At 43.0% G+C, this 60,948-nt stretch overlaps 2 protein-coding genes across 9 annotated transcripts; both read left to right on the top strand.

The window, feature by feature from the left end:
• The first annotated feature begins 24,128 nt into the window (after window positions 1–24,128).
• TMED7 (transmembrane p24 trafficking protein 7) lies at window positions 24,129–39,620 on the top strand. Of its 2 annotated transcripts, XM_061624460.1 has the most exons (5): window positions 24,129–24,222; window positions 25,942–26,000; window positions 27,110–27,332; window positions 34,893–35,138; window positions 37,580–39,620. In XM_061624460.1, the coding sequence occupies exons 3-5, from the start codon at window positions 27,150–27,152 to the stop codon at window positions 37,814–37,816; spliced, it is 666 nt and encodes a 221-aa protein (XP_061480444.1). In that variant the 5' UTR covers window positions 24,129–24,222; window positions 25,942–26,000; window positions 27,110–27,149; the 3' UTR covers window positions 37,817–39,620. The 2 variants fall into 2 exon arrangements, with proteins under 2 accessions (XP_061480444.1, XP_061480434.1); XM_061624450.1 differs by lacking the exons at window positions 24,129–24,222; window positions 25,942–26,000 and adding an exon at window positions 26,883–26,988.
• A 7,114-nt stretch (window positions 39,621–46,734) lies between these two features.
• On the top strand, window positions 46,735–60,161 carry TICAM2 (TIR domain containing adaptor molecule 2). 7 transcript variants are annotated; one of them, XM_061624405.1, is made up of 5 exons: window positions 46,736–47,093; window positions 48,744–48,867; window positions 49,960–50,410; window positions 56,719–56,783; window positions 57,450–60,161. In XM_061624405.1, the coding sequence occupies exon 5, from the start codon at window positions 57,502–57,504 to the stop codon at window positions 58,174–58,176; it is 675 nt and encodes a 224-aa protein (XP_061480389.1). In that variant the 5' UTR covers window positions 46,736–47,093; window positions 48,744–48,867; window positions 49,960–50,410; window positions 56,719–56,783; window positions 57,450–57,501; the 3' UTR covers window positions 58,177–60,161. The 7 variants fall into 7 exon arrangements, with proteins under 7 accessions (XP_061480421.1, XP_061480389.1, XP_061480397.1 ...); XM_061624413.1 differs by lacking the exon at window positions 49,960–50,410 and having other exon boundaries at window positions 48,747–48,867; XM_061624385.1 differs by lacking the exon at window positions 49,960–50,410.
• The last annotated feature ends 787 nt before the right edge of the window (window positions 60,162–60,948 follow it).

The following is a 60,948-nucleotide window of genomic DNA, read 5'->3' as shown; positions in this document are numbered from 1 at the left end:
ATACACTCTTTTGCCAATGTCAGGTTCACAATATCTCAAAGACCTATTTGCAAATTAAGCACGCCCTGTTTGTCTGCTATGCAAGAACAAATTATGGCCAGTTTTCAATTTGGGTTTCTTAAATAAGACACCCTCTATAAAACATATTTTTCTACCTTTTATTATATAGTTCTTTAAATTTGAATTAGCACTTCTGCCATCCAGAGATGAGGGAAAACTCAACATGTATCCTTAGTCTACAACTCAACGCAAAGCTAGGTACACTTGCAATACAACACTGTAAGCCCCATTCAGTTCAATGAAGCATACTCCCAGCATGTTATGCATCTATTCATAAATCTATTGATACAAAGTTTTCAACGTATTTAACTCTGAGTTGGATTGTGGCCCTCATTTGTTTCTGCTTTGGGGAAATACAGTAAATGTTCACAAAGGTCTTTTTGTTGATTAAATTTATATGAATAAATCTGCATATTACCAAATCTTAACGGTGCCTTTCCCATGAATCTGAAGGAGGTTTGATATAGTTTACAGTATAACAAACATTTCCACTCACTGTTAGAGGGAAAGGCCATCTTTAATATATGCTACTGTATTTCTTGTAACGGTAAAGACACCAGCACTTCAAAAAGCAAAGTAGTGAACCCTTCAATTACATGCTGTCAACTAAAATTCCCTGTGTGTAAAGTTTTAATTTACCAAAACAATCTGATGAAAGCATGCAGTCTTCAGATTTCCCCCTGTCCCCAGATCATGGATTTTCATAGTGATGCCCTTGGCTCCTTCAAGAGGAAGGGCAGGATATAAATTGAATAAATATTCTTCTCACTTCCATCCTGAACTCATGAATAGTCCTGATGCTGTTTTTGCCTCTCCTGGTTAGCTTGTATTGAATCAAAATTGTACTGTACCAACTCTGTGCTGTACCCTCTATGCTATACAAGAGAGCTTACCGCAGTCTCTAATATAAAAAACAATAGCTACTCTTCACTGGCTGCAGCAATTATTCCTTTCTCAGTTAAAAATAATCTGGAGTTTAAAGGTAAAGGTGTCCCCGCACTTATAGTGCGAGTCGTTTCTGACTCTTAGGGTGACGTCTTGCGACGTTTACTAGGCAGACTGTATATATGGGGTGGGGTTGCCTGCCAGTTCCTTCCCTGGCCTTTTCTTTACCCCCCAGCGTATGCCGGGTACTCATTTTACCGACCACGGATGGATGGAAGGCTGAGTGGACCTTGACCCCTTTTACCGGAGATTCAACTTCCTCCTTCTGTTGGAATCGAACTCCGGCTGTGAGCAGAGCTTTGGCTGTATTACCGCCGCTTACCACTCTGTGCCACAGAGTTTACAGCTCCCATAAATCACCACCAAATTATCAGTAAAAGTAAAATGTTTAGGGACGTATGTATTTAGGCTCTATCAGGGCCGGCCCAAGACATTTTTTTGCCTGAAGCAATATTACCAAAATTAGAATCAAATCCTAACACAGACCAGCAGCTATAATAACTCATGATACCGCTACTCTTGAGATCCAGTTTCATTTAAGACATGAAAGCATAGACAAAAAAAGGTCTTGTAACTTATGCCTAAAAATATCCAATGTGAGGGCCATCCAGATGTCATCCAGGGGGTTCATAAATAGGGTGCTTGCACTGAGAACACCCTACTGTCTATTCCAAATGACAAGATTAGAATGCAGAAGATGGAAGGTAATGCAGAAGGCGCTCCTTATAGTACTTGGGTCCCAAGCTGTTAAAGGCTTTATATGCTAATACCAAAACCTTGAATCAGACCCAGTAGCTCAGCAACAGCCATTCTAGTGTTTTAAGAACTGGGGTGATATGATCCCTTCTCACTACCCCCCATAGCATCCCAACTGCAGCATTCTGCAGCCTAAATCAGCTGTCTGAGGTGGCTACCTCACTCTGCCTAATGATAGCTAGCCCCTGCCCCATTTGTCTTTCTTTCCTTTTTTAAAGGATACATTAATGATGAGCTCTGAAAAGAATAAAGGCCAAGTACTGATCCTTGATTATTTCCCCCCTTTTATAACAATTGATGGATTAAAAATCAAATTGAAATCTGATAAATTTGGATTGGGTTGAGTGAGTCTTACAGCAGTAAAAAGAAAGAACAAGCAGAATTGTGTTTCAGCAGCAGTTAGGTAGCCAGCTGATATTTGGTACGATGTGCCTCTTAGTGTTTTGGAACTGAGAGATGCCTCAGATATTAAAAAAATGTGGCTTCAATTTCTCAAGGTTGTTTAGGGTCAGTGTTACATTGCTGCAAGGTTCATCAGCTAAATGGAAAGGGGACATTGTGCAGAAGCTACAGTGTAAATAAATGCTGGCATGAATCGTGCTTCTGTGTATGCTTTTATTGTGTGTGCCTTTGAAAGTATTCAGAGCAGAAACAAAACATCTTTTGAAAGAAAGAGAAAAACAAAGCTGAACACTGAAGATGTTCAAGCTCAAAAGACTGAAAGTTCAGGAAATAAGGTAGAACCTCACCATTCATGTTTGGTCAGTTATCTACAGAGGTTTCTCAGACAAGAGCTATGGTAGTAGAACACCAGACAACATTGGTTCAGGTGGCTTATTACCAGAGGCTTGTCACCTATCGCTTGACTTACTATTTGCACCTGTAACTGAAATCCTGTATTAATAACATCAAGTGATAGGTGAAATAAAATATTATTGTTAATTGACTCATTCACTGACATATTGAAAACTAGCACAATCTTGAGCATGATTGCAACTCTTTATGAGGGAATATTAGTAAAACCAGTTTGGATTATTAAGAACCAGACCCATCTATTTCAAACAAAGATTTTTGATAATTCACAGTTTACAGTAAAAACCTAAAGCTTTATGTGCTAAATTAGGGATAAAATTAGGGTTCAAGGACTTTCAAAATATATGTTGTAAGTGTTGGGATGCAACTCACCTTGCTGGGGGTTTGTATGGGAAAGGATAGAGAGATTACCTCCCAGACTTCCTTGACCATCTTGCTAACCTTCCTTCAGGTGGTAGACTGATATTCTTAGGGTTGCTGACCTCATCTCCTCCCCCTCCCCCTCCTTTTTTCTTCCTCCCACACATAGTTCTTTGCATCTCCAAATCTAGTTACGTAGAAGCAGGATTTTTCCTATCCAATATGTACTTCTTACAATAAATGTAAGATTTCTTGCTTTCCTAAACCTAGAGTTTCAGTGTGATTATAGCTGGACTACGACCTGGGAGACCAGGGTTTGAATTCCCACACAGCCATGAAGCTTACTGGGTGACCTTGGGCTAGTCACTGCCTCTTAGCCTCAGAGGGAGGCAATGGTAAATCCCCTCGGAATGCTACTTACCATGAAAACCCTATTCATAGGGTCACCATAAGTCAGGATCGACTTGAAGGCAGTCCACTTCCTTCCTTCCTTCATATCCAGGGTAAAGTGTGCTCCTTCACTATGGATTCTGTTACAGTTCTGCTTCTGCTAAATATTCTACTCCAAATGCTAACAATATATAAGATGCCACCATCTAGTATATCTAGAAACTAGAATGTCTTCCTAAGCCTCCTCTTACACACACACTCCGCTTCCATATTTTGTGGTAGTTCAAACTTCTTTGTTGCACATCAACCAAGCATGAGTGGGTGAGTGGAAAGGCCACAGGCACAAATGTTTAATAATCACAATGTACATTTGCCCTTATTTAAGAAAACTGGAGTTTACAGGCAGAAAAGTTCAACAACAAAAAAGGTAAAAAAGGTAACCATGCAAGCTCTCACGCTAGCTGGCCTATGATGTTCATCTAGCCAGGAGATCCTCACACACTTGGCTGTAGAAAATAGTCCTTTGTTTCTTCATCTGAAGAGGCAGAAGGAGATCATCCCAGGGTTTCTGAATGCTCTAGGCTTCAAAAGGAAGTCCTTTTAGACACGCACAAGGGTTTTCTTTGAATCTCCTGGATCTGCTTTTTTCCATAGACAAAAGCACACTGAGAGGGACAGACAAACCCACTTTTTGATGTGAGCCAATCACTGTTGGCCACAGTAGTAGTAGGGGCATTCATGTACCAGTCAGTTAGCAATAGTCATTCAACAGGAAGGTGAATTAATACTGTTTATTATTGGCTATATTGGAAGGTGAATGAAACACATTTCTTTACTAGTGTTGTATGGACCTCTACAACATAGTCTGCCTGGATGCCAATAATTGTTTTCTTATTCACAAGCCACTCATACATACATTAACATTACTTATCCAACAGGAACAGCTGCAGGACTAGGGGACTAAAGAAGACCTGCCCTGGGAGTGAGTATCTGAGCATCTGGGTGCTTGCTGCTTGCTCCTTTGGGTTGCTGTCCATCAAGACAGCTGGAATCCCTGGTAAGTGCTCCAAGGACTGGGACCCCCTGCCTGACCCTTGTTCCAGAGAGAGGCTGCAGTTAATCACACAGCCTCTTGAATCAGCTGCTGGCTGGGTCAGGAGGCATAAAAGTACAGCTGCCGTTGGGTGGTGGGTTTGCTGTTGGCAGAGTTGCCACTGAAAGGGCAACACAAAGGGGGTTGCCCCTTGGGGAGTCCTGAGGGCAAGGGCGCTAACCCCTTCTACTACCTTTTGTAGATTTTTGTTTTATTTTCTGTTAAACCAATCTAGAGGAGATTGGTGGTGGGGAGGGCATGTGGTGCATGTGTAGTTCCTGCACAGGGTGAGATCCTGTGCAGTGAACTGAATGAGAGGAGAAAGTCGCCAGATGCCTTCAGAGTGAGAGTCTGTAACTGGCAGAAGGCTGGCCCTCCCTGGCTGTGGGACAGGAGGAGGAGGAGTAGATGTGCCCTGTGTGGAAAATTTTGAATGATGGTTCCCAATTCTCGCAGAGGCCTAGTGGGATAATTGGCTCAGGTAGGTTTTGTTGGTGGGCTCTTGTTGGGTCCATATCAAAAGTTTTGGAGGAGTCTTAGTATGGCGGAACATGGGTGATGCCACCCCAATTTCAGTGATCATGGGTAGAGGGAAATATAGCCATGGGGAGGTGGTGAATTACCATAGAAGAGGAGGGCAAGGCTATCTGTGCCTTGTTCCTTGCTGCAACTCCTCTCATGGATGGGTTCCTCGTTACTCATCTGCTGTGCCCACTAGCCTGTGTGTGTTGTTGTTTAACGCCAGATCAGTACACAATAAGACCACACTCATCCATGATTTGATTGTGGATGAAGGTGCCAATTTGGTGTGCATTACCGAGACCTGGGTGGGTGAGCTGGGAGGAGTTGATCTGACCCAGCTTTGCCCACCTGGATACTCAGTGCAACACCAGCACAGGCTGCAGAGACGGAGGGGAAGAATTGCTGTGCTCTACAGAAGTTCCATTTCTGTCACCACGAAACCACTCTGTCTTGGAGCTGGCTGTGAGGGCCTGCACCTGGTGTCGGGCCGAGGAGACAGTAAACTAGGACTGCTGCTGGTGTACTGTCCACCCTGATGCCCGGCAGCTTCTCTGACCGAGCTGGCAGAGGTCATCACGGCTGTGAAGTTGAAGGGACCCAGAACAATAGTGCTGGGTGATTTCAATGTCCATGCTGAGGCTGCCTCTAGTGTTCTGGCTCGGGACTTCATGGCCTCCATGACAACTATGGGGCTGTCTCAAGTTGTCACTGGCCTGACACATAGGGCAGGGCACACCCTTGGTTTTTGTTCCAGATGGAGAAATGGGTGGTCTGGAGATGCGGGGGGTGGATGTCACCCCTTTGTCATGGTCAGACCACTTCCTGGTGAAATTTAGACTTATGGCTCTGATCCTTCCCTGCAGGGGTGGTGGACAGATTAAGATGCCCTGGCCCTGGAGACTAATGGAATCCACAGAATTCCTGAATGCCCTGGGGGAGTTCTCAGCAGATAGAGCAGGTGACCCTATTGAAGCCCTTGTCATGCTGTGGAACAGCAAGGCACATCAGGCTCTTGACACTGTTGCCCCAGGCACCCTCTCCAGCATTGTAGAGCCAGGTTTGCACCTTGGTGCACCAGTGAACTAAGAGCAATGAAACAGGCTGGACAACAGCTAGAGTGCAAGTGGCAAAAGACGTGCTGTGAGGCTGATTGGGCACAAGTAAAACATCATAACCGTGCCTACTGTGTGGTGGTGAGGGCGGCAAAGAAGGCTCACTTCTCTGCCTCCATCACATCCAGTAGCTGTCCGGTGGAGCTTTTCCATATTGTCAGGGGTCTGTTGACATCAACTCCAGGAAATGCAGTTTTAGACCCTTCGGAGGCCCACTGTGAATTGTTTGCAAGGCACTTAGAGGGTAAAGTTGCTCGCCTCAATAGTAGTCTTGATGCCCCATCCACATCTACTATAGTCCCCAATGGGTTGTCCAGTGCAACATCTGCTGCAACTTCTTGGGAATGGTTTCAGTTGATACGGCATGATGATATAGACAAAGTGGTTGTGTTAATGCAGCCAGCAACATATCCTCTCGACCCTTGCCCTTCTTGGCTTATTAAAGCTTGCCAAGGGGGTTTGACCAAGTGGATCCAGAGTGTGGTCAATGCATCATTGTGGGAGGGAGTGGTTTCATCTGCCTTGAAAGAGGCGGTGATCCGACTGCTCCTGAAAAAGCCCACTCTGGACCCATTGGTTTGTTACAACTACCGACCAGTCACAAATACCACCTCCTTAGGGAAGGTGATTGAGAGGGTTGCGGAGCAGCAATTGCAAGTACTCTTGGATTAAACAGATTATCTTGACCCATTCCAGTTTGGGTTCAGGCCTGGTTATGGGACTGAATCAGCCTTGGTTGCCCTGATGGATGATCTTTATCAGGAGAAGGACAGCGGGAGTGCGACCCTGTTATTCTTACTTGATCTCTCAGCGGCTTTTGATACCATTGACCCTGGTATCCTTCTGGGCCGACTTGGTGAGATGGGTATGGGAGGTAGTTCCGATCCTATCTCCAGGGTCGTTCTCAGAGAATAGCATTGGGTGACTGTCTTTCAGCCCCCTGGCAGTTGTGCTGTGGTATGCCGCAGGGTACCATCTTGTCCCCCATGCTGTTTAACATCTATATGAAGCCCTGCTGGGAGGAAAGGCAAAATATAAATCAAATAATAAATAAATACATAAATAAACAGGATTTAAAATGGGCACAGTTATCTACTTTTGAGTGACAGGCTAATTCACAAAGGAAATGGCACACTCAAATATATGTCCAAGCAAACAAGGTTTTAGGCCTCAAATATAGAGATGGTCAAGTTAGTTTACAGAAATTTAAAATCCAGGTAATTCCCTTAAAAACATTCCCCTTCTAAAGGACCATTGACCTAAGGCACTTATCGGAATGCCTTGAAAAATTACAATAGACAGCACCACATTCACACCAAGCTTGTAAAAAAGGTGGGAGGCTATTCAAGATACCCAATTGCTTTAAACATTAATCCAAATCAAGAAATTCAACAAAAGGCAATGAATGAATGAATAAATAAAATTAACTATAACATCTTCTCGAGAATGAAGTCCTTTACTAACAATCAAGCAATCTTTACAGTAAGGAACAAAGAGTTCCCAGACCATATTTATGTATGCCCATGCAAGCTGTTTGTTCATTCCAACGTCAGGGAACATCAAAAGCAGAGTATCATCCTACTCTGTCTATTTCCAGCACGGAATGCACGAGAGTCTCAATTCTGGATCACTAAGTTCCTCTTGAAGTATCTGTAGAAAAACTTCCTTGGGTGACTCAAAACCATAAACATACATGGTTTTCACAGATCAAAAGGAAAGCGACACACTCACATCCTTCAAAGTTGATTGCCAGCAACTACTGTTGCTTCTTCCGCACATGCCCTTGTTGTCCAGTTGGCTCACACGCTGCTAGTTCCATATCCCTACTTGAAAGCAACCAGAGATGAAACAATCTATTTCTCTGGAATTATTCCCCGATCTTTACACTGAAAATCATTGAAAATTAAACATACTTTCTATAGAATTAATTATATGTTCTGTTGAAAGCCTTTTGATTTGAAACTGTGGAAACTTGCTGGATTTTGTCTGAAATATTTAAATAAATTATACTTTAGAATTTATAGCATTAACATTGGCTTCCCCACCTCTCTTATATGACAACCAAGGCATAGATTTAGTTACATGAAATTGTTGTTTTTAATTAACGATATAGTAAATAATGCAAGAGATTAACAACCTAAATATGCTTTTATGTTATTCCATAATTGAAGAGATACTGGCATTATGAAGCCATACATTTGTGCCTAAATTTAAATATCACAATCCACATATGGGAATGGGTTATTTCACTTTGATCAGGTATATCAGGTGTGGGGAACCTTTCGCCCTACAGATGCTGCTGAATACAACTCCATCACACCTTGCCATTGGCCATGGTTCTTTTTCTTTACTTTTTTGTTTTTCTTTATTGCTGTAGGGCTTTCTGAGTCAGTTATCCAGCCCAAATGAGTGTTAATTGCAAGCAAGCCTTTATTAGTTCCTACTTCAAAAAGCCAAGGCAAATTGGGGAGAGTGAGAATTCTGTAATTGCAGAAGATGCCATTGATGACAGCATTCCATTTACATCATCAAGCAGTTTGGTAGTAGCAGGAGATAAACGTGTACACACAGTTCAGTAATTCAAGCAATATCTCTGACAATGAGGAATGGCAGTCAAATCTTGACAGCGTTAGAGAAGTAGCAAGCAGTATTCAAGCCTGGCCAGATTGTTCTATAATCTTAGAAGGTTGTATAATCCAGAGCTTGGAACTAGCTATTTTTAATGAGTTACTTGTAATTAGTTACAATTTTAAATAACGAGTGGGTAATTCCATTACATTTGGCAAGTAACGGAACGACTAGTAATTTCCCTACTTTTCAGCTGCAACTTTAACGTTTCCACGTTAGGTTGGACGTTACTTGGGGGCGGGAACAAGGGGAAGTCAGCTCCTGGCTGTGATTGGTTAACACAAGACATGTGCCTCACACTGATTGGACCTCTGTGCAGACTCTCTCTTCCCTCGTGATCTGTGTTAGGAGGCACGAGGGAAGAGGTGAATAGGCAGGGCCTGCTAGCGTCTGAGAGGAAAAAATGGACGCCAGAGGAAAAAGCCAGGGCAAGGACAACGGAGAAGGCAGCAGCAGAATGGCAAAGAGCTGTGGAGGTGAGTGACAATGATTTGTGTGTGTGTGTGTGTGCCCCCCTGCGGCCCCTTCTGCCCCCTGTGGCATTTTTGCCCCCCACGGCCCCCCATGGCCCCTTCTGCCCCTCCCACTGCCTCTCCTTGCCTTGCTGCCACCCCCCGATCAATCACAAGGCACTTCTGAAACTTCGACCTACTTCTCTTCCTTCCCCCCCTTTTTGAACTCTCCCCCTTGTTTCTATGCATACCTGTGTGCTGTATTTATCCAGACAGAGCACTCCTGCCTTTTAAAATGCCGGCTAGCTTTTTATTGTATATTTATTTGAACTCCATCTTTCTTTTTATTTGTATTTTTGTCCTGTTTAATCACAAGACTGAATTGTATGTGGGCCAAAAACTGTCTCAGTAATAATAATAATAATAATAATAATAATAAAAATAAAAAATCATTAGGCGTATAATAAATGGCTTAAGGCTGATTTTTTTGTTCTTGGCAGAGATGAGGTGAGAAGTAGGGTCCTTGCAGCTCCTCCTCTCAGTCCCCCAGCTCTCAAACTCATGTTCTGTGAGAAAGAGAGAGATTCCCAGTCCCAGAGAGAGATAGACTGTTGACAATCTCTGCTAATATCTATACAAATGTACATAACATGCATCACCTGAACTCACATGATCTAGAGTTACCTTAGATCTTGCAAGATTTGCAAATGAGAAGCAATAGGGTTTTATATTAGTTCTGATTGTCTATTGGGCTAACATAGGTTATATGTTTTTTTCATTTTCTATGGCAAAAACTCCAACTTCAGTGGAATTTATGTGATGTGTTCTAATCATTTGAATTTGGCTAATGAATGCTTTATTCTTTCATCAGAACTTTAGCAGTAGTACTAAAATATTAATAAAAAAGAAAAGGGAAAGAAAAAATACTTTACATACATAATTCAGCTGTATTGCTAATTATAGATATAGATATAAAAGATAAACGGCATTTTGTCAAAAATATTTTTGTCTACATTTTATACCTCTGTCATGGCCCCGTCAGAGGACTCCTCAGATGAGGATGACTCGGGAGTAACAGCAGCAGACCCAGGAGCAGCAGGAGACATGGAGGAGCCTGAGAATCCAGCTCCTTCTGCCCCTCAGCTGCAGAGCACCCCAGGGACAGCAGAGGCCCTGCAGCCAGACACAGACAGTGAACAGGATACTCCCCCCTCACCTGCAGAACGTAGACAGCAGAAGGTCAGGCAGAAGAGAGGCAGGCCTGTCTCCTTAAGGCCCAAACGCTGAGGGCTCACACCTGCTGTCCATCCTGCTCTTTATAAGGCACACCTTGGCTGCAGCTTGTTGCTGACTGCAACGTCAGGTGTGGCTTTGTGTAGACCTAGTTTCCCTGCAGCATCTCTTTGACGGACCTCCTTGGCAATTGATCCCAGACCTCCACTGACCTCGCTTCTGGACTTCTGACTCAGCAAGTACGCTTCGGATAGGCCTGGCAGATTTACAACCCGACTGCTGGCTAAGGACTTTCCTTCCCTGCCAAAGACCCCGGAATTTCCAGCCCCCCCTGACACTGCTGATGCAGTGTAGAGCTGACAACCTCATCCTTGGTTTTCCAAGCTTGGCATGGAATGCTTCTCATACAGAATTAATTTGAAATGCTGCATAGTTATTATCATAATCATCATATTCAAAATAAAAAATATATGTACCGCCTTCAAGTTGATTCCAACTTATGGTGACCCTATGAATAGGGTTTTCATGAGGCTGAGAGGCAGTGACTGGCCCAAGGTCACCCAGTGAGCTTCATGGCTATGTGGGGATTTGAACCCTAGTCTCATTTTGTTCTCACAACAACCCTGTGAGATAGTAGGTTAGACTGGCCCAGACAGGGTTATTCAGTGAGCAGAAATGATGCAAATAGGATCTCTTTTAACTGTGCTATCGACCTGCTTACTTCCACTCTGACTGGGGCATCTTGCAGCATGGGGAAGAGATGGGGGCACATCATAGCTGAAGTTCACCCATATAGGAGCATTATCTCTTGTTTATTACACAGACGCCTGTTGCAGGTTTTGCTGCTGAGAGCAGCAGTCAGTTAGTGCGGCCACTTGAGTCACAGCTTGTTGATCCTGAGGAGGCAAAACTAGAAAGTGAGGTTCAGAAAGGAGGCCCTGTGCATGAGGAGGAGGAGGGCATGAAGCAGTGCCAGTTGCCCACAGCCACATCTGCAGAACAGCAAGTAGCATGATTTGGCTTTGAGAAAGCTTGTACATTTGTGAGCCAGAGTGGGGAAAATGTTGTTGTACGATGCAATTACTGCCTTCCAAGGATCAAAAATCTGAGATCAGCTGTTTCCCCCTCATCCAATGTGAAGAAACATTTTGAGGTAAGCCTTTGTCATGCTGGTCCTCAAAGAGTGTCCATTGTCTATTTATGTTTAAATTGTGAAGTTCCTCTTCCATTTTTTCTTGGATTCATGCTTTGTTCTTCTTCCTCAGAGGGCACACCCTGAGAAGCTGAGAGCAATTGAAGAAGCAATAAAGGCAAGGAGACGTGGCCTTCCTGAACCAATGCATGACACCCCTCCTCCCAAAATGCTGAAGCAGCAGCAGACAACCCTTGAGAGGTGGAGATCTGGCAGGGAGCCTGTCACCCAGAGCAATCTCGACAGGAGAATCATTGATTTCATTGTAGAGGAGACATTACCACTTCAGACTGTGGACAAACCATCATTCATTAATCTGGTTCGCATTGGACTCCCCAAAGATCTCACCATCATATGTGCCAAGACTCTGAGAGACAGAATTGAGAAGAGAGCATGCCACATGAGAGAAACTGGATCAACCCAACTACCCTGAAACGTGAGGTCGGGGCCTTGGCTTGTAAGCGTCTGAAGGGGCGCCATACATACGATGTCCTTTCAAAAGCACTGCATGATGTACATGTGCAGTACAGGATCCACAACAAAGTTATGTGCACTACTACAGACAATGGCTCCAACTTTGTGAAAGTATTCAGTTTTCATGGCCAAAGAACCAGTGGAAGCTGCAGGCACCAGTGACGATGATGGTGATAACCAGGAGGAGGAGGCGGCTGAGGTGGAGTTTGTGCCTATCTGTGAGATCCTGGACACAGGACCTGAGGCAGAGGAAGAAGCTGCAGACTCAGGAGAGGATTTTGTTTTACCACCACACCAGAGATGTGCTAGCCACACCCTCAACCTTGTGGCAACACAAGACATAGAGGCCATGCTTTCTGACTCCTCCAAAAGTAGTCTTCTTGGTCCTTTCAAGAAACAGTTTCATTCCTTGATGGGAAAGTGCAGCAAGTTGTGGCCCAAGCAGAACCAGTCAGCCCAGATTGCTGAGTATATCCATGCGCAATGTGGTGTGTATCTGAAGGTACCGAATAAGACCAGGTGGAATTCCACCTTTGATGCGTTGAAGCAACTACATGAGCTCCTGTCAACTGTGCCACTAAAAATGCATGCCATAATGGACCACTGCTCCTTGTCCAGGATCACAGCTGCTGAGATTGAAGTGGTACAGGAATACACAGAGATTATGGAGCCACTAGCCCAGTCCCTAGATATCCTGCAACGGGAGAACGGCATGTTCATGGGGTATTTGCTACCAACGCTCTGCAATCTGGACCGCAAGTTAGAAGGACTGGAAAACAAACCTGAGAGGTACACATACTGTTTTCAGCTGCTGAGAGGTGTGCGCGAAGCCCTAAGAAAGCGGTTTGCAGCTATCTGGGAGGACAAGAGGCTTCTTCTGGCAGCCTGCCTACACCCTCGCTTCAAACTAGATTGGCTGGAATCGTGTCAGGTCACCACCCATACCAACAAGTAAGAACATTACTCTTTGGAGGGATACATAAGCCGGCTGGCTGAGGTGGCCTGGGAGACCCAGGCCCTGCAGGAGAAAGAAAGCATCGCCCCAAGGGAAGGAGAGGCTGCTGCTGCTGTGCTGCTGCTGCTGCGGGACCACCACCTCCACCACCCTTCCCAGAGGGACTTCTGCCTGGCAGGACCAGGCCCCAGGTACCCAGCCAGCCAGGACTGATTCTTACCACCTGTCCCTCTTTGGAGGGATACATAAGCCGGCTGGCTGAGGTGGCCTGGGAGACCCAGGCCCTGCAGGAGAAAGAAAGCATCGCCCCAAGGGAAGGAGAGGCTGCTGCTTTTGCTGCTGTGCTGCTCCTTTCTTTTTCTTTTTCTTTACTTTTTGTTGGTGTGTTGATGCAATTTGAGATGAATGGGTGCCTGATTATATGAATGTATGTTTGTTTATATGCTGTATATATGGCTGTATATATAGCTGTTTTTATACGTTTAATTGTTGTATATTTTAGTTGTATTATGTGCTTCAGAGAGAGTTTTATCCATCAGGCGGGGAGACTTGAGGGGGCCCCAATTGCCGTAGTGACGGGCAAAGGAAGGTATGGCGCTGTGAGAAGGACGTGCCAGGTAAGGGGAACGCGGTCCAGACATGTTGTGGCTGTGCCTTGTTCCGGTCCTTCCCACACCCGCAAGGTCGTTGGTAGTCCTATCAGCCAACTCTCAGATCTCCAGTTGCTGTTATTAAATGCCAGATCGGTATATAATAAAACCTCCCTCGTCCACGATTTGATTGTGGATGAGGCAGCCGATCTGGCATGTATAACCGAGACCTGGGTGGGTGAGCAGGGAGGAGTTGGTCTCTCTCAGCTCTGCCCACCGGGGTACCTGGTCCAGCATCATGGTAGATCTGAGGGTCGGGGAGGTGGGGTTGCTGTCGTCTATAAGAGTTCCATCTCACTCACCAAGCACCATGTTCATTCAGTTACTGGCCTGGAGTGTTTGCACCTTGTGTTGGGCCAGAGGGACAGGCTGGGAATCCTTTTGGTGTACCGCCCACCTTGCTGCCCAATGGCTTCCCTAACTGAGCTGGCGGAAGTGGTCTCGGATATATTGTTGAGGTCCCCCAGACTAATAGTACTGGGGGATTTCAACATTCATGCCGAGACCACTTTGTCTGGCGCGGCTCAGGACTTCATGGCTTCCATGACAGCCATGGGGCTGTCTCAATATGTTAGTGGTCCAACACATGTATCGGGGCACACTCTAGACCTTGTTTTTGCTACTGAGCATGGGGAAAGTGATCTGGATGTGGGGAGTTTTACAACACTCCCTTTGTCATGGACAGACCACTGCTTGCTGAAGTTTAGACTTTCAGTAACCTCTTCCCTCTGCAAGGGTGGGGGACTTATTAAAATGGTCCGCCCCCGGAGACTAATGGATCCTGAAGGTTTTCAAAGGGCTCTGGGGGATTTTCCGGCTGATAGGACTGGCGCTCCTGCTGAAGCCCTGGTCGCTCTGTGGAATACGGAGATGACCCGGGCTGTAAACACGATCGCTCCTGCACGCCCTCTCCTGTGTAGAGCTCATACAGCTCCATGGTATACTCCGGAGCTGAGAGCGATGAAGCAAGATAGGAGGAGGCTTGAGCGGAAATGGAGACGAACTCCCGACGGATACAATTATGCGCTGGTTAGTGCTTCGATTAAGCTCTATGTAGGAGCAGTGAAGGCAGCTAAAAAACATCATTTTGCTGCCACTATTAAATCATCTCTTTGCCGCCCAGCGGAGCTCTTTCGAGTTGTCCGGGGGCTTCTCCATTCAAACCCTCCGGACACGGTGGAATCATCGGAGGCCCGCTGTAATCAGTTTGCCGATCACTTCCAGAATAAGATCTCATGTATCCGCCGGGACCTAGACTCTCAAGTTATAGCAGTAGATCCTAGTGAGGTGTCCGGAGCACAGTCTTGTCCTGTTTTGTTGGATGAGCTTCAGTTGGTTCAACTCGAGGACGTGGACAAGGTGCTTGGACAGGTACGTGCAACCACTTCGGTACTGGATCCTTGCCCCTCCTGGCTGATAAAAACTAGCAGGAATGGAACAGGTAGCTGGGCCAAGGAAGTGATAAATGCCTCTTTACGAGAGGGAGTGGTCCCGGGCTGTCTGAAAGAGGCAGTGGTGAGACCACTCCTGAAAAAGCCTTCCTTGGACCCAGACAATTTTAACAGCTACAGGCCAGTGGCGAATGTTCCATTCCTGGGCAAGGTCTTGGAACGGGTGGTTGCTGGCCAGCTCCAGGCGCTATTGGATGAAACTGATTATCTAGATCCATTTCAATCGGGTTTTAGGCCCGGTTTTGGCACTGAGACAGCCTTGGTCGCCCTGTACGATGACCTATGTCGGGAAAGAGACAGAGGGAGTGTAACTCTGTTGATTCTCCTTGATCTCTCAGCGGCTTTTGATACCATCGACCATGGTATCCTTCTGGAGAGGCTCGCGGAGTTGGGAGTTGGAGGTACTGCTTGGCAGTGGTTCCGCTCCTACTTGGCGGGTCGTCTCCAGAAGGTAGTGCTTGGGGAACATTGCTCGACACCGCGGGCTCTCCAATATGGGGTCCCGCAGGGGTCAGTTTTGTCCCCCCTGCTTTTTAATATCTACATGAAGCTGTTGGGAGAGGTCATCAGGAGTTTTGGAGTGCGTTGTCATCAGTATGCTGATGACACGCAGCTCTACTTCTCCTTTTCATCTTCTTCAGGTGAGGCTGTCGATTTGCTGAACCGTTGCCTGGCCTCGACAATGGACTGGATGAGAGTTAACAAACTGAAGCTCAATCCAGACAAGACTGAGATGCTGTTGGTGGACGGGTTCTCTGATCGGATGGTGGATATATACCCTGTCCTGGACGGGGTTACACTCCCCCTAAAGGACCGGGTTCGTAGTCTGGGAGTCTTTTTAGACTCTTCCCTCTCACTTGAGGCTCAAGTAGCCTCGGTGGTTAGGAATGCGTTTTACCAACTTCGGTTGGTAGCCCAGCTACGTCCCTATTTGAGTAAAGAGGACCTTACATCAGTGGTACATGCTCTGGTAACCTCACGTTTGGATTACTGTAATGCGCTTTACGTAGGGCTACCTTTGAAGACAGTTCGGAAGCTACAACTAGTGCAAAATGCGGCGGCCAGATTGCTGACAAGGACCAAGCGGTCCGAGCATATAACACCTGTTCTGGCCAGCTTGCACTGGTTGCCAATATGTTTCCGGGCTAGATTCAAAGTGTTGGTATTAACCTATAAAGCCTTATACGGTGCGGGACCACGATACCTTGCGGAACGCCTCTTCCGATATGAACCGGCCCGTGCACTACGTTCTGCTACGAAGGCCCTCCTCCGGGTTCCAACTCACAGGGAGGCCCGGAGGGTGATGACAAGATCTAGGGCCTTCTCAGTGGTGGCCCCCGAACTATGGAACAGTCTCCCTGAGGAAGTACGCCTGGCGCCGACTCTGCTTTCCTTCCGGCGCCAGGTCAAAACCTTCCTATTCTCTGAAGCATTTTAAGTTACATTGATCTAATTTTAAAAATGTTTATTGTATTGTTGATTGTATTTTAATATTATTTTGTTATTCATTGTATTTTTATACTATTTTATGTTCACCGCCCAGAGAGCTATCGCTAGTCGGGCGGTATATAAATTTAATAAATAAATAAATAAATAAAATAAACATTAGGGAAGCCCTTTGGGTGGATTACTCCAAGGGAAATGTTGTCTCAAGGGAGGCATCAGAGGGCTTAAGGTGGTAGGCAGGGGCTGGGCCTTTTCTTCCTGGGGCTCCTCATCACAACCTTGGGTTGCTGCAGGTAATCCTTAAGGGTCTGCTGTGCTGCCCCATGAGTGTGGTGACTTGGTCACCTTCCTACCTTCCATGTCATCATCCACAGGCTCAGGCTGGACCCTGAACCAGGGGACATGACAAGCATCAGGAAATGAAGAGCAGATGATGGTTTCCTAACATATATGTGTTAACATATCCTCTCTCTTTCTTAGATACACAATGGAAGCCTTGTTGAAAGCTGAAATAAAGATGGGTGTACTTAATGAGGACAGTGATCAGTCTTCAGATAAAGACCAGGAAGGAGATGACTTAGAAGGTGACTTCTTTAACTTTCTGCCCCAGGGCAGTGGACACTGCTGGGGAGGAACTGGTGAGGTACCTGAGGTCTCCCAGCAGGGAAGTGTCATCACTCCATGGCTTTCCACATGTGCTGCGGTGTTTTTTGCAGCACAACACAGGCATGCCTTCAAGCGCCGCAGTAGAACGCCTGTTCAGTACTGGTGGCAACATAATGACTGTAAAAAGACATTCCTTGTCTGACATGCTCTTTGAGCATCTTGTTCTTTTGAGACATAACAGAAACATATTATAAAAACATTTCAAGTGTAAAATTTGATTTCAAGAGTTGGGGTATCTTCATTGCTTGGGGGGATGTGAGATTCTGTTATGCCATTATATTAATCTTATGGATATTTTTTTTTCTACTACCCCCTGTGTGTGTGTGTTTATTTTTAATATTGTTTTAGGCTTCGTAGATGTGCAGCAGCCAAGGCCAGCACCTTGTAGGAGTTTTTTTTAAAAAGTAACTGAAATGTAATTGTAGTGATTACTTTTGAGAAAAAGTAAAGTAATCAGTTACTTTCAGAGCAATTGTAATTGTAACGGTAATTGCTACTTTTTGGGCCAAGTAATTGTAACTGTAATTTATTACTTTTTAAAAGTAATCTTCCAAGCTCTGGTATAATCTTAGACGGGGCCATGGCTGTAACTATCATGAAGGGACCCTACACTTCCGAATTTGCCACTACACTACCAATTGGCATCCTTCCTCCGTGTTAATGCGCTGAGATGTAGCCCCAAGGTTTATTAGGATAGCGTTTGCAGCACAGTTCTGTTCTGTCCTACACACACAGCAAATGCATGAAGCAGAAGGTCTGGAAAGACCTACAGCCTAACTGTTACCTATCAGTCAGTCTCTCAATAGTTATGCCTATTGGGTGCTTCTATTCAGATAACAAGTGTATATTAACTACTCTCATGGTAGTGCAGCAAAGAGATTATCTGCCTTGGGGGAAAAAGTTCTCCTTGACTGCAAATTACCATTAAGAGCTATGAGGCTTGAATGGGAAAATAAAACCTGTTTTGCCTATTTACCTCTTTCTCTAGAGGTAAACTGAAATGTCATGTTGTGATAGTTTATCATAAGTATTGCTTTACTACTGCTTGGGTCTTCTTCATCTTCATTTTGCAATGAGGAAATCTTCTGAACTGCTAGCTGTTTTGTTTCTGAGGAGGAAATAGGGCAAGCAAGGGGAATTATATAATACAGGAAAAGGACAAAACATGAAGAGAAAGGGGCAACATTGGAAAGAATGGAGGACAACATGGTTCAGCAGACAGCTCTGTGAATTTATTTCTACACTTTACTACAGACAAAAACTGTTATGGCTGTCACTAGTTAAAAGGAATATCAACGGTGGTCCACAATTCTGTCCACTACCCTCGCCATGATTAGTGTTCAGTTGCCCTCTGGTGTGGGTAAGGAGCCTTCCTGTCCAATTTGGTGCCGGAGAGGGAGCATGGATTGTCCCTGTAGCTGTGCTGCACTTGGAAGTGCAATTCAGCTACAGAGAAGATTCCCGTCCCTTTCCCCAAGGTAGACAGGAAGGTCAAAGTTGCTATTTTGGCACTGGGCTACCAATGCACTCTGCACACCCCAGCCTTCCCCTCTAGCTCCAGAGAGAAAGACTGGGGTTGCTGTTTTGGTGCTGGACTGTCAAGGTGCTCTGAGTTTGGAGCTAGGGGTGGGTAGGGATCATCTCCACAGTTTTATTACACTTCAGCGACTGCTGAAACAATCTCCCCTCCCAGTTCCAACCTTAATTTTAATCGGTTCACTTTGGTAGCTACATATTAGGCATGATGAATGTGTAGGGTTGCTTTTTTTTTGCTTTAATTCCATTGCTTCTGTTTATTGAGAAGTCTATATATTATTGATAGAGCATCAAGAATTTATGGCTTGCTAAAACTGTAATGCCTTTTATAGGATGAGAACAATTAGGTTTAAATCATTTGCTAAGTCAATACGCAGACAAACATGAAGGGAGGGTAAAAACAGCAACAGATGTTCAAACAGCAGTTTTATGTACATTGAAAAAGCCTAGTATCCTATTATTTGAGTTTAAAGAACAGAAAACAAAGACATAGGATAACAGTTTTAGTTTACTGTCCACTATTTTCTTGTGCTTTTTCAACTGCAGAAGAGTGATAAAAAGAGAAATATAAAACACAGTAGTACTCATTAATTTCACAAGTGATGTATATGTAACACAGTGGATCTCAAGTTTCTGGTCCTCCCCTTCTCTCTATGATTTCTAATAACCAAAAACTGCTTGCATGGCAAATATTTTACTAATCATAGCTACAGCATAGCTATAGTATAGTTCATCGGCAGAGAGCAGTTTTTGCATGTCAAAGGTCTTGGGTTCAATCTCCTGTTAAAAGATTCCTAGGCTGTAAAAAATTTCTTCCTGAAGCCTTGGAAAACTACTACCAATCAGAGTAGGCTGTAGTGGGGCAAATGGATGTAATCAGTATGGTAGTTTTATATATTCAAACCTTGCAGAAAAGGCAGTCAAAAACATCTGGCATTTGTCAGCAGTTTGCCACCATTACAACATAGGTAGTGCACTTCATGCTGAAACACGGTATTATAGAATTACAAACAGTGACACATATGAAGATACAGGTGGAAATACATAATATTTGTGGTGGTGGAGGAGGAGAAATTCTCCATAGCTCATCTCTCAGAGTGGGCCTCTTTGTGTTCCACCTCCATCGATTCTGCCTTGACAAACTTGTTTGGCCTTTAAACTTTGCAGACCAAATTGATTTGCTATAACACATCATAAGTCTACATGACAGCAACTTACAGAGAGACCCTGTGTGTGCTGCCGCTGCCAATAACCCTATTTAGTCCAGGAGCTCTCTAGGCAGTGAGGCTTGTGGCAGTTGCAGTAAATGCTCCTTGTGCCTTCCCTCTCCAAGAGGAGGGTAGACTCAGGAACCAAGGATTGACTTGCTTGGGCTTGGAAGATGAAGACAGGGCAGCAGGCTATCTCCTGCCTCCTATTTAAAGGCATCATCTGTACTTTCAGATGCAATCAAGGCCCCAAAACAGTTTGAGGCTTTGGTTAGGAAAGAATAGGCAACCTCCCATTTGAACCCCTTTCCTTCATCAACCTCTTCAGTTGCATGTCTACTAGATTCAGTTGACAGGCAGAATCCCAGTGGTTGAGACTAGTATGCATGCACTACCTATGGGTTAGTGTGGTGAAAGGAGGTTAGTGGCCCCAATAAAATAATTTTTGGCGTGTCCAGATTTGTACTAACAGTGTACACCTTAAGCTGCCAATACCAATTTCCCAGGAGCTACCCTGTATATCTGCAAGTGTCCTCTGTGATGAAGGGTTTGGGTGGGACAGAGCACTTATGCTGTAAATTAGGGCAGGGTGACTGACTGTTTCCAGGTTGAGGGCCACATTGCCTCCTGTGCATAGGTGAAGTGGAAAGTGAGTGTGGCTCACTAATCATTCATTATTTAATTTTATTAAATATTTTGAATAAATAATTGTCTTTATTTTTTTTAAAAAAGCACTGATAATTCATGGGAGCTAAAAACACCTCTCCGAAGCCCACCCCCACCCCCATCACACAGAGAATGCTCACTAATAATTGATCTGTAATTACTGAAAAAATGAATAGTCAAGTACTAATTTCACAAATTCATTAATGGTTAATTATTTGCAACTTGCCTTTATTAAATAAAGAATGTTCACAAAGTAATTAACACAGGATGCTGAATGAATGAATGAGTTCAGGAAAAACTGCTCTGTGAACTGGGTTGGGGATGGTTCTGGGAGACAGCACTATGTAGAGCCAGCTTCTACTACAAATTGGGTTTTTTCTCCAGGGCTTGAAAAATGGAAGGCCCCATAGCACTTTCCCCCTTTTTACCACCAAAGTAAATAGAACAAGCCTATACAGGAACACAATAGGCTGTATTATGTCTCTGTCATCTCAGAGGACCCACTACTGATCTGCATGAGTTGTCTTGTGCAACACTTATGCAAATCTGGGAGATTCGCAGACTATGGGCACAATCCAACTCGTATTTACATTGGGCTGAGGGAAGTTGGATATGGTGGACCCCTGGGTGAGCTGGCAGGGTCCCAGCTAGCAGAAGCTCCTCTGCCATGGCTCAGCCAGGGGTCCACTGGGGAAGCCCAGCCCGTCAGAAGCCAGCAGAAGGCCTGAAAAAAGGGGCATTCTGGGGGGGGTGTCACAGGAGGAACTGGGGGGAATTACATGACATCCAACTCCCGTTTGAAGCGCTCCTGTGGGTCCTGATCTGGGCCAAAGTTATGCTGAGAAAAAGGTCGGCTTAAGAAAATAATTCTAATAGAAGTCAATGGGGAGCGCTTACTTGCCAGTAGAGGTGTTTATGAGAGCCGGCTTTTTCTTTTTCATTCATGTGTGCAGCTCCTGGCAGAGCTGACGTTCCACCAGCCCCCAAACAGGAAATGGCTGCTGCGGAGCTTCCTACCAGCTCTCCTTCCACTGGCACCCCTTCTGCCGGCTTCCCATGTGCTGGATTGCTCTGTAAGCCAGTGCAACAAGGGAGGATTTATTTACCCAATATGTAAATGTCCTGTGTAGAGCTAACAATCTCTTCCTGGTGGAGAAGTAAGCTGCTTTATACCATCATGACTACCTGTGAAGGAGTTAGAAGAAATTATTTATTCCCTGGAATGTGACTCCTCCTGTGGTGGCTCTTTCTATTCTCTGCTAGATGTTTTTATTACTGGCATTAAATTCCACCCCAATTGAATAAAATGTTCTTTGAATATAACCAGAGATTTATATGAATGTGGTTCACTTTCAGCCATTAAAAGGAACTGGACTTTAAAAACCTATTCAACAGCTCCCTCTAGCGAGTTACAGAAAGTATGGTTTCAACTGAGAAGTCAACTTTGCAGCATCCTTTCTGTCATTTTTCAGGCTACCTTGTTAAGTGACTCCAAGATGGTAGCTTACTTTACAAAGGTAAACAACTTTTCTATAGGTAACTTTATTCATGTACCTGAAGCTGCAATCTAATACTCACCGTCCCAGGAATAAACCTCACTGAAATAAACGGAACTTAATTCTGAACAGTATAGGACTGTATAGGTGTATAGGATTGCACTGTGAGACTAGGACATACGAGGATGGGATAAAATAACAGAATACTGATCTCTGTAACATCATGGATAAAGATCAGTGATGGGGCAATGAAACAGTATTCGTTTTTTTAAAAAAGTCAGTTATAGTACACATCTCTTTTTAAAGCCTATTTAAAAGGAAATCTGAATTAAATACAAACAAATATGTTAAAGCCTACATCTATGTACATAGGAAGCTGCCTTATACTGAGTCAGATTGCTGATCCATCTAGCTCAATGTTGTTGATGCTGCCTGGCAGTGGCTGTCCATGGTTTCAGGCAGGAAGTTTCTCTCATCCCTACCTGGAGATGCCAGGGATTGAACCTGAGACCTTCTGCATGTGAAGCAGATGCATTTCTACTGATCCACAGCCTTTGCCCATGGAATCTCTTAAAACTGAACCATGGCCATATATCTGTTGTGCGCCTCCCCCAATCTCCGAGCGGTGAGATTTTGGGGGTCCCTGCGCCCATCCAGGGTTTGGTTTCCTTTGGGAAGAAGGTCAGCGGAGACTGTGGTGTCTGTATGAAATATGGTTTATTTATGTACACACATTCCAACCTGAGCTCAAGAATGGAGGGGTTCAATGCATCAGCAGTCCAATATCCAGCTTTTCCATCTGGGTGCAGGGGCATCCTATAGCCATGATGCAGAGGGATAGTCTCTCTCCATGCCTGCAGCCCCAGCCATTATTTAGAACACACTCTAAAACTACCAGCACACACCTCCTGCTAGCTTCCAGGAGTTGGGGGAAGGCTCTCCTACAGAGTTTCAATCACAAAAGGGGTCTTCCTGGCCCATTCCCTGTTGCTAGGCAACTGATCGGCCCATTACCTGGCCAATCTATTTGGTTAACAAAAGAGATTCATCTGGCTAGCAGAGCCAGCCCCCAGGGCATAGGATTCCAAATCAGAGGCTGGAAAGGTAACCCATAGAAATCATCCATTCCAACCCCCCCCATGCTCATAACATATCAAAGGTTGCTCGTTCCTAAAAAAGAGCATAATATTGGGGAGAATCTGATTTCTGAGGGTAAGTATTATATTGCAAAGGTTTAGTGTTATTTGTGTGATCCTCATATCCACGTGCTCTCCTTTACCCTTTCCTCTTAGTGGGCAGGGGGAGAAGAACAAAACTTTTTGCTTGTTTTCAACTGACCATTTATCATTACGTCTGATGTCTAAACTGTAGACAATTTTAATTATGCTTTAGAGAAATGGAGCCAGCTTCATAAATAAAAGTTTGAAGTTGGCTTGTTTCAGTACTACCATAGCTTATCCAGGTGTGGACAGGATAGACTGCAGGTAGTTATAAACAGAAGCAAAAACTTGGGGTCACAATGGAAGAGAGGGGAGGGAAAGTTGATGAGCTGCAGGCTTGTTCACACAATGCTAAGCATAGGTGAGCAGTCTTCCCTAATCTGATGTCATTCAGGTGTCCATCAGCTTTAACCAGCATGGATTTGCTGGCTGGAACTGAACCAACTTGTAATCCAAACCAGCTGAAGAAGGCCAGTGTAGCATTATCACATATTTACTGTTGTGGGTTTGCTACTGGATTCAGGCACTAGTAAATCATCAGATCTTATTTTATGTCCTCCATCTACCTGAGCCCTGAAATGTTTTCAGTTCTCAAATTTTGAGTATTTATGAGTCTCTCAGTCATCTCTGAGTAGACCTTGGGGCTGGGGGGAAAGATAAACGTGTCATGACTCATCAAGATACTTGACTGCTGCTGTGGTGCTTGCAGTGTGAGTTCAACACCTAGAAGCTGCTTCTCTTCCCTCCCTCCCTCCCTCCCATGTTTCTTTTTTCCAGACATGCAAGGGTGAGTGAGGACATTTCCCCTCTTTCCTGTGGTGGATCTTGAATTCTCATCTCTGGCTTCCTAACATTGTGCCCTGTGTGATGAGGCATTAGAAACTGCTGCTGTTGCCAGGTCAGTGTATGTCTGTATTTCTCACTGCTGAGTCTCTCCTTCCCTTTGGCTGCTTAACAAAAAAAGCCTTTCACTCCCTGGATGGGACTTGAACCCCAGGAGGGCTTTATGTGCTCTTTGTCCAGGGAGCTATGTGTAAGCTGTGTTATGTGGCTTCTCCTTCCTTCCTTCAGTTTGTTGTGCTTCAAAACAGTTATTGTTGGGAGTATAAGGGATTAAAAATCCTGCCTGTAGCTGAAGAGTTGCTATGTGGTCCCCAAACTTTTTCCCCCCATGGACCACTTGAAAATTGCTGAGGGTCTTAGCAGACCACTTAATGATTTTTGTAGCAATTTTAAATCACTATGTGATTTTTAATTGTATTTTAATTGTTGCTCTTATTTCTTATATTTTATTGTATTACAATTTGCACTCCACAGAACTCAAGTTGTAATACAATAAAATACAATATAAGGCATAAAGGAAGCAATCAAAATACAATTAAAATCGATATGAATATTATAAACCACAGTTTGGGAAGCCCCATGCCATATCATGGATATTTTTGGCTGTGCTTCTGGGGGTGATGGCTTGGGGGTACTCTAGCATCATTGTACATGTTGTAATTCAGGGTGTATCCTGGAGACATATTCTCATTGCCATGAATTCACTGATTTCCCTTGTGCACAGGCAGCATGTGGGCATAGTCAGCAGTACAGCTTCTGATTTAGTGGGCAGTGGCATTGTTTCAGGGTTGCTGGGGGACAGGGTCTGCCATTTTCACACCATTTTTGTATTTCCCCCCTCCTGTCCCACATAGGATATGGTGGCCACCCTGATGGGATCTCTCTCCACCACTACCCCACACTGGGTATAAATATAGGATTGCTCTATTAAATTAGTCTTTTTTTCTAGGTGATTTAGATCTATTAACAAAGCCTCTTGACATGTGTTATTAATGGAAAATTAACTATACTTGTAGGTTAAGAAAGCAATTTCCCTCATCACACTATATTCCTACCTTGTATGGATAAAATAGGGACCACCTGCTTATTCTTTGAGGAAGAAGCCAAGCAGAAAAGGGTTTGGATAACCTAACCAAGTAACAAGGAGAGCCTGTGCTCCCTGAACCATTAAATCATGAGCAGCAGAGTCACAGTGCAGTAACCTTTAAAGCGAGATTTTTGATCAAGTGGTTTTAAGGTCTGATGCTTTGTCCTCCACGCTTCACAGAGAGCATTATAAAACTAGACAGGACTGTTGCATTTCCCCAAGAGATGGCAGCATCTTCAGACTTGGTCCCTTGAGTATTAAGAGGAATTTTTAAAAAAAAGATCAGTTTTCATCATCCTCAAGAACTCTTATGTCAGCCATCATAATCTAATAATACTAGTTAGTTTCCTTTTTTTAGAAAGGGGGAAATTATTTATATCTGATAGGCTTTGTTTTATCCTCACATTCAACAGTTTGAACAGTGAGGGGTTGCAATGGGTAGTGTGATCCTATTTTATTGTGATGGCTAACAACTTAATTAGAAGGATTTAACAGTTATGAACAGTGTACTGTTTCCATTTTAAATGGTTTTACTATGTACTGTAAGCTGCTGTGGGAAGGCATGTTTTGAATGGCAACATATACATTTTTTTAAAAATAAATTAACTAAATGATGCAATTAGTGAGTCACACCAATAATCATGTCTGCATTCTCTCTTTCAATTTCTTCCTCTCTTTTCACTTAAGCAATCATGTTGGGTACCACCAATACTGTGAAGAGCCTTTCCTTTTGTGGACACTCAAAGGTACAGCACAGCACTGACAGAGGGATCCTCAGCACGTTTCTGCCACCGTGTTTTACTTACTACTGATAGTTGTAAGCCTTTTACAGCCAGAGTAGGGTAAAATTAAAAAGGTGAAGGTGTCCCCGCACTTATAGCGTGAGTCATTTCTGACTCTTAGGGTGACGTCTTGCGACGTTTACTAAGCAGACCGTATATATGGGGTGGGATGGCCAGTTCTTTCCCCAGTCTTTCTTTACCCCCCAGTATATGCCGGGTACTTATTTTACCGACCACGGATGGATGGAAGGCTGAGTGGACCTCGACCCCTTTTACCGGAGATTCGACTTCCTCCGGCCGTGAGCAGAGGTTTGGCTGCGTTACCGCCGCTTAACACTCTGCACCACGGAGGATCTTTTTAGGGTAAAATTACTTTAAGGTAAATACATAAATAAATGCCAAGTGAGTTCAGTGAGGCTTACTCGCTGCTTATATGTGCTTAGGCAGATCCCCACTTAACTGACAACGAAGGAGAAGCGTTTACATTATCCAGGGTAAAGGGTGCGGCTCCCAGGCACACTTTGTGGGACCACCTTCTCCATTATAAGTAAACACCAAACGAACCCAGACGGGGAGGGGGAAGCTTCCTTCCCGCCACCCAGAGCTCTACCAGGAGCCGTAACGACGGTCGCCCAGCAACGTCCTATCAGCGCTCCGCCTTGCAAACTCTAATAAGATCTTGAGCGTAGAATCATTCCAGCAGTCCAAACAGGACTCTTAGCCAGCCAAGCCCCGCCCATCCCTTTCTTTGTTTCCGCCCTCTCCCTCTAGCTTCGCCTTCTCCGTTCAAAGAACACCACGTCTGCAAATGACAACTCACCCGGAAGTTCTCGCTACCTGAGTAACGTGGAATTAGGTCACTTCCGGGTCACGGCTCCATTTAATTACCCCTCTTTTTTTTCTTTTGGCCACGCCGCAGGTGGGAACCGGCTCGCATCCGGCTCCCTAGTAGGTGAGGTCTTTGTGTAACGCTCACTTTCATCAGGCATCGGTTGCGCAGGCGAGGCCTCTGCTTTGTTTTTCTCTTCTGTTCGTGCTTCTCACTTTGCTCTTCTTTTCCCTCTCGCTCTCAGTTCATCCCTCAGCGCTTGTAGTCGAATCCCTGTCAGGGAGATGTTGCTGAGGGGCTGGCAGGGCCCTGGTGCCTCCGCGGGATTGCCGATGGCGTTGCTGCTGTTGCTCAGTCTGGGTTTGGTTGTCCGAGCCTCGGAAATCACCTTCGAGTTAGCAGATAACGCTAAGCAGTGCTTCTATGAGGAGATCGTGCAGGGCACCAAATGCACCCTGGAGTTTCAGGTAAAGACATCGTTCCTCTTCGGACGCCACATAGGCAAGATTGGCTCTGCGCCCGTCGGTGTTTCAGTTAATCCAGAATAACTGCTGTTTTACGATTCCAGATGGGCAGGCTCTATTGTGATTTGAAATTTTCCCACTAGTCCTAAAGCAGACATTGAAGAGGGAGCGGGGAGATCTTCCCTTTTTGCTATTATTTAACCTTTTCCTTGCTGTGGGGGGTAGTGGGATCTTCACTTTTTGCTGCTCCTTGAGTTAACCTTGTAAAATTCAACAAGCAGTTGTGGGACTCTCTTCAAGTTGACCTTCACTTGGCCCTTTCAGTTCTGGCATTTAAGACTTTAAAACTTGTTGTTTTTACTAATACCTTTCCTTAAGAGAAAATAGTGATCTAATTCAGTATCTCTTATGTGCCTATTTGTCTGGATCCGCTCAATGCTTCATGCTCTGCCTGAGGTTCTGTTCTATTTATCTCTGTATGTAGTTTTGTGAGAGCTTGGCCCTGCAAACTGAGTAATAAATTAGCATGCATCACCTGTTGGGTGTATAGAGAGAGCAGTGTGCATGCCATTGTATTTCCCACTTTATTGCCTACTGTCTAGAAATTAATGGGGAAACGGGTGCTATCTGTTATTTCTTTCTGTGGACTGCCAAGCCAAAGTCTTTAAAAAAACACAAGGAAGTTCATGATATGTTACTATTCCTGTTTTGTTTTTGTTTTTTAAGAAGAGGAGAGGCATTGGAATACAAAGCCTAAATCCGGAGTGCTACATTACCCAGGCCATCATTTCTCTGTCAAGTTCCATTGAGATGGGTCAATGTACAACAGAGATGAGTAGGTGGAGGAAGGGTACTTGACCTTTCACCCCTCCCCCATCACTAGTGTGTTAGACCTTTGTTTCCATCCCAGATATAGGGACAAAACCCAGTGGTGGTGTGCCAAATAGCGTTTTCTCTTAAAGATTTTCACCAGGTGTGACTGAAAATACCAAGGAATGCATTTCTTTGCCACCCAACCTGAACAATGAATCATCTCATTAAACAGAAACAAAGGAAGCACTCCTTTTTATGCAACCATGTTGGGCACTGCCAGTATGGGGAAGCTATATAGCACTAGTCTATTTGGCAACATTTGTCCTGCTGCCTACTTCCTCATCTTCTTCCACTCAGCGAGGTAGCATCGTGCTTCTCCAAGCCCCACATTTGGGTTGAGCAATGTTAGAACGTTATTCCTTAATAACGGATTGACTTTGCTGAGAGGATATTTTCAAATTAACAAAGCTTAGGAGATCAGGTTACCGCAGTAAAATAGGTACTACAGTAGGGCCCCACTCATACAGCGGGTTACGTTCCGGACCCCCGCTGTAAAGAGAAAACCGCTGTAAAGTGGAACCCATTGATTAACATTGACCAAAATGTAAAGCGGGGCCCTACTGTATCTGAAAGGCAATGATCCGCAAAGGATGGATGGCAAAAATGAAATGTGTAATCTTGTCTAGAGCAATAGAGCTGTGGCCCAAGAGTCCAGTCATAGAATCCATGGACTGAGAGCTAGGATGATCCGTGCTTTCTTGATGAGTGGTAATTTTATATGAAAATATACTGGAATACACTGATCACTTCCATATATGTATTGTTATCATCATGATAAGGGTACATTGAAAAGCCTGAGGAATGTAAATCCTGTTGTTAATGGTGTTAAATTATACGAAGTTCTTAATGTTAGAGCTCTTAACATTTTCTCTTTAGGTGGAACATTGTTGGACTTATAGGCAGAGAAACCAAAATCTTGCAACAAAGCTATGTGTTAGATGGCTGTGTTGGCCGTATTTATCCATGGCTATGCAGTCCTCTCATTTTTTCCCTCCTATCATGTGCCATCTTGGTGCAAAGATCCTGCCTTGCTTGAAACCAGAGTTCCCTGTTGTATCCAAACCAAGGCACTTTAGCTTAATTTCAGTTATCAGACAGTATACGAAACTAGGATTGATACCCCATATTAGCTATTCTTGGAAGACACCAATCAGAGCACTGTGATCGCAGCATCATCATGTTGATGCTATCTAACTCAATACACAGCATTCAAGCACATGCTCAGGGATACCCAACAATACTTTCTCCAGTGCAAGTAGTGCCATAGCCCAAGCATGGGGAACCTCCAGCCCATGGGCCAAGTTAGGCCTGGCAGAGGTCCTCATTTTGTCTACAAGGCCATTTTCCCCGAAGCCACACCCATCTGCTCTATACCTGATGTCATATAGGAGTTCTTTCTCACTCACCAGGCACCCTGTCCAGGTGACGACTGGCTTGGAGTGTCTCCACCTTGTGCTGGGCCAGAGAGACAGACTGGGAATTTTGTTGGTGTACCGCCCACCCTGCTGCTCCACAAATTCCCTAACTGAGCTGACAGAAGTAGTCTCGGAGGTATTGTTGCGGTCCCCTAGACTATTGGTACTGGGGGACTTCAACATCCATGCCGAGACTGCTTTATCTGGGGCGGCTCAGGACTTCATGGCCTCCATGACAACCATGGGGCTGTCTCAATTTGTTACTGGCCCGACGCATGTGTTGGGACATACCCTTGATTTGATCTTTGCAACTTGGACATGGGGATGATGATCTGGAGGTTGGCGGTTTTTCATCTATTCCGTTGTCATGGACAGATCATCGCCTGCTGAAGTTTAGGCTCACAGCGTCCCTTTCCCTCTGCAAGGGTGGGGGACCTATTAAAATGGTCCACCCCCGGAGACTAATGGATCCGGAAGGTTTCCAAAGGACTCTGGGGGATTTTCCAACTGAGAAGACTGGTGCTCCTGTCGAGGCCTTTGTCGAACTGTGGAATACAGAGATGACCCTGGCGGTTGACACGATCGCTCCTATGCACCCCCTCCTATGTAGAGCTCATACAGCTCCATGGTATACCTTGGAGCTGAGAGCAATGAAGCAAGAGAGGAGGAGGCTTGAGTGCAGATGGAGGCGAACTCCCGATGAATGCAATTATGCCTTGGTAAGTGCCTGTTCTAAGCGATATATAGTAGCGGTGAGGGCAGCAAAAAAGAGTTATTTTGCTGCCACCATTAAGTCATCACTTTCCCGCCCAACGGAGCTCTTTAAAATTGTACGAGGGCTCTTACATTCTGGCCCTCGGGACATTATAGATTCATCTGTAGCCCGCTGTGACGAGTTCGCTGGGCACTTCCAAGATAAGATCGCATGCATTCGCCGGGACTTAGACTCCACTATTATAGCAGTTGGACCTAATGAAGCATCCAGATCACGGTCTTGTCCTTATTTATTGGATGAGTTTCAGTCTGTGAAGCTTGAGGATGTTGACAAGATCCTTGGACTGGTGCGGGCGACCATGTCTGTGCTGGACCCTTGCCCCTCTTGGCTGGTGAAAGCTGGCAGGACCGGAACCGCCGTCTGGGCCAAGGAGGTGATAAACGCCTCTTTGAGAGAGGGAGTGGTCCCTGACTGCCTAAAAGAGGCGGTAGTGAGACCACTCCTGAAGAAAGCCTCCTTGGACCCAGATAATTTGAACAACTATAGACCTGTGGCGAACGTTCTGTTCCTGGGCAAGGTGCTGGAACGGGTGGTTGCCGGCCAGCTCCAGGGGCTCTTGGATGACACTGATTATCTTGATCCATTTCAATCCGGTTTTAGGCCCGGTTTTGGTACCGAAACAGCCTTGGTCGCCCTGTATGATGACCTCTGTCGGGAGAGCAACAGGGGGAGTGTGACCCTGTTGATTCTCCTTGATCTCTCAGCTGCTTTTGATACCATCGACCATGGTATCCTTCTGGAAAGACTCATGGAGTTGGGAGTTGGGGGTACTGCTTGGCAGTGGCTCCACTCCTACTTGGTGGGTCGTCACCAGAGGGTAGTGCTTGGGGAACATTACTCGACACCCTGGACTCTCCATTGTGGAGTCCCACAGGGATCGGTACTGTCCCCCATGCTCTTCAACATCTATATGAAGCCGCTGGGTGCAGTCATCAGGAGTTTTGGAGTGCGTTGTCATCAGTATGCTGATGACACGCAACTCTATTTCTCCTTTTCATCTTCCTCAGGTGAGGCTGTTGACGTACTAAACCGTTGCCTGGCCGCGATAATGGACTGGATGAGAGCGAACAAACTGAAGCTCAATCCAGACAAGACTGAGACGATGTTGGTGAGTGCTTCCCCTGCCCAGATGGTGGATATTCATCCTGTTCTCGATGGGGTTACACTCCCCTTGAAGGAACAGGTTCGTAGCTTGGGAGTTCTTTTCGATCCTTCCTTGTCACTGGAGGCCCAGGTGGCCTCGGTGGCACGGAATGCCTTCTACCATCTTCGCTTGGTAGCCCAGCTACGTCCCTATCTGGACGGTGATGACTTCATCTCTGTTGTTCATGCTCTGGTAACTTCTAGATTGGACTACTGCAATGCGCTCTACGTTGGGCTGCCCTTGAAGATAATTCGGAAACTACAGCTAGTCCAGAATGCAGCGGCCAGACTGTTGACGCGGACAAGTAGGTCCGCTCATATAACACCTGTTCTGGCTCGTCTGCACTGGCTTCCTATTTGTTTCCGGGCTAGATTCAAAGTGCTGGTTTTGACCTATAAAGCCTTACACGGCATGGGACCGCAATACCTGGTGGAACGCCTCTCCCAATATGAACCTACCCGTACACTGCGCTCAACATCTAAGGCCCTCCTCCGAGTGCCATCGCATCGAGAAGCTTGGAGGGTGGTGACCAGATCTAGGGCCTTTTCGGTGGTGGCCCCCGAATTGTGGAATAGTCCCCCCGATGAGGTGCGCCTGGCGCCGACGCTGCTATCTTTTCGGCATCAGGTGAAAACCTTTTTATACTCCCAGGCATTTTAAAGTGTATTTTAATCTGTTTTTATAGTGTATTTCTAATTGTATTTTACTAGTGTTATATTATGATGTTGCTTGGTTTTTGTTGTTGTTTGTTTGTTTTTTGTTTTTGCCTTTTATATTTATTGAAGTTATATATTGAGCTGTTACCTTTTATGTACACCGCCCAGAGAGCCGTTAGGCTTAGGGCGGTATATAAATAAAATAAATAAATAAATAAATATATGATGTCAGTTTTGGAGCAGGTAAAGATACAGCTGCAAAGGAACAACTGGGAGCCTTAAAGTGCCCTCCCATTTGTTCTGTGACAAGCAAGACTTGCATTCTGCCCCTTTTAAATTGGACACCAAATGCAACCCCCGCTGGGATTGGTTCCACTCTAGAGCTCCTGCGTGGAGCCATTCCCTGCTGAAAGGGATTTAAAAGGGACTGCAACCCCTTTTGGCATGAATTCCTGCATTGAGCAGGGAGTTGGACTCAGTGGCCTCATAGGCTCCTTCCAACTCTGCAACTGTATGATAAGAAAGTACTCCCACTCCAGTCCCAGCAGCCACCTCTATAGCCCTACAGCTAGGAGGAAATGTAAATTTAGAACCCATAGGCCAGCCTTCCCCAAGCAGGTGTCCTTCAGATGTTTTGGACTCTAACTCCCATTAGCCACATGTAGCAAGGCTGGTGGTCAGGGATGACCAAAGTAACTTGTAAGTAGCTTGCAGCCTCATAGCCATCTCTGAAAGGACAGTTCTAATGCCCGTTAGCTATTTCTGCGATGTACCATAGACATTTTGTTGTAAAGGTCTGGCCTCTCAGGTAGAGATGTGAAGGCCTGGGGGAAAAAATGGAAAAATGGGGGTGGGGGACCTGTTTTTTTCCAAACGTTCCTTTTTTTTCTGGAAAAATTGGAAAAAAGTTTTTAAAAATGTCCCCCCTGAATTTTTCCACGTTTTTTCTCTCTGTGTTTTCACATCTCTACTTTCAATTCATTCTGTGATTCCTGTCACCTTGAGACTTTTTTGCTTTCCTCTAGAATTTCACCAATAACCATTACCTGTCCTGTGCTGCTTCTCCTTTTCCTCAACATTCCATACCCCTACTTTCAGGCTGAATTTGCCCCTCAAGATACCATGACTCTGCAAATGACCAATACAGCTACCATATAGGTCCCAGGTGTTTCAGTAGGAGGTATGTGTGGTTAACTTAGTATGGAGTGAGTCCAAAGTATATTAGGTTTTGTGTGAGTGTTTTGGGAAAAATAGGTTAATCAAAGCTTTAAGCTTACCACAACTGTCGTTGAAAGTTTTATTCAAAAACAGAGGGAAAACATCTGAAGTTGACTTAGAAAAGGGATTTTTTTTTTAAAGTCTACCTAACGTGGTATGGGCTCACCACACTATTTCCCCAGTCCTTTCATAACATACAGTCCTTTGGCTGTTTTCTGTCCCTAACAAAGCTATTAGATAAACTTCAAAAAATAAATCCATTTTTATGGCACTCTTCTTTGTCTGTGTGTGTGTGATAGGTTGGTGCTTACCTGTTTGTTATATTTGTTTTTTTGGCTTTTACAACCTGAGGTAAAGACTTGCTACACAATGCATAAGTCCTAATGTGTGCCATACTAATCCAGCTCTATAAATGCCATCATTTTCCCCATGTTAGGGTGCCTCCAGACTGTCACTATTTTGAGGGATTCAAGCACATTCCAGAAATCCACATGGACATTTTGCAGTTAAGAAACTGGCAAGAAAATGTACTGAAAAGTTCTGGGGTGAATGAATAAATAACAGGAAAACGTGTAAAACTGCAAGCAAATCGGGATGAATGTTCATTGTCTTCTAACTGCCTTGTGAACAAATCGGAACAGATACTCAATAAAGACTGACATAGTTTAACCATCACATAAGCTTTGTGTGAGCAAATGGGAATGACTGCTAAATATGCATGTTGTTTGGAGGAATGTGTGGTGACTTACAATTTCTTCAAGCAGAAATGCTGGTACATGTATATCAGACTGGAGTACTGGGAGCTTAGGAAGAAAAAGGAGGTCATGTTCACCTCAGGTGTGACTAAATATATTAAGTTTTAATCGTCACTTTTGTTCTGTACACCTATTTAATCTTCATCAAAATGGGAATCCTATGTGAATCTTTTAATGTAGAAGTGACTAACCTAAGCACATTTTCCTCCCTGCCCCTGATCCCACCAATTTTGACGGTGGCAGCAATTGATGGAAATGGCCCCTCCGTGGTCATCTGTTCATTTGATGAGCAGGCAGGAGGTGGTAGCCGCCTTCTTCAGCTTATTTGCATGGAACAGTTCAAACATCACTTTGGGCCAAAGAAGGATTTGCGCTTATGCATAGATAAAATGAGAGCTGTGGCCTTAATCTGTTTTGTGGCAGTTTTGCAAATCACATTGAAGTATCAAAATGCAGGGCCTAAAGATGCTACTGGCAGTTTCCTGTTGGCTTTGTTCAGTTAAAGTCTGGGCTGAACATTTCAAGTATGAAAAATTATAGTCTGAAATATGACAACTGTTATAAAGTTGCCCTTTTTGAAAGCTCTGTTTATAGGTTAAGACGCTTCCCTTGCTGGAACAGTCTTTAATGACAGTATCTTATGCTGACTATGGCGTTTCCCTATTGTTCTATAAAGGTGTCATTTAATTTGCCACGAATGATAATACCCATATTCTTTGTTCCATAGGTGATCACTGGAGGACACTATGATGTTGACTGCCGCTTAGAAGATCCAGAAGGCATGGTGTTATACAAAGAGATGAAGAAACAATATGATAGCTTTACCTTTACTGCATCCAGAAATGGAACATACAAATTTTGTTTCAGCAATGAGTTTTCTACCTTTACACACAAAACAGTGTACTTCGACTTCCAGGTTGGAGATGATCCACCTCTGTTTCCTAGTGAAAACAGAGTTACTGCACTTACTCAGGTAGAGTTATGAATGAATTTGAATAGACAGTAACCTTTTACTCAATCCGGAGCCTACTGACACTATTCTATGGGCCTTCACAGATTTTATTTTTATTCAGTATTCTGTATTTAGGCTTGGTTATTTGGTGAAGCACATGAATTCATTATAAATAGAAAGAGGGTTTTTGATTATTTATTTATTTATTTATTGTATTTATATACCGCCCCATAGCCGAAGCTCTCTGGGTGGCTTACAGTAACTAAAAATATTTAAAACAAATATACAAATTTAAAACGCATGTTTTAAAACACAATTTAAAAATTTAAAACAATTTAAGAACACATGCTAAAATGCCTGGGAAAAGAGGAAAGTCTTGACCTGGTGTCAAAAAGATAACAGTGTGCGCCTGGCGCCAACACTGTTATCTTTTTGGCGCCAGGTCAAGACTCCATAATTTGGGGGTCACCACTGAGAAGGCCCTCTCTCTTGTTGCCAGCCTCTGAGCTTCCCTAGCATTCCAGGATACATTCATGTTTAAATGGTTGGGTTTATGATTTCAAATTTAGCCATGCTGTGGCTGTCTTGGGGCACTCCATCTTTTTGATACTCACTGATCAAACTACCTCCTTTTCATACTTGGGTATGCACAACTCTTATTGGCTATGACTAAATATATTAATCTCTTGTCAGATTCTTATCTTGCAGAAAACCTAGGAGCAGAGAGAAATGAGTTTGCCATTCAGGCTGCAATCATATATGCTCTTTCCTAGAAGTATGCCCTGTTGAATTCCATGGGACATACTTTTGGATAGAAATGTGACATTCACAGGATTGTGTTGTCTGCCATCCACTTATCAGTATAGCCCAAGCCTTCTGTACCAATAATGTAAACTGAAGCTTGGTATTAATTGGGTGATTCACACACACATCTTAGCTCTCATGTGGAATTTGAAATGTTTCTCATGGGCCAACATATCAACATTTTCTTTTTGTGTATCTTCGTTTTTGACTCTTGTCAGCGTTGCATTCCCATATTCTGTTTGCCAAAATGCAAAAAAGTATCTAATTAAATGACAAGAGTGAAAATACCATTGCATATATGATAAGAGAAAGGGAGACAGATGGAGACAACATCAGGTATCTGCTTAGCTGGACTGTTGACCGCCACCTGCCCTCTAGGAAGGAATGAGGGAGAAAGGGAGGCTAGCAAAGACCATACCTGGCTCCAGCCAGGCTGGTTTTATATTGTGTTGTTTTTAAATGTGTGACTTCTAATATGGTAACTGCATTTTATGAATGCTGTGAGCCACTTTGAGGACTTTCCTTGAAGTAAACAAAATCAAGAACATAATCAAAATGCAAAAGCTTCAAAATACATATAGGATCGTATCCAATGCTAGTCAGGGTAGACCTGTTGAAATTAATGGACATGACTAACTTAGGTCCGTTAATTTCAGTGGTTCCTCTGTGAGTAAAACTTAGCTGGATGCAACCCATAATATTTGAAGTTGCAAAATTGAGCATAAATATAAATTTAGCTCTGATGCTGATACCACCAGTTAGAGAATGTGAGTTTTCCTATTTTTGGAAGACTTGGGTGTAGGTCACAGCTTTATAGTGCATTCTTATCCAGGTCTACTCAAAAGTAAGTCCTTTTGAATTTAATGGGGCTTGCCCCCAAGTAAGTGTGGTTAGGATTTTCAGGCCTTTGTTATTCATCTGCTCCACTAATGAAGCATGCATAAATGTTGCTACTTTCTGCCCCAGCAAGAGGAGGATGAGCAGTTGGACCATTGATATAGGGGGGCAGTAATGTAGTGGCTAATTCAGAAGTGCAGGGGCCCTTCATGATAGTCACACACAACCATAACCCTCCCCCTTTTTTTCTTTTGCTGCTGGGTTGAGAATGAGATCCTTGATAATGCCTTCTCCCACAACAACAGATGTCCCTAGGAGCCAATCAGCATGAAAGGGGAGAGTATTAGCTACGGAAAAGAGTCTTCTCAGTGGCTGATTCACTTCCTTTCACTCTGATTGGCTCCAATCAGCAGGAAAGGACAAGGAAGCATGTTATTAGAAGACTCTTCTCAGTGGCTACCAGACTTCCCTTTCATGTGATTGGCTCGTGGGATGCTGGAGACATTGGGACCCTGCTCCCAAAAAAGGAAGGGGATATCAGAATATCACTACGCTCTAGTGCTGTTCAAGAAATGTTTCCAGTGCACAAAGTAGGGAACCTGCCCTATGATACAATTAAGTATATGATGTCTTGTTTTTCTTCAAAGGCTTTCTGTCTTCGCATAAAATCAAAGCATTTATGGATATTCATATGTGGAAATTGTGTAGTCATATCAGTGGCTGTTGATTAGATTTCAGACAATAAAGCTTAATGAATCCTGCATGCATTGTTCAATAGACAGCTAGTCATCATACCCCCCTCTCTCTCTCTCTGTATGCAGATGGAGTCGGCGTGTGTTTCAATTCATGAAGCTCTAAAATCTGTCATAGATTACCAGACTCATTTTCGGTTGAGAGAAGCGCAAGGCCGCAGCAGAGCAGAAGATTTAAACACACGGGTGGCTTATTGGTCAGTAGGAGAAGCCATCATTCTTCTTGTAGTTAGCATTGGGCAGGTATTTCTCCTCAAAAGCTTCTTCTCAGACAAAAGAACCACCACAACTCGTGTTGGATCATAACTCATGTTGAGAAAATGTTTCAAACCCACTGTTTGTAAAATATATATATATATATATATACTGTTCTTCAAATAATTTCTAGTTCTAAAGCAATTAAGCACGGGGAACATTTTAAGTACCTTTGCCCTTCCCTCTCCACTTAAAGTTGCAAGACACACATTCCCCAAAAGCTGTGGGAAACGGCAACTTTTTGTTATATATAGGTTTTCTCATTCTGTTTGTATGTGCTGAGACATCTAAGTTAAGATTGCTATTTTTTTTACTAATGAGACTATCTGGTAGGAATGTAATGCTTTAAAGAAAATTCTTTAAATGATGATTTGGAAGATCATCCGTATAAAAAATGGGCAGCAGTCTGATCCCCCCCCCCAGTTTGGAAGGTGTAGGAATAAACAAAGAAAGCAAATGTGATCAACCGTAGTCTCAGAGCCTTGCACTGCACTGTTATGATTTGCTGTGGAAACTCTGGTCTCATTTTTTTGCAGAACCATTTCTGGGGGAAGGGGGTGTGTCTTATTTTACAGTACTAAATTTTAGACTGAGAATTCTGTGGGCAACCAATTCTCTGTACATTGAAAAAGGCTGTGTGGTTTACTGCATTTTTTCTTTTTAAATTAAACAAATGGGGAGTATGTCTTGTAATTCTTGGAACTGAGTCATTGAGCTTGTGGTGGTGCTGCTGCTGCTTTAAAGCACTGAAAGTTAACAGGCTGTGACACAAGAGATCTATACTCTGTCAGTCCCACTTGAAATCAATAAAGTGCACTGGGTTAAATAACTTGTGACTCAAAGCCAATCTTGCAGATTCTTTATTGCTTATGTAGTCCCGTGGGACTACATTGGCCTAAGTGGTTCCAGGATTGTAATCTAAAATAAGTGATTTATTAAGCAACATATGTACAAATGCTGGGCATGGTTGTATAACACCTGTGAACACTTACATTTGCCTATTAACAATTTTTGGAAAACTGGGTGTAATACAGTAATATGTTGCCCTGCCCTGGCTGCTACCACTTTTGGGTTAGAGGTCCACTTGGTGGTTTATATACTTCAGAGTATGTGGGAGTTTCTTGACATATAGCAGGTATTCTTTTTTGCTCATGCCTGCTAGAGAGCATCTTGTATACTTCTGTAGGTGTGCAAGGTGGTTTGAAACAGTAGAATGTGAAATCGCAGTATAATGAACATTGCTACCCCAATTATACAGCACATCTGTTTGAAAGTAGGCCTAAATGATTTCAGCAGAACTTGCTTCCAAGTATTTATATTTTCTATTGGAGAATAAAGCGTGTCAGAAAGAATAAAGATATGTGATTTCCAGTGTTTGTAAGCATATAAATACCACTAAGCTCAAAAGCTTACAATCACAGAAATCTTACCTGTGTTCAATTGTCATCTTATATAATGTTGTCTCTCTACTTTTGTAGATGGTAAGATACCAATCCTGGAAAAAAACATGATTACAAAGTTTCCTGTCTTTCAGTACTCTGTGTGAACCTAGTCTATAGTCTTGAATTTGAAGGCTAATGTAGTATTAAAGGGAGGTGAAGATGTGCTCTTAACATGAGCAATTCAACATCCACATTTTTAAGCTTCTTAGTTTGATTAGTTATCGAAGCTGTTTAAAATGTCTACTTCATTACCACATAGTGTGTGGGTGTGGCTTTTTAGATACAACACTGATTGTATATTAGTGGCAGGGAAGATTGCAGTGCTGTACTAGTTAAAGTCCTGCAGAAATAACTTGGTGTACAATGTTTTTGTCTCCCACTTAGGCCTGCATAAAATAAACTTCTTGACTGTACTTGTCCATTTCTTGCATTGACATTGCATGCCATTCTTTAGGACAGGTGTCATTAAGACAGTTTTCAGAAAATGTAATAATGCTGGGTCCACCAAAATGCTGTAGGTTCCATTTCTTTTCTTGTGAAACATATATAAGAGGCCTACACACACCCAGTGGAACAATCAAGAGTGCTAAAAGTAGTGCTTGTGGGATCTGGCTGTAAATTGGGTGGGGATGGAATCTTACCAAAGTACATCTGTTGAAAGTAGAGTTAAAAATTCTTGTAAGTAGGACAGTTCAGAGTTTTTCAGCCCCGATTAATCAGTTCAAAACTAAGAAATTCAGGGCTACCTTGTTAACATTTATGTGATTGGTGAATTTGAATAACCAGAAATCATCTAAAAACACTAGTAGCCTGAAGGAGGAAGTTCTCTGTATCTCTAGCCATGGAGTTAAGCTCTGCTGTGTTTTGGCTTCTCTGGATTTCCTAGCAGCAGCAGAGAGTTGTTGACACTGATGTAACATGTAATCTGAGTCTACACATGACTGCTGCCAAATATGGTTACAGGTACTGTTTGCTAAGCTTTTAAGTGATTACTGTGCTGCTGTCTGAATCTTAAAATGTGTATTTTGCTTGTATTTCTCTTCCCTCACCCCACTCCAAGGTAAATTGATGTATAAAGGGGCTGCTTAACATGATTCTTCCAGTGTAGAGGGTTGTGGCATTGACTTAAGTTAGCTGTGCTATCCGTACCACCTTGTATATTGCTACATAAGCCTTTTAGCACATGCAGCCATGTTCATTTTTAGCATTCATTATTGGATGAGTAGGAGAAGTTAGTAGACAGACTCAGTCAACACAAAAGTGGGTTTAAACAGTCTGTAGGGATGGTTCAATCATAGGCTTTGATTTAATCATTCTTATGTGGCACATATCTGAGTATGACATAGAGCTCAACTGTAGTAAGATGCCAGGATTTTTTAGTTGGGTTTGCTTGGTCTACATGGGTGTCATAATGGGAAGTATCCGGTTCTTTATGTAACTTGTAAATTTTCCTTAGTGTCAATAAGACAAAACTGGCCCTGTGAAAATTATATGGGATAATAAAATTAATATAAGGTTCTGTTGGAGTGATTTTTCTTATTTTCTGATTTAGTTCAGTCTACCAATGTTCTCAAATCAGGAGGATGGGTAACCCCTTCTCCATCTTCTGCTACCAATTATATAATCAATTTGAGTCCTTTATCGACCATTTGGTGATGTCCGTGTGTACAGTCTTTTCGGTTGCTCAAAAAATGTGCTTGCAAGCAACAAATTATTGGCTTCATATAATGCAATAAGTCTTTCTTCTGCTTCATTTCTGTCTCCTAAACCCCATCTTCCCACCATACCTAGTTCTTTTCTGTTCCCTACTTTTGCCTTCCAGTCCCCCATGATTATCAGCACATCTTGTTTTGGTGTGTGATCAATTTCTTCTTGTACTTCTACATAAAATCTCTCCAATTCCTCCTCTGCATTTGCCGTTGGAGCATACACTTGGATGATGGTTATGTTAATAGGTTTCCCGTTTAATCTCATTGATATAAATCACCCAGACCTTGCGGTAATGCTCCTAATTGTAATTATAGCTATACGGTAAGCACAGTTATGTGTACTGATCTGTGCTTGGTCAACTTCATGGTGGTATGTGCCACTTGTGCTCTAGTCTTCATCCAGCTTGCTTCATACCCTGTATATCCCCAGAATACTAAGGAGCCACTTGGGCTTCACAAAGCCAGAGAGGATGTGCGGGGCCAATTATGTTGAGTGCCTAGCTCATCTCACCATTCCATATTGAGACCAGGACTTTGACAGGGTCATCAGCATTTAGGAATCTGTCATGTTACAGGGGTGGGCCATCTGGACAGGTCTTCTACCCTTTTAGGGTGGAATTGTTGCCACCAATTCAAACTTCACCAGCTAATGGTTCATATTGAAGTGTAAAATCGCCATACATTTCAAATGCTCCTTACAGGGGACAAAACTTCAGGAGTCTTGCAAATAAAAGGTATTCAAAACTGCTTCAAAGAGGTGGCATTTTAATTTCAAGGTGGTGACTACCCCAGATCGGACAATGAGCATGGCCTCCACTGCACAGCTCTCAAGGCACGGTTCAGCAGGTATTGGAAGAGATGCCCCTTTCAAAGTACTTGGGCCCCAATCTGTTCAGGGCTTTATGTAACAGTACCAAGGCCTTGAATTTGGCCCAGTAGCTCAAAGGCAGCTGGGGAGGGGAGGGGTTTCGATGATCTAAGGATCAGTAATGTGTGATCCCGCTTTGCCACCGTGCTTAACAGCTGGGCTACCATATTCTGCACTAGCTACAGCTTGTGGGCTGTCTTCAGGGATAGCCCCATACAGAGAGCTCCAACTGTGAGGTTGCTAGGCCATGGATTACTGAAGCCAGACTGTCCCAGCCCAGGAACACAAAGTAGGCACTTGCCACAGAAGCCACCTGGCCCTCCAATGATAGGATTGGATAAAGGAGTACCTGCAGGCTACATACCTGTTCCTTCCTTGATGGTGCCACCCAGAACCATGTGCCAACAACACCTGTCTTGTTGGGATTCAGTCTCTGTTTATTGGCCCTCTTCCATACCACCTGCAGGCACTAGTCCGTTACTTGTACAGCCTCTCTGGATTCAGGGTGGAGATACACTTACTGTTCTTCTGGTTCCAGTGCGTCCCCACCTCCCTTTTCTGAAAACGGGTACACAATGCTGGTCAAACCCCACCCCTTTTTACTGTAAAACCTGGTGGGATCAGCTTGAGTGCTTTTTTAAAAATTTGCTTCCAAGAGATTTCGCAACTGATCAGCAGATCAACCTCTTGATCCTCCAGGTGTGGCCAACAGAAACGCTTTGCTGCAGGCAACTAGTGTGCTCACAGCCTCAGATGGAATAGAGAGACAGAGCTGGGTATCATCAGCAAACCGATGATACTGTGCTCCAAATTCTCAGATGATTCCTACCAGTAGCTTTATGTAGATGTTAAATAGCATGGGGAACAAGAAAGAATCCTGCAGGAATCCATAGCACAAATACCATCAGTTCAAGCAGAAGTCCCCGATGCTACTCTTTAGTAGCAGTCCTGTAGGTAGGATTGGAACCAATGCCCTCAACTCTCAACCCATAAGAGCTACTGCAGAAGAATATTGCATGAATGACATCAAAAGCTGCCAAGAGCTTTAGGAGAATCAACATGGTACCATTTCTCTGCCTCTCTCCTGCTTCTGGTTTTACATAACCATTAGTGTGTTAAAGGAGATTTGATCCTCTTGCTTCTCCCTTTTAACTTTTTAAATTCCTTATTTTCTTGAAGTTGCTTCTTTTGAAATGCAATGTGACTGCTTACACTTTCAAAAGCAGCTAGTTATATAGTATAGCAACTATTTGTAGAAGAAAAGTAAGATTTTCACTGAGCTAGTGAATACTACATGTGTGAGAACAAGCATTATAAATTAAAATTAAACATTTTGAAAATACACTTGTACTTGGATATTATGATGTGATCAGCTAATCACTTAAAACAAAAAGTGAGATGAACAAGCAAGGAGACCTCTGAAGAGGTGCACTTTTCAGCTGTAAACCTATCAGGTTATCCCAGCAGACAGCATGCAAGAGTGCTTTAGGTGAAGAGGTGGAGTTAGTTGCCCTTGCAGAAGAAGAGTTGTGTGACACTCTCAAAATGTGCTGGGCTTATTGTGCTTGGTGCACCTTGGAAAAACCCCCTCTGTCTTTCATTCCTCTCCGGGTGCCTTCTCATCTTTCCTTCCTAAAACTAAACATGCACTGATTTCAGCACTAGGTGACAGCTTTCATTTTTAGAATCAATGCTTTCCTTCACATTATTTGACCACAAGCATGAAATGTTCCCTTAAATGTACCTATAAATAATTTTATAATTTTGACTTAGTAACCAGAGGGCACTATTATTAATAGCATCTTCACTCTCATTAATTTGGTCCTGTTCAGTTGCTGGATTAAGAAAGAACAAGCTCTGGCCGCAGGCTTACAATAAGACAAGGAGACCTCAAGGAAAGGGGAAGAGACCCAAGAGCACAAAAGGAAGCGGAAACACAAAAGGAAGTGGGAAACTGTATATTTGCAGTGGAAACTCCATGTGTTGCCTTCTGGAAATCATATGACGTGACAGATTCTGAAAATAGTTTTCAAGTAAAAGAAATATGCTTTTGCAACTGAGGAGAGAGAAGGAGCAGGGGTCACAACAGAAACTCCTGCTTGATGATGTGAATTGCTTGTGGTATGCTGGTAGTAAATAAATTAAAAACATTGTTTCTAGACATTTGTAGGAAAAAAGAATTAAACCAGCATGTGGCATAATAAAAATACATTTGTGGGAAAATAGATAAAATTGCACCTCCTTGATAACACAAACTTAATTAAAATGATTAGCAGCAAGTTTGCAAATGAACAATTAACACAATAGAATTTTATTTATTTTATTTATTTTATTTATTTATTATACTTGTATACCGCCCCATAGCCGAAGCTCTCTGGGCGGTTTACAGTAACTAAAAACAAATACAATTTAAGATACATCTTTTAAAAAACAATTTAAAACAATTTTAAAATTTAAAACAATATAAAACACATGCTAAAATGCCTGGGAGAAGAGGAAAGTCTTGACCTGGTAGTAAAGTCCACCCTAAAGAAGTTTCATAGTGGCTCCTAGCCAGGGTAACCAGATCCACGTTCACAGAAATGAACCTCTATCCATCAGATGCTGAAGACTAAGAACAGGAAATGAATATCGGCATCTTGCCTTGAATGTGAACTTCCTAATGGTATCGGCTTGTACAGCATCAGGTCAGATATGATGTACAGTGAGTGACCTGTTGGCTTGATTCAGCATCCCCACATCCTTTATTTTAATAATTTATATTAGAATTCTAACCCTATTTACTTGGAAATAAACCCCATTGAATTCAGTAGGACTTACTTCTGAGTAGACATGGTTAGGATTGTGCTGCAAATGGCTCTGCATAGTAAAGCTGTAGAGTAACAGCCTAACCAAACAGGGTTGGGAGCCTATCATATATTTCACAACCCATCTATTTTGCAATTCCATACAAGCAGCGATTGAGATTTATTGAGCTCCTGGTGGCTCACCATGCATGGCAGGTGGGCTGCATCCAGTTTGATTGGTCACAAATTGTCCAGGACTGCTCTACAGTCAGTGTCCTCCCTCTACCATACAAGATTATCCCCTATGTTCTTCCGGTAGCATTTGGACAACGTGACTGAAGCTCTAAATACTACTCTAAAGCCAGTGGTTCAAGATTGGCCTCTGGGATTTAGTAGCTTTATTTTAGGTTTTATTTCTGTTTTTAAAAAGATCATGGATGTTTATGGAACTATAAAACTCAATGGGAAGCAACAGGATGGTTTTAAAAGTTTCCATAAATAATAAGGGTGGCTCTGAGCTGGCAAAGAGGACTATGGCACTTCAGACAGCAGGTGAGAAATAACACTTTGGAATGCTCTTTCATGTTTAAAAAAGCTCCCTGCAAGTCAAAAGTTAGCATATTGGAGGAGGAAGTTTTAGCCAAGCTCTCTTTTTTACTAGGAGATTTTTATTTGTAAGGGTCTTTTCACATGGAGGAATATTCAAAGAAGTAATCCCCCACTTACATACTGCGGATGATCCCAGAACTCTACCACTTTATTCTGCTGTATACTTAGACCAGGCCAAAGTCTTCACATTGGTACTTCCAAGGCCAAGCATAGAAGCTTGCTAGTGGGCCAAGTTCAAGGTTCTAGTTTTGGTGTACAAAGCCTTATACAGCTCAGGACCAGGATACATGAAAGACCGTCTTACCCCTTATATACTGCAGGTAAGGGCCTCCTGCAGATACCATCTTATCAGGAGGTTCGTTCTGCACAATATAGGAAACGGACCTTTAGTGTGGTGGCACCTACCCTGTGGAATTCCCTCCCCTTAAATATTAGACAGGTGCCATCTCTGTTATCTTTTCTGTGCCTTTTGAAGACTTTCCTCTTTCAAGAAGCCTGTTAAGTTGAGACCTATCCCAGTTTGCGTCTGTGTTAGAATTGCTTTTAATATGTTTTCTTTAATAATGTTTTTAACCCTTTTTTAAAAAAGATGTTTTTAAAGCTTTTAAAAAAACGTTTTTAATGTCGTTTTGTTTTAATGTATTTTAAGGTCTTTTTATGATGTTTTAAAGTGTTTTTAGCTTTTCTATTTGCTGCCCTGGGCTCCTGCTGGAAGGGTGGTATATAAATCAAATAATATAAATAAATAAATAAAATAAGTTTGAAAACGGTACCATGCTGTTGGGAAGAAATGCAGCTTCTTTGTTGACAAGCTTTGGGGACTGGTCATTTAGGGACATCTATTTATTTATTTATTGTATTTATATATTGCCTCATAGCCGAAGCTCTCTGGGTGGTTTACAGTACCTAGTTGCATTGTTGGTTTATATAGTTTTAAAATGTGTCTTCTTGAGTCATATTTGGGATTTTACCGCTGCACGTTTTATTTCACTGGAAGTCACTTTGAGTATTGTGGACAAGATGGGGTAGTGCAATCCTATATGGCAGTTACATTGGGTCCACACAGATGCAGCTTGTTGATGTTTCTGTCCTAGGCTGAGCACGTATTGGATACAGCAGCCAATCCACTGGCATAGCAGCCGCATGTCTCTTGACATTCTGGCGTTCACTGCAGTATGGGATGGCTCTGTCCATCTTTCATGTTGTATCTTGTTTATTTACTTCAATGGTCCTTAAGTCAGCTGCGGACTTCCAGTGCAGTCCTATTTTTTGTGATTTTAAGTGGTTTTTCGTTTTTTGTAATTATGTATTTTAAACTGCTGGAACCCACCCTGGGACCTCAGGGTAAAGTGCAGGTAATAAATTACAATTATTAAAATGATGATGAAGTAAGTCCTGCTGTGTTTAATGAGCTTTACTTCCTGGCAAGGCTGTTTAAGACTGGAGGGCTCAAGCGTGAATTAGGGCTGCAGAACTTAACATTTTAGCTGTATCTATATGACTGGAGCGATACACACACGCGCGCATTATAATATGTAAAACTGCTCCAGTCCAAACAGGATTGCTCTTTTTCTTGGCCTCTTAGTCCTCCTAGACCAGTTTTCTTCAACCTTGGGCCCCCAGACGTCGTCGGACTACAACTCCCATCAACCCCAGCCAGCTTAGCCAATGGCCAAATAATGGAAGTTGTAGTTGTAGTCCAACAACAACTAGGATTTTCCGCCAGGCGTTCGGACGAGAAGCTTGCCGACGGATAACCCCCTCGCGCGCCCGTCGGCGGCTCCGCCCCATCCGTGTCTCTGCTTCCCTTTTCTTATCAGCGCCGGGGCATAAATCAGCTTACCATCGCTTCCGCAGGAGACGTGAAAAGCGGTCTCCGTCGGGGTATAAGGACTATTCCCACCTGCTCGATTGGTAAGTTCTACTTTTCAACCAGTTGTTGCGGGGAAAGCGCCGTCAGCCAGCCCAGAAGTCATCACCACTGCCCAGTCTCTCACTCGCGTTTTGTCCGACGTGGAACTCCATCCCAGACCAGAGAGTGTCCTCGGCAGCCAGCCCCCTCTCCCCAAACCTACGTATAAATTGGTTTTCGTGGTGTCAGATTCTAGATATGGGTAGCCATATTAAAGCAAACCCAAAAAGAAAAAGAGGTTGGGGAGAGGAGAGAGATTAGGGTGCACCCCCCCTTTTACTCTTGCAACAATCCTTTGACGTAGGTTAGGCTGAGAGGCGATTGTTGGCCAAAGGTGACTAATGAGCATCAGAGCTGACTGGGGATGTGAACCATCCAACACTGGTGGTCTAATCAGAACCTCCATATTGACCTTGTTAGTGTTTAGGGAAGGCATAACAACATTCTTTTTAGCCTTCTAAACTAGCTTCAGCTAATTCAGTGAGCATGAAGGAAAGGGGTTTATTTCCTAACTAGCTTACTGAAGGTGTAGGTGGGTTTATAATGGACAGTGATGTTTTTAAGTTTAAAATGCTAGGCTCTGTCAAAGGTGTAAGTAGGTAGGGGACTCAAGAACTGTTGTCACCTTCTCTTATCTCTCCCTCCTGGATGCAGACTCTCTGGAAGTCTTTGTTTTTGTTTTAAATTTCTGGGAAACGATATGATGTGGTAGCCTGCTAAGTCATACTCAGAGTAGACTTACTGAAATCAATTGACTTAAGTGAATTTATTTCATTATGGGTTCTCTGAATATGATTTAGCTGCATACCACCCATTTTCTATTATCAATAAAACACTGTAATAATGCAAATCAGCCAAGAAGTCTGTGGAATTTATTACAGAGAGGTAAAAGCTTACTCTACTCGTTAAGTAAAAAATGTTTGTCTGCAAAGAACATGAAAGAATTTCAAGTTCTGAAGGCCTTGGGTTTCCCCATTGCCTGACTATATTTATGAGGCAGTGCAAGACTTATTTTGATTGTGTTTAATTGGCAAGAACAAGAGGAATTTGAGTTTCTTTTTTTAAAAAAAGTGATTGTGACTGAATTTTTTCTCATGACTTTCTGTGCTTCTGTTTAATGTTAATATAGTAGATTGGCTTTTATAAACAGAATGTGCACACATAAATTAGCACTTAAATATTATTATTATTTATTAAACTTATATCCCGCCCTTCCTCCCAGTAGGTGCCCAGGGCAGCAAACAAAAACACTATAAAACATAAAAAACAAACATTAAAATATATTAAAACAAAACATCTTTAAAAACATATTAAAACAAAACATCAAATATAAAAGGATCAAATATTTCTTATACAGTAGGGCCCCACTCATATGGCGGATTATGTTCCGGACCCCCGCTGTAAAGCGGAACTCATTGAATAGAATGGCGCGCGATGCCTGAAAACCACCATAAAAGTGGAACAAGCACCGTGTGAGTGGGGCTTTAGTCTAATTGCATCTAATTGAGACCGCTGTATTAGCAAATCGCTGTAAAGCGAATTGCTGTAAAGCGGGGCCCTACTGTACTATATTTGTATAAGAAACCTAATGTTGGGCTTGTTGGCACTATAATTTTGTCTAAATTCCCCATTTCTGTTTTCAAAACTCTCAGCAGCATTCTGGAACTTTCAAAGACCTTCTCATAAGTCAACTCTGTTTCAGCAAGAAGTTCATCAAGTTTCTTCTGGGTAGCATTTTTCCGTGCTAAGCTTTCACACACACAGTCCAATTGTTTTGTGAGTATCTCAATTTCATCCTGGATCTTATTATTTTCCTCTTCTGCTTCCATGATTTGCTTGTTCAGTTCTTCCCTGCATGCACAAGTCTTCTGTATATTTCACAAGTTCATTGTTATAGCCTTGCAGAACAGCCCCCTGGTGAGTCATCCTGCTGGCTTCACCCTTTGGAGGAGGAGGAAATGCCCCTTTCTTCCACTGGCTGTGCTTACCACCAACTTCCAGTTGGGGAGATACCTCCAAGGCAAAGTGCCCTTCCTTGCCTCCGCGCTGCTGGCAACTGTTCTTCCCCAGACCGAGAATAGACCAGCAGCCACCCACGTGCCTCCCAGAATAGCTTTGTTGTTGCCATCCTTACAATAGAAGGTACTGTAGTTTACTCACACACCTGTGTGTAAAAAACCTCTCCAAATAATGGTATATGTCAGTCACAACAGCAACCCTTGCCATAGAAACTTGTTTTTGTCCCCCCCCCTTTCTTTTCAAACATTTACCCTGAGGAAGAGTTCTGTGTCACTCACAAGGCTGCACGTAGCACTGCTCAACTCTGTTTGACCAAAACAAAAGGCATTGTTTCACTTGTTCTGATTGGGGGGGGGGATCAGGCCAGTGTGGCTAGAATAGGTTACAGAACTTAATAGAAAATATAACATAGTTTTAGGTGTATCAGGTTCCATTCTTCATTGAGAGGATGCAAGTAGTCAGTAAATATTCAGAAGAAGGAGGGATTTATTTATTTTTTAAAACTTTTATCTTACCTGACTTTTCAGAAGAAATTCAATGCTGCTAACCATCAAAAGCAGTGATAAAATATAGAACAATTCACAGTTGAGCCAAACTATAAATTGAAATATTAGCTTAAAAAATAAGAGCACAATAACAGAATTAAAACATCAAAATACCAAAAAGAGTCAATATTCAGCAGATATCCTCATGCAATACTTGGGCAAATAGGCAAAATTTCAGTCACTTCTTTGGGAGTATTGTCAACCTTTAGATGAGTTTATTTGTCATCAATCCAATGAACTATATATAAAGCCAAAAGTAATATTCAATTAATTGCCACATAGTTTTTTTCTTTTTTATAAACAGAATCCAAAGAAGTACTGGTGTGTTTTTATTTTACCCTTCTTCCAAGAAGCTCAGGACAGCATTAAAGATTCTCCATATGCCCGTTTTTCTTCCTACAACAACTTTGTGAGGTAGATTAGACTGAGAGACAATGACTGGCCCAACTGAGCTTTGTGACTGAGTGGGAATTAAACCCGAGTGTCTCCAGTCCTAGTTCAACATTCTGGCTACTATACCACACTGGCTGTGAAGTGATTTCCTTGAATCTGTGGAAGCTTTATTCTTGTTTTTTTTCTCCCTAAACTTTAGCAGGGATCCAGAGATTTTTGTCTTGGTATAGTAGCCAGTCATCATTCGTGGCTCTCCTCTCACTTCTCAGCACTGATAAGGTTTGAAAACAGTTGTGATGTTGGTATGAAGCTCATGTGTTCAAATAAAAAAGCCAGACACCGGGCTACTGCAAGCCTCTAGTGTGAGTTTAACCAGCAATTTAGATCTCAATCCACAACTCTTTTTTTTTTTGAAGGCTTTTTATTATCTCTAAAACAATAGTTGCCTTGGCTCTTAGGAGCTACTAAAGTTGCAACAGGCAGACATTCAACAGGTGCAGCTTCCCTCCTGCATTGAGATGTAATGCCTGCAGCTACAGAGCTGACATGTGTGCTGAAACATATTGCTCTGACCACTGGAACTCCTATATTTACTTTAGTTCTAAACCAGGAGTGGGGAACCTGAAACCCAAAGATCAAATGCAGCCCTCCAAGCCTCTCTATCTGGCCCTCAAAACTCCCCAGGTTGTACCCCAAGTGTTGTTGCTTGGCTGGAATATGTCCTTAAATTATGAAAAAAATGCATTTTGCATGTCTGGATGGAGGAGACAGAGGGGTGTGTAAGTGTGTGTAGAAACTTGCCTACAATGGAAAATTTTACATTCATTGATCTGCCCAGTTTTGCATCTGGTTCTGTCCATCACTGGTATGTGGCCCTTGAAAGGTTGCCCAGAATGGAATGTGGCCTTTAAGGTGTAAAAGGTTCCTCACCTGTCCTAAACCTTCACCAGATACTGCCCACATAGTAATGCCTCTCTTTTTTTGCCTGAGGTTCTTGGGATGCCAAATCCTGTGCTTTTGTATATTAATCCAAGGGGAATGCAGCACACTCAACTCCAAGATTTTATTCATGAATATTAGATTTTACTTCCTTGCCCATGACTGAGATATGTAGAATTATACTGACAAGTTCAGTTTCTTTTCCCTTCAAACAGTAATAATGAGATAATATGTTGTTCATCAACTGTTAAGATATATTATTATTATTATTTATTAGATATATATCCCACCCTTTCTCCCAGTAGGAGCCCAGGGCGGCAAACAAAAGCACTAAAAACACTTTAACACATTATAAAAACAGACTTTAAAATATATTAAAACAAAACCACCATTAAAAATATTAAAACAAAACATCTCTACAAACATTTCTAAAAAGCTTTAAAAACATATATTTTTTTAAAAAAGGTTTAAAAACATATTAAAGCAATTCCAACACAGACACAGACTGGGATAAGGACTCTACTTAAAAGGCTTGTTGAAAGAGGAAGGTCTTCAGTAGGGACCAGAAAGATAACAGAGACGCTGCCTGTCTAATATTTAAGGGGAGGGAATTCCAAATGGTAGGTGCCACCACACTAAAGGTCCATTTCCTATGTTGTGCGGAACGGACCTCCTGATAAGATGGTATCAGCAGGAGGCCCTCACCTGCAGAGCACAGTGATCGACTGGGCATATAAGAGATAAGATGGTCTTTCAGGTATCCTGGTCCCGAGCTGTATAGGGCATTGTTCACCAAAACTAGAACCTTGAACTTAGCCCGGTAGGTAATAGGTATCCAGTGAAACTCTTTCAGCAGTGGGGTGACATGTTGGCGATACCCTGCCCCAGTGAGCAGTCTCGCTGCCGCATTTTGCACCAGCTGCAGCTTCCGGACCAACCTCAAGGGTAGCCCCACATAGAGCTCATTATAGTAATCCAGCCTGGAGGTTACTAGTGCATGGACAACAGTGGTCAGGCTATCCCAGTCCAGAAATGGCCGCAGCTGTCTTAGCCAAAGCTGATAAAAAGCACTTCTAGCCACTGAGGTCTCCTGAGCCTCTAGCGACAAAGATTGATCCAGAAGCACCCCCAAACTATGGACCTGCTCTTTCAGAGGGAGTATGATCCGATCCGAAGCAGGCAACTGACCAATTATTCGAACTCTGGAACCACCAATCCCAATAGCCTCCGTCTTGCTAGGATTCAGACTGTCCAGGCAGCGGTCCAGGACTTGCATGGCCTCTCCCAATTCAGTTGTTACAGAGAAACAGAGCTGGGTGTTGTCAGCGTACTGCTGACATTTTGCCCCAAATCTCCTGATGACCGCTCCCAAGGGCTTCATATAGATGTTAAACAGCATGGGGGACAAGATGGTACCCTGCGGCACCCCACAGCACAACTGCCAAGGGGCTGAAAGACAATCGCCCAATTCTATTCTCTGAAAATGACCCTGGAGACAGGATCAGAACCACTGTAAAACAGTGCCTCCATAACTGATCTTACCAAGTCGGCCCAGAAGGATACCATGGTCAATGATATCAAAAGCCGCCGAGAGATCAAGTAAGAATAACAGGGTTGCACTCCCCCTGTCCTTCTCCTGATAAAGGTCATCCATCAGGGCGACCAAGACCGATTCAGTCCCATAACCAGGCCTGAAACCAGACTGGAATGGGTCAAGATAATCTGTTTCATCCAAGAGTACTTGCAATTGCTGCACCACAACCTTCTCAATTACCTTCCTTAAGAAGGGGGTATTTGCGATTGGTTGGTAGTTGTCACAAACCAGTGGTTCTAGGGTGGGCTTTTTCAGGAGCGGTCAGATCACTGCCTCTTTCAGGATGGTTGGAACCACTTCTTCCCTCAACAATTTAAGTTTTATGAACAGCCTGCTGGATCAAGCCAAAGGCCCATCTAATCCAGCATCCTGTTCTCACGTGGCCTACTAGATGCCTATAGGAAGCCTGAAAGTAGGACCTGAGTGCAAGAGTAATAATAATAATAAAATTTTATTTGTTAGTCACCCATCTGTCCAAACACTCTCTACTAGTAATTCTCAGCAACTGGCATTCAGAGGCATCCTGCATACTCTTGCTAGTTTTTGCAGGGCTGGATTATGTCTTCCCCCTATCTTAACCACTTTGTATCTATCTATTGGCTTGTGGATCAACTATTATGACTATTTGTCATCTGCAGGGTATATGAGCAATAATTTTAGAAACTGAGGCTGTGAACACACTGATCACCTACAGCAAAGCATTTCCATTAGCCACTCCTGGAGGGGGAACAAGTTGATTTGCCGATCAGTTGCGAAATCTCTTTGAAGCTTAATTTTTTTTAAAAAAATGCACTCAAGATGATCCCACCAGCTATCACAGTAAACAGGAATGGGATTTGACTAGCATCATGTGCCCCCGTTTTCAGAAAAGAGATGTGGAGATGCACTGCAAATGGCAGAACAGTGAGTGTGTTTCTGCCGTGAGTTTATTTAGCAGTTGCTTGCCAGGGAGTTAATTAGACAGAGGGCCCTCTGAGATCTCAAGCTGGCATTTGATTCCCAGGTGTCACTGCCTTTCCCTATTTTTATCTGCTATAAATAAATGAGTCTGTTTCTATTTTTTCTTCATTTCTACTGATTCTACTCCTATGGCAACTTCAGTATTGATTATTTCATGTTGGTAGGGTTTATAGGGTCAAGGCACATCCAAGTTTTCTACATGCCTAGTTGGGTGCTGCAATTCACAAGGAGTGTAGGAAGTGTTCCTGGAAAAAGCACTTCATTGATTCTTGCTGTACTGGCTGGACAGGCCATACTTAGCCCCTTGCCTGTCCCTGCTGTTGTGTCCCTGTCTGTTGAGAACCTTAAAAATAACAGATGATGTCAAAGCTTGTTTACCAAGACCAAAGCTGACTGGAGATCTCAGTGTCTTAGATTTCATACCAGCATTCAGCCAAATCGTTCCTCAGTCCGCTCCCCCTGAATGGCTTCTGTTCTTTTAACCCAGTATAAATCCTGGGTGGATAAACCTACAGTTACTCAGTGGCTAGAATCAGGAAGTGGATCCGACACAAACACTATACCTGTCTGCTATGCATTTGAATCACCTGGGCTAGAGGGAGTAGAAGCTATGAAATATAACTTTCTTCTATTTCCTAAAATCAGAGCTGTCTGATTGTTTGATTAAATTTGTATACTGTTTCATACTTCATAAGAAGCCTCTAAGAGGTTTACAGAGTTAAAAAAATCAAACAAAATTACATATTTAAAACAATACAAAGCATTTTAAGAGATCATCTTCAACATTCTGCCCTTCCATTTCTGGAGCTTCCTAAGAAGGAGAATATTAAAATCATAGAGAACAACTTCTTTCGCTGAACAACTTTTACATCTATGACAAGATTCATTCTGGTCTTCCCCCCCCCTTTTTTTAAGATGGAATGCTTTGGCCAGAGATACCTAACACTAATCCAGGCAGGTTTTGCTTGTCATTTTGAACAAACTTGTTTGCTTAAATAATGAAGCTAACATGAGAATTTATAGGATAACATTTTGCAGAACTGGGGTTTGGGGCTAAGAAGGATTGCAAAAGAGAAGATCATGTGGGAGAATTCAGGCAGATGAGCAGTATAAGTAGTTCTACCGGGGTGGAATGTTCAGCCACGTTTTGCTAGAACCGTGCCTACTTACTGAATATTTGCACCAAACCAAACAAAACAACGCATTAGAAACTTTAAAAAGAAAATCCTTTTTAAAAAAGGAATGAATGAGCCTCAATAAAGGACCGAGACAGGAACAAAACTTAGAGGCAAGGCGGGGAATCTCTTATAAAGATCAGCAGCATACCTGCCTAATCTCAGGGGTTTGAGTCAGGCAGTTACCAGCCCTGGCAGACAGTTGGCAGGTTCCCCAATATAAAAACCTGCTTCTGCATTAAGTCAACTGTAGGAGAGAGCAAACAACACCTTTGGGCATTTGCTCACCTCTTGCCACATTCCAGAGTCTGATCAGCCTTTCAGTCCCACCAGTGGCCAGCAGGCATGAATTTGGACTGAACTTGATGGCATTGATCTCTGAGATGTGGGCTTCCTGTTCATTGCTCACTTTGGACAGAAGGCAGGCAGTTGCACAGGAGGGGATGCAACATTACCCATCCTCCGACAGGCTGCTGCTGATGTTCCCATGTTTCAGCCTGAAATCAAAGAAACCCTTGAAAACATCCACATATCTGGTGAGGGTCATGGAAATAGCAGAGGCGGATCTAAAGGGCCTTTTCTACAGTTTCTCACCATTTTCCTGTGCATCTCTGCGAGGCATATTTTGTTCATCAGCATTCACTTCTTCTGGTTCTCAGATGTCTCTCAGATGTGATCGCTGTGTAAATGTATGGTGTGTACATTTGGACCCATGTCTGCCTGCACATTGCAGTGACTGACCTGGTTGCCCAGTCTTTTAATTCCAGTTGTGTGTTGCGTGAAATGTGGTAATCACTGATGGGGAATTCCAATCTGTGATATACTAAGATACATTCTCTGTACTACCGTAATAGAAAAACAGTTTTGTGACTGAGCCCAGGTCAGCTTTTGGTTATAGTTGTGTGCACACACAGAGTTGTATACGTAAGTGCATACCGATACTACACATGTAGTGTACTGGTGCCATAAGGTGGTGCTGTTCCCCAAAAAATAAAACGGCCAAAGTCTGCAGTTATGTTTGAATTAGTTCTGATTAGCCTTTCATATGGAAAAGTAACATCTTCATCAGCTATCTACTGTGTATGCACATCTCATTTTCCACCATTCATTCCAGACTTCTTCAGCAGGGATTGTGTCAAAGCAATGGCTTTATTATTTAACTGTCAACCCCTCTTAGGAATAGAAGAAGAGACCTGCTAGATCAGACCAAAGGTCCATGTAGTCCAGCACTCTGTTCTCACGTGACCAGCCAAATGGCTATGGGAAGTTCACAAACAGCACATGAGTGCATTAACATCCTCCTGCTCATGTTCCCCACCTATTGGTATTCAGAGGTACTTCTGATCCTGGAGGTATAGAGCCATCATGATTGGCAGTCATTGATACCTTTATCTATGAATTTGCCTTCTAGCTGTAGTCTCACCACTGCTATAAGCTGAGCTGAGGGTCAAGAAAGCCTCCAGAATGGTGTGCAATGCAGCATAGAGGAATATGACCTGTTGGGAAAACAAGTGAAACCCCCCCTCCTCAAAGAAACCCCAAAACTTCTTTCCACTTGCACACTAGTATCTCTTGATCCTGGTCTGTGTGGTTTTTTGGAGCAGTTTCAGAATACTCTCAGGTTTGTTTGTTTTTTTGTCCATGTTGTGAGCTCATTTGTAGTTTGCTTATCTTGGGGAAGTTGGTGCATTCATCATTTATCATATATTCAGCCCTTTCACACTACTGACAGGGACAAGGAGCCCTTAGCTTGGTGATGTAGTCTGAAAAGATAACTTCCGGCTGTAGATTCAAGGGACGAGCTTCTGGAAGCAAAACATGAATGTCTTCCTGGGGATGCTTTCTGTGGTGTGCACGTGGCATGGATCTGCTATACAATATGACCTATTAGTTAACCTTTTGGCCACTGCTTTGAACATGCAATGTAGGGAATACTTCAGTAACCTGCTGACATGCAGAGCTTTCATCATCTGAAGTGTTAACTGTTTGTTTTCTTTCACAGTTGTTATGTTAAAGTAATTAGAAATGGGAAAGTTTAAACAAAGTCTCAAACAGGGACTTTTCCAGGTTAGTTTCCAATTTTTTAAAGTTGTTTGTTTCATTTATATGCTGCCCATTAACTCAATCTTCTAGGGAGTTTATAACATTATTAAAAATACGAGATATAGTTTTAAAAAATAAACTCACAATTAACCCAATTATAAACAATACAAACTGGCACATAAATTGTCTAAAAGCCAGCAAAGCAAGCAAACAAAAAAGTTTCTTTATAGTGGTATTTGTAGCACTGGTTCTTCTATCTTTTTGAGAAATAATTCCTGCCTAAGTAGCATACACCATCAGAAACTTTCTAATAGTCTCATTGGTTTTAAATTTTTATCACATTACTTCCAGAATGTCTATATTTATGTTAAGCCTTTTATAGTCCCCAAGCGTGGATACTGTAGTCTCTCCAGAGCGCTGCAGTTAACTGTCTGTTTCTGTGTGCGTGAATGAGAGAGGCTCTGAAATTCTTTTTTTCTCCTGTTTCTTGTTGCAGCATCATATGCTTTTTAGCTATAATTTACTTTCCAGTCTTGCCTTTACAAGCCTTTAATAACTTCTGCTTTTTCTCCCCCTGTTGTCCTAGATTCTGTGACTCGCATGATTTCAGGATTGCTTTGAATGCATTTTGTGCCTGTTAAAAGATTAGGATCTTTCCCCCTCTCAACTTCTTTTTCATTTATTTTATAGACTGGAAGAATGGGGATACTTCATTGTCTTTAGATCTGGGTGTTTTACCAGAATGGGAAACGATAACTCCAAAAGAACATCTCCTTTTCCTCCAAGGAACAGTGTGAAGGACAACTGTAGAAGTACAGGACAGAAAGGCTTTAAGCAAAAGCTCAAACGGTGTGAATTGTCACTGAGTGTAGAAACCAGTGGCTATGTTAATAGTCAAGAAATTCACAGCAGCGATGAGGACGCTGGAGATACATTCTACAGGTTTGTGATTCTTCATGCTGAGGATGATGTAGAGGAAGCTGTTAGAGTCCAAGACTTGCTACAAAATGAATTCTGTATTAAACCAGGAATAATCTTTGCAGAAATGCCTAGTGGTCGACATCTGCTTGAAAATTTAAATGATGCTATGAATGGCTCAGCGTGGACAATTATCTTGTTGACTGAGAACTTCTTAAGTGAGCTATGGTGCGAATTCCAGTCGTACACCTCTCTGTTCAGTGCACTGACCATGCCACACAAAGGCAACACCGTCATCCCAATGAGGCCACGGAATAACCCACTCCCAAGGGATAGGACTCCTTTCATTCTTCAGTCCATTAATGCACTACAGGAAGACAGCCCTGGATTTGCCCAACAAGTGAAGAAAACATTTGAGGAGTCTAGATATAGGCAGCAGCTAGAAATATGGCGGTACGAAAAGAAGAAGCGAGAGGCACAAAAACTACTTAAGTGGTGAATTATCCTCACTGAGTGTTAATGTCCTAAAAGTTGCTATGTCCCATCTTGTGAGCCATGGCAGAAAAAATTCCTCAGCCTTAAGAATTGACCTCATCAAAGCTTTATGGAGGGGGGATCATAGATCAAGGGATGCAGAAGGTTCCAGGTCCAGTCCCTGGCATCTCCAGTTAAAGGATCTAGAGCAACAGAACTGAAGAACCATTTTTAGAGAGGGATTTGAAGATGGGTTGAAAGAGGGATTACAATTAATTGTGTGTACTCTCGTCTTACTTCCATCTTTGGCAAACAGGTTGTGCAGGGTTTTGTGTTGTTACAGAAACCTGTTCAACCAGACACAGCAATTGGACAAAAAGAGGTGTATGTATGTGTATGTGTTTATACCAGGGATAGGTAACCTGTGGCCCTCCAGATGTTCTTGAACTCCCATCAGCCCTAGGCAGCATGGCCAATTGTCAGGGATGATAGGGAGTTGTAGTCCAATAGCATTTGGAGGGCCACAGGGTTCCCAACTTGGGTGCATACCACTGGAGAAGATCATACTCTTAGTTTTCAAATTATTGTTTGTCTTCAGATTTTCAGTGGGGTTTGCCCGGGCCTGTATCTGGCTTTCCAACATCTGAGAAGCGTACTGTGGTACCAGATTAGAACTAAGCCTTATCTGCTAAAGACTTCGGTATCTCTGAACTTGGTTCAAAATATTGTGTTCTCTCCCCCTCCTTCTTCCCTCCATTCAATTTAATATCCACCTAGCTTAAACAGACCCTATCACTTTCAGCGCTTTCTTTCAGTCCAAGAGACACAAATGGTAAAGTCTATTCTATGAAGTTTTAAAATGTGGAATGTTCCTTGTGTTCTGTGGAGCTGAAGTGTTAATAAGTGACGACTCATTCAGTGACAGACTTATTGGCAGCCCTGTTTGCACTTGTTTTTGGTTATTAAAAAGTGGTGAGCTGGGCAGTGTCATCAACCTGCCTGATCACTATTGTGGCCACTTTATGCAAAGGATTTGTTTATCCACTTTTTTTGGTACTGTAAACTGCTTTAACTGCATTTGAGCTCAAGCTGTGCCTGCCACTCAAACCAAATAACAAACAGACTGGAGATGACAGTAGCAAGACTTGCTTGGTGCTTGCCCAGTGATGGTGCCTGTCTCTTTTCAACATCCAAAGCACAGATATCTGGCAATAAACCAAGGTGATACTTCAGCTGCTGTCTTTGTTCTTTCGATTAATCTAGATCTCTTTTTGAGAAGTTTATACAGTTAGGATTAAAAAAAGGGCTTCTCAGTGGATAGCCTCAATAAGTTGGCCTCTTCCCCGTCAAACAACAAAATGGCCTGTTGCAACATGTCCTGAACCACATGAATGTCAAATGGTGGGTGTGTTCTTCCTGCCCACGAGTGTGTCAGCTGTGTTACCAACATCTAGGAGTATATATTGGAGTGGCTTGGGCAGTTCATTTCTGCCATTCTTCTAGCTTGCACTGGGACATTTACAAGCAGGCATGCATTATTATACAATTGCTTGAGACCTGATAGCAGTTTATCTAAGAACATCATTCTTCCAGTCTAAATACTAGGGCTGCAACTTCAGTCACCACAGCTTGAGTTGATTAGTCAGTAGTGCCAACTTTAATTGATAGGGCTTTGATTTAAAGAACTGTATGTTTGAAAATATCTTTCTGGTACATTACTGTGATAGGGGATAGAAAATTTGCTAATGATATTACCTTATTAAATTGCACATATATATCCTTTAATATCCTCAAAAAGGTATCTATATGGAGGTTTCGGTAATACGCAAATGTATTCATGTGCCTTTTAATAATTGGACTCCCTTTGAAACTGGTTTTGTACTGTTTTATTTATTATTATGTAGTTATTTATCTTTATTGATTGATATTTGTGAGTCGTCCTGGGAAAAATGTATTTGAAAGAGAGGGCATACATTTTGTACTAAATTAAATAAAATTTAAATCAATTTACATCATAGCTTAGTTATACTTAGTAGTCTAAGGTTAGTGAGCTGTTTTTTAAAAAAACAATCAGCTAACATTCCCAGTGAACATTCCCTTCTTTATAGAGTCTCATAAATGTCAGCTTGCTTCTCAAACGTCCTGTATTGCACCTGAAAAGAAGGCACACGTGGAACAATTTTGGTTATCCTGTGTTCTTCTGCAGTGATAGCTGATAAGGAGTTGAGGCAGGGGTGTTAGTAAGTGGCTGTAACTGCAGAGGAGCAATGAAATGGGGAGGGCTCCACACTCTTATTTGTAGATTGGGCAGCAGAGGTGAAGGAAACAGCACTTTGCTAGTATGCAGCTGTTAACCATTTAACAGCATCCAACATCCAATGACATCACCGGCTTGTGCTGAGCACTGCTGGCAATTAAGCAGCCATGCACCTGCACAGTGCACATGATGCTCACCTGTAATGGTGGTGGGGCCTTTCCCAATAGTTACCACTCAATGAAGATGGCTTCTTACAACCCTCTGCCCACCTCATAGCTACCCCTCTGTTCTGCCGCTATCTCACTGCCCTCAACCACCGCCCCTGCACAAGATGTGAGGCTTAGGGTTGCTGGCAGGATGATGGTATTGGTTACCTATTCCTCCATATCACATTTGCTTGTTCCTTGTGGCAAGTTTGTTTCCTTGAAGCCTTTTCCTCTGTTCCTTGCATCCAGGTTGCCCTTCATTCGCTGTGGTTCTATTCCTGTTTGACCTTTCTGGCCTAGGCCTCTAACAAGATTGATAGCCCATTCCTATTTA

The sequence above is a fragment of the Rhineura floridana genome, chromosome 1 (genome assembly GCF_030035675.1).
Source record: "Rhineura floridana isolate rRhiFlo1 chromosome 1, rRhiFlo1.hap2, whole genome shotgun sequence".
Taxonomy (NCBI): Eukaryota; Metazoa; Chordata; class Lepidosauria; order Squamata; family Rhineuridae; genus Rhineura; species Rhineura floridana.
Note: the sequence above shows the minus strand (reverse complement) of the source record. Positions and strands in the feature narration are given on the sequence as shown.

Coding starts and splice junctions, on each gene's coding strand:
- TMED7 (XM_061624460.1), top strand. CDS start 27,150: ATGTTGCTGAGGGGCTGGCAGGGCCCTGGTGCCTCCGCGGGATTGCCG. Junction 27,333..34,892: donor AATGCACCCTGGAGTTTCAG/GTAAAGACATCG, acceptor TTTGTTCCATAG/GTGATCACTGGAGGACACTA. Junction 35,139..37,579: donor GAGTTACTGCACTTACTCAG/GTAGAGTTATGA, acceptor CTCTGTATGCAG/ATGGAGTCGGCGTGTGTTTC.
- TICAM2 (XM_061624437.1), top strand. CDS start 57,502: ATGGGAAACGATAACTCCAAAAGAACATCTCCTTTTCCTCCAAGGAAC.